Source organism: Amborella trichopoda, chromosome 6 (assembly GCF_054954075.1).
Source record: "Amborella trichopoda isolate Santa Cruz 75 chromosome 6, AtrichopodaSantaCruz75HAP2 v2.0, whole genome shotgun sequence".
NCBI lineage: Eukaryota > Viridiplantae > Streptophyta > Magnoliopsida > Amborellales > Amborellaceae > Amborella > Amborella trichopoda.
The window spans coordinates 34293790-34365878 of record NC_142341.1 but is presented as its reverse complement, the minus strand read 5'-3'; the positions used below and the strand labels follow the sequence as shown (position 1 = coordinate 34365878).

General features: G+C 35.4%; 1 long non-coding RNA gene and 1 pseudogene across 6 annotated transcripts in view; both read right to left on the bottom strand.

Annotated features, from left to right (window-relative positions):
• Positions 1-16, bottom strand: part of LOC105420724 (small ribosomal subunit protein uS9m-like) — a 14179-nt pseudogene extending 14163 nt beyond the window's left edge. Inside the window, exon 1 of the transcript XR_016057788.1 lies at positions 1-16. This exon is cut by the window's left edge and continues 134 nt beyond it. The product of XR_016057788.1 is annotated as a small ribosomal subunit protein uS9m-like (transcript).
• Positions 17-14619: 14603 nt separating this feature from the next.
• Positions 14620-42202, bottom strand: LOC148781712 (uncharacterized). 5 transcript variants are annotated; one of them, XR_016057791.1, is made up of 3 exons: positions 17260-17542; positions 16915-16949; positions 14620-15800 (listed from the first exon to the last, which is right to left on the bottom strand). It is a non-coding gene; the product is annotated as an uncharacterized LOC148781712 (long non-coding RNA). The 5 variants fall into 5 exon arrangements; XR_016057790.1 differs by lacking the exons at positions 16915-16949; positions 17260-17542 and adding an exon at positions 42012-42202; XR_016057792.1 differs by lacking the exons at positions 16915-16949; positions 17260-17542 and adding an exon at positions 42026-42202.
• Positions 42203-72089: the final 29887 nt, after the last annotated feature.

Genomic DNA, 72089 nt, shown 5'->3' with positions numbered 1-72089 from the left:
TTGAAAAGGGTTTCACGTTAGAAAGGGCTTCAGGGCTTCTCCTTAGAGCGGGAGGGTCCTGACTTTCATCGAAAGCCTTTTTTTTGTTTTGAGTAAATACTTTCACGGAAAGTGGCCGCACGCCCTCCCCGATTTGCGGCAAGTTGCTTAAAGTGAATAGTATAATTGGGATTTGGGAAGGAGAGAGTCCAGACTTTCTTTTAAGTTTTGTGTTATCAAACATGTGAAAGCAATAGTTTGGGTGAAAGTAAGCCACTTTCGTTCTTTTAGATGGGTGCAGTTTGCATAGTGCTGAGGCTCTAGACAATTAAAGTAAAGTGCACCTTCAAATAGCGTCGAGAAATATAGTTTTAATACTGAAATTTTATGTGATAGCTTTAAAATGTATTTTATTTTTAATTATAAAATTTAAAGCTTCAAAAGTAGTGTAGATCTATGAAAACTTGAAAATCTTGTATATTGACAGTAAAAAATGCGGCACAAGATCAACTATTTCCAAAACTTGAAATCCAATATTTTCTCATGACCATGCATTTTGATGATGAGATGATCAATTTGAGGATATTTGAGTATCAAAACAACCTCTAGTGAAATTTTTGAGATGGGATCTAATTTGATTGTTTAGAGCCTCGGCACCATATAAACTTTTTCTTTTTTGGATTTTATGCACGAACTTGGCCATGGGCCGGGCCGAGTAACTCGGACTATGTCTGAGTAACTAGTGTTCACAAAACCGGTCGGTTAGATTGAAACCGCTAGGGTTCTAACTCCAGTTAGGGCAGGTTTTGGTGTTCTAGCATGTACATGAAATACCTCAAGAAAGATCTGGTCCAAAACCAGTCGATATCTATTCGAACCGACCATTTTTATATTAATCCGGTCAGTTTTTTGGCAAACCAGTCTGGTTAGTTTAAAAAACGAGGAATAACGTATAATGGCCATTATTTTGATAGGGGTCATTATTTGATTGAACATTTGATTCCATTTTCCATGCATTTTCAGCCTTATACAGGCTTTTGCAGCTAATAATTGATCAAAATTTTTGGTTTTAATCTATAAATCAATGGATTTGAGATCAAAATAGCACCGAAATTCCATTTTATTGGCCATTATTTGGGTATGCTTCAAAGTTATGTGAGAAATCTACCAATTTAAAGATTTTGGCCTCTTTTTTGAGTTTTTCTCCATCAAAATAGAGGGATTTTGTTGATGACAAAGATATCAACACTACTACACTCCATATTTGACCGAAATCTAGAGATTTCGGGCTCGATTTTGATATTAGGGTTCATTTGAGATAGAAGAAAACAATGTAAGTTTTATCCCGAATTTTTTTTAATTTTTTTCCTATTTTTTCTTCATCTTTTAGGATTTTTTAGACAATATTTGACTAAAATTATTGATTGCATTCCATAAAAGAACAGGTTTGATAACAAAAACTCAACAAAAATCAATTTTTCTTGCCCCTTTTTTTTGGTTCTTTAATAGTTCAGGAAAAATCCGCCAAACTGCTGCTTGGGCATCATTTTTTTATTTTTCTCGATCAAAATGGGGGGCTTTTATAGATGACAGAGATGTTCAGAATGTTGAACTCCTGATTTCATCGAAAATCAGATATTTAGGGCTCGCTTTTAGGGGTTTGAGAAATCGATTTTTCTAAAAAATAATTATTTTGCATATAAAATTATGTGTTACGATGAATATGAGAAGTGTTTTTTTATTTTTTTTAATAAATGTATGTTTTTTGAGAAAATTATAATTTTTAATAACTATATATTTTTGGGTGAATATGACAAAAAATAGATTCTTCTACCTTTAATGTTATATTTTTTTTAACAAAAAATAAGGTCCATGATAATGTTGCTCAATTTTTTTTTGCTCGATTTTTTTAATGTTATATTTCTTTTGCTCAATTTTTTGCATGATAATGTTTTTTTTTTGTTTTGCTTAAGTGCAATATATAACAAAAAATATGCATGTTGACTGAGGGATGGTAATTGAACTAAGAGTATGTGATGCAGTCACATAAAATTCATTTTGTATCTCCACTAGAAACCTCTTTCTCTCTATAATTGTATACCCATACTCTCATATTAGAATGATACCATATATCTTGAAATATTTGTAAAACTTGAAACTGGAGTGCGTAAACATACATGAGTGCTTATGTTTTTCAGTAATAAGCATAGGATTTTTTCAATTTGAAAGTTAAAAGTTAAAGCTTTTTTGCGTTACTCAGATTTTTCGCCGAGTGAACCCTGATAGCGAGACACAACAGTACCCTGACCCCCTCGCCACTCTCATTACTATTAGTCATTGTTATTTGGATTTTGTAACTCCATCAATTGAATTAATGTCAAATTATAAATTGTCTTGCATATCTCCATAATATTCATATATTAATTTATATAAAAAGTTGTTTTAAAGTTTTTTGGGTAAGTTAAATGTAGGTAACAAGATAGTAAAGATAGTATACACTTAATTTAAGTTTTTCTTGTTTTATTTTTATTTTTTTGGGCCTATTAAAAAAAAAAAATCTTCCAGACTGATTAAGTCCAGTTAACCGCCCAATTTGTCTGATTCTGGTCCTAGCCTCTCCCAGCCCCATGTCTGGTTAACCGTTCCGGTTCGATTTTGCCAACACTGCGAGTAACCCAATAGAAAACCATCCGGATTTAAGAAATCCTAGCCTGATAGTAGAAAAAAAGGCTTACTTTGGCAGTCCAGTAGGAGGTCTAACCCCTCGTAGTTAGACCCGCCTTGAACCTTTTATCTTTCGCTTTAATAACTAAGATCCTTTTCTCTTTTAATTTAATAACTAAGATGATGTTTTTTGTGCTATGAGTGGGGAAAAAATAAATAAAGAGAGAGAGAATATTTTTATAATTTTCAGAAATGAGGGGTTTCATTATCTTGATTTCTCAAAAAAATAATAAAAACAAAAAAACAAAAAAAGTCATTATTTTACAATAGTTGTTAAATTTTAATGGATTTAATTTTACATAGAAAGAGTATTTATCAAATTTTGTTGTTTTGTAGGTAGTTGGAAGAACCCCTTTGTTTATCTCAACAAAGTTAGCGAAGGTTGTGGGGCTTACGTCATTGCCAAATTGGAGATGATGCACCCATTTTGTAGCATCAAAGATAAGGTATTCATTCGGGTGTGGTTTGCATAAGGTTGCAATCTTAAACAATCAAATTAAAACGCCTTCGAATTCTATCATAAATATAATTTTGGTGTAAAATAAATATTAAGATGGCTTAAGAATCTATTTTCATATCTAATTATAAAAAAATTTAAAATCTAAAAATGGTTCAAATCAAGTAGACCTATAAGCACATGAAAATCTTGAAAATGGACGGTCCAGATAATGTGTTACAAGATATACTATTTTAAGACTTGAAATCTATTTTTCTTTTCATATTTATACATCTTGATGTTAATATGATCAATTAGAGAGTTTTCCAATATCAAAAGAACTATTTATGATGGATTTTTAAGGTGCATCTTAATTCTACATTTTAAGGTTGCAACCTTATATAAACTTTTTGCTATCCAATAAGCCAAAGATTACATGCTCTTGATCTGATAATCTACTGTGAAAAGTCTCATAACCATTAGATCAGTGGAGCAACAGTGATGGACATAGAATTGGACTTACTGCTTGGTTCATGTTTGGACTTGTGGGTCCACTGCCCCCTCATCATTGTTTATCCATCGATTGTGTGGTGATTCCACTTAGGGCCTATAGAGGTTCTATGTCCAAGTGGATTGTAGCACACTCTACCTGTAAGTTTTACACTGTTTCTCACTCGCATTGAACTTGTTACTCCAACTAAGGTTACCCTATAAGACTATAAAGACATGTAAATAGTTCTATTACAAGGAATTCACACAACAAAATCATTCGAAATTACCAAAGTCCGCAAATCAATACCTTTCATTGCCAAGGAATCAGCAACCTCGTTACCCTCCCTATACGCATGCAGAAAAGTCACTTTCATGCCGTGCACCAAATCCATGATCTACATTCACTCCGATCTCAATTTCCATGGGGATCTTGTTATAAGGTAACATCAATTAATAACATTCAAAGAGTCCCCCTCAACAATGTGCAAAAGTTGAATACTGTGTTCCTTGATAATTTTCAAACCATGGAGCACCACTAACAACTCCACTTCATTAGCGGTTGTAATTCCATATGAACCTGCATAGCAAAATAGTATTTCCACACTATGATCTCTCACAACCCCCTGAAACCAACTCATCCCGAGTTGCCTATCGAATTATCATTACAATTCATCTTAATACTACCCATCAAAGGAGCTACCCAACGCCCTCTAGCTCTTGATTTTAATCGCCCATTGCATTATAAAATTAATAATACTCACTTCCAAATCGACTTTAGAGACACCAAAACCTTCCTTTGTAATCGAGAACCAGCTCCATAAGGTATGCAATATCCTCTTTTGAATCACTAATTTTTCAAAAATAATCCCCTAAAAAACCCTCATATTCCTTTCAGGCCAAACCTCCCATAAGAGCGTAGCCGTTCCAATTTGGAAAACTGCACTACCCACCTTAGGTACTCATCAAATGACAATTATTCAATAATGTGAGTATGACTTTGAGGCAAAGGACCAACAATACCCAATTTACCAAAAAACCAACACCAAATGTCATAAGTAAAAGGACAATGGAGGAATAGGTGATCTCCACTTTCATCACATTCCTTGCAAAACATGCAAATATTGGTCATTATTCTTCCTTTCTTCATCAACTTATCAACTGTCAAAGTTTTCCCTTGAAATAACACCCATATGAACACTTTAACTTTTTGTGGAATTCACCAAGACCAAATATTTTTCAAAGAATATTGATTCCACCTTATCCTATCATGAAATAAAAGATGATAAGATGATTTTACCGAAAAAACATCTTCGCTTTCTGCCTCCCAAACCAACTCAACCCTAAATCCTAGAGAGATAATTTGATTTTTTCCAACAAGTTTAGCAGGTCAGCCATTTTTTTAATGAACTCGTCATTCACCCTATTATACAAGCATTTCTCATCCTAAATCCCCCTCTCCATATTGAACAACTCATTCACTTTGACCAAAGGATCAATTGTAGCGTTAAGACCAATTGGTAAGAATATTTCAAAGGATACTCCCCCATCCACTGAACATGCCAAAAAGGAATATTCGATCCACTTGTAAATAGTTCTCTAGAGTAGGACGACATTAGGTTTAGCAGCTTGGTGGGCGTGGGCCTAAAAATTTAGGGCCTGGGCCACAGACTGTAACCCGAGGCCCAGCTTGGGCTGGCCTTAGGGGGACAAGGGTTGGCCCAGGGTTGGTTCGGCTTAGGCCCGGCCCATTGTCATCCTCACTCTAGAGTTTAGCTAGTTATTAAATAAATTCATGCTTTGATATAAATCTGAACCATATAAATTTTATCCTATTTGTCAAGGTTGGGATCGTCATGATAGAAGACACGGAAAAGAAGAAATGGATATCACCTGACAAGGTATAAAGTTCTACACTACAAGGCAAAAGGTAGAAAGCAAATTAGTTTAAACTAATAAGCATATAACATTGTTTTTTTCTTTTTATCGTTAACGTAAATTCTCATTAAGTAGAAGCACGAGCTCGAAAATACAATGGTATTACAAAGGAAGTAACAAAATAGAGAACAAGGAGGGGGAAAAAAAGAAAGAGGAGAAATAAAGAAGAGGGGAGAGACGGTGGGAGCCGAGCTAGAGCATCTACATCGCCATTCTTCTCTTAATTGACATAGCAGAATAGGACCTCTTTGCCAAAAATGGCAATTTGAATCTCATCCATAATTGAAGTCTATTGCGATCAATTGAGGGTGGATGCACCAATTGATCACATTAGCGAAATCACCCTCAATGATAAGTTGTTGGTGGTTGTGGTGAAATTCGAGCACTCATTCCTAAACTGCTCTGAGCTCAGCTTCATTAATGTCATGATAAAGTAACTGGCCATTGTAGGTAAAGATGGTCTCATAAAGATAATTTCATAGGATGTCGCCAAAGCTTGCTTCAAGAGCATGTGTTCTCACACTACCATAAAAACTCAGTTTAAGCCACAATCAGACGGGGGTGGAAACCAACAAGAGGATCTAGTGGCTCTTTTGGGGCACAACAACAGTAGGTCCATAAACTGCGTAGAGAAAACCTCTTTGGGATAACACATAAGGTTCAAGAGAACCTGAGCCCTATGAATCACCCCCCTCCAAACAACCTGTCGAATTTGCTCAAAGTCATATGCTTTCTCATCAAAGACTTTGGAGTTCCCCTCCTTCTACAGGAACCACATAATAGGTGCCACAAGAATACACCACAAATGGATACCAGTTGCAGGGAACGGTGGGTGAAGAATCACAACAAAGAATTCTTGTATTTTCTTTAGCATTATCCATATCCAATTGGAAATTATGGCGGCCCAATTCCGGAATGAAGTCACAAAGGGACAATGGAGGAACATGTGGCTATAATCCTCAGCATCCTTTTTTTGCAAAAAATGCATACGTTGACCAATACCTTACCCCTCTTCCTTAATTGGTCTCTAATTAAGACTCTTTCCTGTTTTAAGAGCCATAAGAAAGCCCTACTCGTTTCGGTGTTTTGACAGACCAAACCTTAGTGTTTCTATTACTGATGTCAAAGATTCTGCCACTACTCACCTCCTTAAAAAGAGATTTGATGGAGAAAGAAGCAGTCGGAGTGAGCTCCTAAATGAGGGCATCCCTTCTCCTGTGTAGGCAATAAAGATGTTAAGAAGTTGTAGCAGAGAAAGAAATTGTTGCTCTATGTTGAAGTCAATTCTTCTATTTCTTAGATCAATCTTCCAAAAGAAATTAGATTCCTGCCCTTCCACCAAGTTTGGACATTACAAGTTTGTAAACTTCTGGGAAACTGTACTTCAAAGGTTCATGTCCAATCCATCGCATCGACCAAAATTTCGTAAAACTGCTATCCCCCACTTTCATTCTTACATAAGTCATAAATAGATTCCTCACTGAATTAAGGCCTTTCCATTTTTTAAGGATAAGGTATGTTTGGTCCACTCTATATTTGGAGAGAATAATTCTCTGCCACTCCAATTGAGGCTAAGAGAAAACTCTCCACCATTTTGTGAGCACAACATCATTCAAATGCTTAAATCTGCATATCCTCGAACCCCCTTCACTTTTTGGGCGGCAAACCTTCTCTCACTTGACCAAGCAATACTTACGTGGTTCTGAGCTACCACTCCAAAGGAAGTTCTTCATCAAAGTTTTAAGCCTCTTAAGCACTGAAGTAGGTGCTCGATAAAGGGAAAGGAAGTAAATCGAGGTGTTGTCAATCATGGAGTTAATCAGAGCAATTTTTGTCCCCAAATCAAAAAAACCTGCTCTTTCAGTCATCAAGCTTGTGCTTGGCTCTTTGCATAATGGATCCCAAACAGACTTAGGCAGTCTACCTTCAGCAAGTGGACCCCTAGGTACGGAGAGGGCAATTCTTCTATCCCACAACCTAGCCAAGAGGCCTAGACTCTTAAGTATTCTAAATCACAATTGATCCCTATAATTCTGGATTTGGAAAGATTACTCTTAGCTCCTGAAAATAGTTCGTAGCATTTGAAAAAAAGCCATATGTTCTGAACCTGATTGAGGGAGGCAGAGGTAAGCACAAGTGTATGGTCTGCATACTGCAAGTGGGAAATAGGATCATCATAGCCTCGGATCATGAGGACGTCAATCACATTGGCTCTCATAGCCGATCTCATCATGAGGCCAAAGGACTCCCTGGCCAAAGTGAACAAAAACAGGAACAAGGGATCCCCTTGCCTCAACCCCTTGTTGCCCTGAAGTAGCCGCAGGGATTACCGTTGATTAGGATAAAGAAATGAGACAAGACCATACATCCTTTTATCCCACCTCCTCCTGTTCACTCCAAATCCCATGAGTCGTATGATAGCATCTAAATAGTCTCACTCTACTTTATCATAGGCCTTCTCGAAATCCAATTTGCACAGTAGGCCTAAGCTAGCATGTACTCTGATAGAATGAATGACTTCCGGTGCTATTAGAATCCCATCAGTAATCTGTCTACCTTTAATACAGGTCTTATATCACATGGGAATTGACTTTCTTTAGTCTATTCGCTAGAACCTTCATAAGAATCTTGTAGACTGAAGTTAAGAAGCTGATGGGCTTAAGATCTTGGAGAGACTCCATCTGTTGCTTCTTAGGTGGCAGGGTTATGAACGTTGAACTAGGAGCTTTGTTGACTATTGCATATGCGTGAAAGTCATTAAGGAAGGCTTTCAAGTCCACCTGAACAATTTCTCAAACTTCTTGAAACAAAGCCACCTGAAGTCCATCAAGGCCAGGGGCCTTGTCTCAGGGTAATGAAAACACGTCTTTGATTTCATCCAGCAAAAAAGGCATCTCCATCTAATGCTAGGGTAGAGTCAATATGCTTAAAGGGGAGATTCTCTAGAGAGAAAGGTAATCTGGCTTATGATGTAAAATTTTTTTCAAAAAAATCAACAAAACCTAACTCCCTACCATGCTGGTCCCCCTCACAGACCCTTGAGATATTAATGCCTTCCAAATTGTTCGATCTCCTCCTAGAGTTAGCAATTACGTGGAAATATTTGGTATTATTGTAACCTTCTTAGATCTACTTGGTTCTAGATCTTTGAAGTCAGAAGTCTCTTGTGCTCTTAGGTTATCATACACTTCACTTCTAATAGTATCTCTTTGAGTCTTTTTTTTTGAGGAAAGGTCCCCCTTAGGATTGTTCCAGCTGATTGAGGACATCAATTTTGTGTTCGGACTGGTTTGCCTTAGTATTGACATGACATAAGCTCTTAAAGGCCCAATCTTTAAGCCTATGTTTTAAAACCTAAAGGTTCCTCGCCAAAACGAAACCCCTCCAACCTTGAATGATAGTGTCCTACCATACCGAAAGGATTTCCATCTTTATGGATTTATCTTCCAACCACATCAATTCAAACTAAAAGAGAAGGCCCAAAAGAGACACCGAACATATCAAGCAAGAAAGGAACATGATCTGAAGAAGTATGAGGGAGAACCTTGACAAAAGCATCCCAAAAGTTATCAACTAAGGATCGATCAATTCTAAACATCTAAGGCCTAGAATCCGAGTTATTTGTCCAAGTGAACACTATTCCAACCAGATTCATATCAATTAAATCATTAGAAATAATAAAATCTTTATTGGCAGTCATGTCTGCTGTAATATAGCTCCCTCCATTGTATTCCAATGGATATCATCCCTGATTATAGTTGCAGACCCCACACCAAGGCAATTGAGAGAAAAAAAAATGGAAGTCAAGTCTGAAAAAAAAGCACATTTTTCATTACTAAGATTGAGACCATATACATTGCTAATCATCCATTGGTCTGAGGACCCAACAAAAGAAAAAGTGAGTGAAAGGCACCTAAAAGATGAAGAAAAAAGTGAACCCTTAACCTTAGAGGGTTCCCAAACAACAAGCAGGCCACCATATCGGTCAACAGAGATGAAGAAAAAAAAATCCAAAGGGGTAGCACCCCCAAAAGAGCGACAAAAAGAGACATCATGAGATTGAAGCTTGGTTTCCTAGAGAAGTAAAATTTGTGGTCTATGGACATGAACCAACGGCTTTAGAGCTCTTCTCCTAAAAATTCCCCCATTCCAAGAAATGATTGTCATGAGGACCAGAAGTCCTTCCCCCCTGGTGACTCCAAGGGAGCCCACAACAAAGGGGTCAAAAGGTAGCTTGGCTCCCAAAACTTCAGCCTCTTTCTCCAGTTGAGAGGATACCCACTGTGGCATAAGAAGGGCCGGCCATTCTACCTCTTCAGCGTCCAAAGCCTCCTCCACCACCTTTAAGGTGCCTTCCCATGGCCTCGATCAAGTGTTTTGCTTTCTCTTGAATGACCTTCCTCTTCTCTCTTTTGCTTGGAAGCCAATTGCACAAACGAGAAGAAAGTTCATCCGAAGAAAAATCAGAGGACTCAATGACGAGGAGGGGATGGATGAATGGGGAGGTAGCCATAAAAAGAGTTTTTGGAAGGTCGGAGGCTTTTGCCTCCATAAACGGCATTGACACAACGATATGGCCCTAAGCACGACTTCAGACCCACTTAGAGAAGGTCATTTTGGCAGCCCCCTCAGGAAACACCAGAATGAGAGCTGGATGAACAATTTCAATAGGCTCTTCTTGAGGTAATTCAATGATAGCGATTCTTTGAGGGACCATGGATGAAAGAGGATTGTTTGAATGTTTAGCAAAGGAGAAAAAGGTAGTAAAGAAGAGAAAGAACTAGAGAATATTTGATTGGGATTCCTCTTGGAGAAAGGCTACCATTTATATAAGTAACCAAACGAAAAGGCATGACAGACATACCTTTAGGCGGAGTGTCCTCGGAAGGCGAGAGTGGCTTCTCGGGTGGCGGCGAAGGTAGCATCACCGTCGGATTAAGCTTCAAAGGCAAGGTGTGCTCCACGTTGCATGATGGCTCGTAGCTTCCCAAGATACCCGTAGAAAAATCTTCCAGGCATGAAGCAGAAGATCTCGAAGCGCTGCCTGGTGCAGTACCCATGAGAATCTGATTCGACGTAGTCGTTAGATTGACTATTGGATGGCTGGGTTTGGACGTTTCTCCATGTTCCCATTGCCCAAGGGGCGTGAAAGCATTAGAGACCTTGATAAAAGGCGGTTTGTCATGCACGCAAATGGGTGATGCTGGCCTAGTACGGGTTGAGCCAACGTTGAGTCCCCAGGATGAACACATGTCATAAGGAGCTTTCATCCGCCAAACCTTTTTTACCACCTTTTTACCTCGTTTGAACTTTTGAAATAGTAATTACCTCTTTCGTTTTTTAATAACAGTATGCCAATCTTCCTCCTCTCACACTGGTTCCTTTCCTTTGTTGGAAAAAACCGCTTTGTCCTTGGAGGGAACCACCAACGAAGATGAGCTATGAAGAAACTCTTGAGGAGGAGAAGGGGAGGTTTCTGTGTTGATGGTGATCTTGAAGACCTTGTTGTTGAACTTGAGCACTAAGCATTCATAGATCACAAACTCTGGGGTGTGAAAAACTTTGGCTCTCAAAACACCCAAGGATGGGCCAACTGTCTTGAACCAGTCGATGTCAATAAGCTTGTTGCACTCTTGTAGAATCCTTTCAAAGACAGGCTTAGACCAAGTCTGAATAGGTATGCCCTCGATTTGATGCCAAACAAAAGAGGACTGAATAAGTGGAAGGTTCACCTTAGAGTTCCACCATTCTAGAGACAGAAGAGAAGCATTCATCCTCCAGAAGTGTTGCCTCGTGACTCTGCCCACATCCTCTTAAGAGCCAAATTGTACAAGGAGTCTATTTCTAGGAATAGACCAACTCACGACCTTGCTTGAAGCCCTCATGTCCCAATCTTCAAAGAGACTCTCATTTGAAATGGAGGGGGGGGGCAAAAGGATCCCACAATGGTGAACTATAACTTGGAAGCCCAATGAACTGAGGCCTGAAGATCAATGGAAATAAACTTTGGCTTGTTTGCTTTACCAGTCTCCACTGCCTCCTCACCCTTCTCTTAGTAGCTACTTGCCACACCAACATGAATAATAGAGTAGCTCCATACTCTACCTCCATAACCAGAGTGCGAGTTACCTCCATAGCTCCACAATCCGTTAACCTTGAACCTCATCTCTCTCACAAGCATATAACAATGTTTGTATTTGGCTTTCACACAAAAGTGACAATCACACATAGCATTTATATATAAATTAAGTGATAAGAGTAAAAGAAAAAATTAAAAATTAAAAATGCCAATTAGATTCTTGCGATTCTGTCTTTCAATTATTTTTTTTTCAAATTTTGAGAAAGGGGCTGAAGTTGTAGTGGTAATACCCCCACACCCTAGTCACTATGTTGTGATTTCCATTCCCATTAATACCACCCCATTAACACTAAAAAAACTGGCTCCTAAATTATTTGAGAATATAGTTAGGGGCTGTCATCCCTGCTGAAACTTACCCAATTTTTTTTTCCACTCACAGTCCTAGCGACCTATATTTTATAGTTGATCGGCTAAGAGCGATTTTACTGTATTGCACCACAGGTAAATAGGTAACTGATTTTACAGTGAACAATCCCACTTTGATTTTATATTTCATGGGCTAAAAGTGATTGTGACATGTTCATATCACAGATAAATGATTTTACACTGGCAGTATAAAATCCCAAATATAAATAAGAGTAAGTGGCCCAAATATTTTAGACGAGCACTCGGTTACAAATAAGTAATTTTAAAAAAAAAAGGCACCCGTCTCTCTCTCTCTCTCTTAGTTCCAAAAACCAAGGTTCAAAATATTGGCGATTCAATCGGGAATAGGATGCTCAAGGATGTTCCAGATTAGGCATAAAAACGAGATTCGTCTAAGTCTGATGAAAAAATTACCGATTCTCTGGCTTTTGGAGGCAAGGCTCATCGATTCCTTGCATGAACAGTAAAAAAATCATGTGATTCACTTTTTGTTGTATTATTGAACCATAGCAGGCTTAGCAGAGTATTATTGCTCACAATAATGCATCAAAATGTTATAAAACAATGGATCGAATTCACGGTTTTGAAAAAAAGTCCGAGTTCTAAAAATTTTTGCCATTTGATGAATTAGAAGCAATTTAGAAAGTTTTTTGGATCAAAATCAGAAGGTTTTTAAAGTTCAAAGTGTTATTGAGAATATTATAGTTGTATTTTTTCTGATTCAATAATTATTTTGCTCGATACGATCCGCCAAAGTAATGACTTCTGTTGAAATTGGGCATCATATTGTGTGATGTTTGAGGATTTTTTAAGCTCATGATGTTGTTAAAGGTCATTGTGTAAGTTATTTTTGTTCTTAACAAAATTTTGTTCATCAATTTATGAAGAAATCATGACTGATTCATGAAGAACCCTAATTTTCATATAATTTCATCCATTTGACTAATTTTAAACAAAATAACCAATTTTTGTGATCAAAATCGAATGGGTTTTGAAGTTTAAAATGTTATTTAGAGAATTGTAATTATATTTTTTGTGATTAAACACATGTTTGGGACGATTTTTAAATAAATCAAGCTTCGACAACATTTCATGAAATTTTTAATCCACCTAAGTGTTGACTTCAACACAAATTTGGCACCATTTCAAATAATATTAGAGGGTTTTTGAAGCTCATGATGTTTTTCAAATTATCGTATGAGTTATTTAATTTATTAACAAAGTTCTATTCATCAATTTTTGTAGAAATAGCCCTAAATTTTGAATCGAAAATTTCGATCGATATAAGTCAATTCAATTCGAATTGAAGTATTTATTATGATCATCATTATTTCAATAAGTATATTTATCAATATCATGATTTATCGTTTGGTATTTTTCTTATATGCATTTCCTTGTTGAAAATGCTGTGTTAAAATAGATAGCCCTCTTGAAAATGCTCTATGTACGAATTTTCTTGAATCTAAGTACATAATTAAATTTCCTTGATACATCAAATTCATGTGTGTTCTTATTTCTCTCGATATACAAATATTTTTGTTTTCTATTTTCTTGTAATTATAATCATAATTAAATTTCCTCAATGCATCAAATGTATGTATGTTTTTATTTGTCTTAGCATAAGAATAATTTTTTTTTTTTCATTTTCTTGTTATTATAATCAAATGGTCCAATTATATGTCATGAATGTATTTTTATCATGCATCAAATATATTTTTATCATGCAATAAAAATTTGTATTTTTTAATTTCTTCGTCAATTTTTTTTATGCACTAAAATGTATCTTCTTGAATCCAGCTACGTAATTAAATTTTGATTGATAATTCAAATGATTGTATGTTCTTGTTTCTTTCAATATAAGAAGATATATATTTTTTCTATTTTTCTTCTAATTATAATCTACAATCCAATTGTATGCTTTATCATAATCCATATATAATGATATACTTCATCTATGATAATTCTATGCTTCGTTTGTGTGATGTAAATTTAATAATCAACAATAGTTCATACAACTATAAAATACCTCAAAATTCGCAAATTGATGAAAAAAAATAAAAGTTCTCTTTGAATACCCCATTTCTTATTGGAACCCTAAAGAACATTTATAATGAATTTTAATAATTTTTTTGGATTTTTTTAAAGCTGAATCTGACTGATTCGATCGATTCCCGATCTGAATCGCCAATTCACCGAATCAGATGGGTTTTTTGGGTATCGATCTGTTTTTTAAACCACCGCCTAAAACATCACCCGTTCTTTCTCTCGAGAACAAATAGCTTGTCTCCTTTTCACTTTTCTTCTTCTTCTCGCCAAGTCACCCCACTTTCTTCTCTCTAACGACATTGGACTCCTTAGTTGCTCCAATCTAAATTTGGCACATCATGGTAAAGATCATGAAAATAATTTTTCAATAGAAAAAAATAATAATAATTAAAAATGTCAAGAACAAGGCACATATGAAGTTAGGAAGTTTTAAAGGGGAAATAAACAATAAGATTATCTATTGATGTAAGAAAAGGCTAGCAATAAAAAAAAGGCGACATGATTTAAATGAAAATGGGAGGCCCTCATTCCATAAAATGTTGAGACCTGTATATACAAGAGTTTCATCATTCTCAACTAAGAGAAACCCCATATCCTTGCATGAATTTCAGAGACCCCATATCCTTACATCAGTTTCGTAACAAGAGACCCCATACATCTAATTAACATCAATTTCAGAGACCCCATCCATCTAATTAACATCAATTTCAGAGACCCCATACATCTAATTAACATCAATTTCAGAGACCCCATACATCTAATTAAAAATAAAGTCCGTCAACCAACAGTAGGCTGCACAGTAAGAATTCAACAATTAAATATCAAGTACAAATTAACTAAAATCCTAGCGGTTTATGAGATGATCTTTTACATGCATGTTATGAAATAAATTCCTGGTGATAAACAACATAGTACATTGAAAAACAAAAACCATGAGTTAGGCTGTATTCTGGTCAACAGAAATAATGAATCAGCTTAATCAGACCTTCAGTAAAGGGATACTCTCTTGAGAATCACAATGATAATTCATGTGAGCAGTATGAAGAGCCATCACACGTCCTGACTATCCACTCCCTTAATCAGAAAAACAACATTATGTACTAGTGCCATAAGAAATACAATAGATGCACCAGATCCAAAACAAACGAATAGATATTTTTGGTAATGTGATGCGAACAACAAAAAGTAATAACATGGAATTGCGGGAGTTTATTCATGTCCCTCAAGATGCCAATGATTCTAGGTTCCCGAGGTGTTCAGAACACATAAAACTTACAAGCACATGGTTATGCAGATTCAAACAGCACAACCATCATTCTCTAAATGGCATCTGCAACAACAGCCAATTGTTTTAAAATACTGTGCCCATATAAAAAACTAAAAAACCATGGGAACTTCATATAAGGTCAGAATCAAATAATTTTGCCTTCCCCAACTAAAAGATTTGAAGTTTTGAACAACTAGCTCACCAACCGATCCCTTGAAGCCTCGTATGTAAGTAGTTCACCAAATTCTACCATTGCACTCCCTATAAAATCCGACTAGAGGAAGAGTCGATGAACAGAAAGTAGTCCATTAATTGTAAAAACAAACCATGCTCTTGCCCTCATATCCCACTCAAAATCGAATGCGGAAGGAACAAAAAGAACAAGAAGGAAACAAGGGCATGTTTGTTGTCCATACCTATAATGAGAAAAACAATTCTTACTATATCAAAAAGTTCTCTTACATTAGACATTTTGCTAACAAAAAAGAACACAGCAGAATCAAAAAAAGAAAATAGCACTAGAATTCTAGAAATGCACCACAACAGTAGCATAAAATAAGAGAAATACAGTGATTCAAGAAACTAAATAGTTCACATGATTCAAGAAAATAAATAAACTCAGTAAAAATAGCAAACCAATTCCTTTGGCAAATCAATCTTATTGATACAGTTCACATGATCATGATTCACATATAAGGTGGTTTTATCTAATTCCAAACTCCTTTGATAGCATCCATTCAAATATTTTCATCAAAAGCACTAGAATTTTAGAACTAGATTGCTGAAGCCAAGAACACAGAGTAGATCATCAGAAATAAATTAAATCATCAGTAAAATAGTCACAATATCAACTTAGGACTATGGGAAGCAATTCTCAGTGACAACTATCCAATGGCTAGCTCCAAAACATTCCATGTAAACATTATTTTAGCACTAAACGCATATCAAAACAATCATATCAGAAGAAACCACAGCAGATAGAATCGATATATAGAAATAAATGAGTCAATTCTTTATAATAAAAAAGACAAGCAAATTTCTATATGACAGTCAATTCTTTATAATAAAAAAGACAAGCAAATTTGATCAAGGGTCAAGAACTATGCTCAGTAAACAAACATATGCTGCAACAACCATTGAAGGCAGTAATTTCTAAAACCCCAAAAATAAGCATTCAAACAACAGAGAGAGATTCATTTCCCCATGAACTAGCCAGAACCCACAAATTTGCAGAACCACCACAAAACATCCAATTAAAGCAACTTCAAGAAAGAGAGAGAGGAAGATGGTTCATTCCTCTATGAACAGAAACCGAAATCCACATAATTAACACAATTGAAACCACAACATCCAATTACAGTAACTTCCATGGAACCACAGCAAGAAAAGAAAAAAAGGTTGAAGAAAAAAGGTTTCTTTCTCTAAAATCAAGCACTCTTGAGATGGAGAAATGGTTCTAAATAAAAGGAAAACGTACCCAATCACCATGGGATCTCAAAAGCATGGGATTAAACAAGGAATTAGGCTTACCTGAGATTTAGGATTTTTGTGGGGAACGAAGATCCCTAACAGCAATAATAAATAAATAAAAACAAAAACAAATAAATGTGATAGATATCCCAGATTTTTGCAGATTTTACAGGTTCTTCTGAGGTCCCTTTGTTAAGCCATCAAAATATACGGATTTGAGCAAGAAAATTAAAGATAAATTTAGGGTTTCTGTAGGGGATTCGAAGTGCTTCAACAAAAGTACAAAATCAGAAAAAATAATAGAGGAGAGAGAAAGCTACATTTTGGTGGATCTGTTTTTCTGCTCCCAAGAACCCTAGAAAAACTGATAACAATAAATAAAATTAGGAAAAAGATTAGGCTTACCTATTTGGAGTGATTGAACTTCAACAGCGAGACAGAGGAGCACTTGTAGAAAAGCAACGGTGGCTTGGCGCAGAACAATGGCGCAGAGAGTGATGAGGGAGAGAGATGGCCCAGATGGGATTCGATAGAGAGATGGGTTTACAGTCTTAGATCTCGAGTCACAAAGACGTAAAGAAAACATGGAGAGAAACCCTAATATTGAGAGAGAGATAAGGGTTATGGGTTCTCAAATACAACAGTGGGGATTAGTGTTATTAAAAGTACGGTAGGGATAAGGTTTGAAAAATTATAAAAGTATTATATATATTATAAATATAAATTAATAAATAAATGTGTGTGTATAAATATATATATATATATATATATATATATATATATATATATATATTATTGAAAAATTCGGGTTGGATCCTGATCAAATCCACCCCAACCCGGATCCGTTCCGAATTACTATTTGGATTCGAATTTCAGATCTGGATCCGAATTTCACATCCAAATCTTGGATCCACACCTGGATCCGAATAGGATCCAAAATTCGGGTTTCGTATCAGATATGGTAAATTCTCAGCCCTATCCAACTAGACTAAGAAGGTTTGCAAAAATTTTCCTTCATGATTTCTAATAACAGGTATCACGGCTTCACTAGGGTTACTGTTTGAGTAGCAACCAACACAGGTTCATTTAAGATTGTCATGTTCATCAACAAAGTAGCTGTTCATAAATCACGCACAATATTGAAAATAATTCTGATGTGGCTCCATCCAAATTCATCCAAAAAAAGAATTTAGCACGCTGAAAAATAGGCACAGAGATACTGAAGCATTTCAATTGAGTAACTTAGTAGTTATGACTGAAAAATACCAACTTAAACTCCATTTCTAAACTAAAAAGACAAGCAACAATAAGAGAGATATAGAGAACGAGATGGAGAAACATAAAATGAAAATGGTACACAAGCCACGACCCAATCTATTCAGCTTAATGAGGATACCATGTAAGCATGAGGTGCAGCCATTTTAAGATTGAAGGAGTTTACAGGAGATGAGGAAGACTTCGCATGATTGGTAACTAAGCCATACAGTGCTGTAAGACACTGGCTTGCTTCGCATAGGCTACAGCTTTTTGCTCTATGCCAAAACCGCTATTATGAACCATTTCGAAAACGGCAGCAAAAGCTCTACAAGTTGAAACCTGCTTTGTAAATTTTCTCAAGTAATAGGGCTCAATAATCCACTTCTAAAGCCCTGAACACCAAACCTGAATTTTGTTGCACAAAGTCGGCTTGTATCACCTCTAGGGTTCCACCATAGCTCTCCAGTACAACCCATCAACCTCAAATCCGAACCTTTCCCATACTATCCTTGTTGAAACTAACCCACTATCCATTGGGGTCCCCCTTCAACCCAACACACGGCTCCCAACAATGACAGCTCCCAAACCCACATAGCAATGCACCCAACACAACCACCATACCCCAACCACACAAGCCACGACTCCCCACAGCCACACTAGCAATCCAGCCCCCATGGACCAGCCTCACATCTCCACCTTAGACTCCACTCAAACACAACCCACCAGAATTTAATGTGGCCTCCTGCACATCCAACCTCAACCCCTCGAGTTCCTTCCCATTATGCAATTGATCACCCCCATAACTCTCCCAATCCCCCAACCCCCTCTCCTGCCCCTGCCCCTTTGTTGTGAACTCTAAGTTTATATTTAATTTCCTCTTATATTTTAAGTTCCTAAGGATTATTTGTCTTTTTCATTAATCAAGGGCAATTTTGTATTTTGGACTTTTTATTATTAACATAAAAGGATATAAGTGGGGCGTGGAGCTCTGGTGGACAATAATGTGACCCTATTTCCCTTTCTTCCTCACATGACTCTCTCTCTTTCTAGATCCTAATCTTTCTTGTACTCTTACATATTAGTTTGTTGTATGTTAACTTGGTATCAGAGCCGGAAGCTTCAAGATACTTGGTCAATGCGCCGAATATGTGGAAGCATCACAAATCCCCGCATACGAGCGATGCACCAAGAGCCACAAAACGCATTACGTGGCTGCATAATGCGTTATGCGGCTGCATTTGATGACAATTGAAAATTTGATATCCTAAATTGTTTACTTCTACTATTGTGTTAGAGCTTCAATATGAAGTCTCTGAACTCTCAAAACATTGTAGAAACTCCTTTTTACCTAGTATGATGGAAGTATTGTTCCTTTTGCTATTGTGCATTATGATGTGTAGGATCCTTCTCTTGTTATTTCTATTCTTAGTTATTGGTAATTTTGTTTCTTTTGTGGATGGTTACTCTCGATGTACGTGGAACATTCTTAGGAATACCAAAGATGAAGTTCTTGAAATCTTCAGGTTTTTCATAAAATAATCCACTCAGTTTGATACTAAAACTTAGTTACTTAAATCTAATCAAGGTGAAGAATACTACAAACAAGTTATTATCCAATCTTGAAGAACATGGCATAGAACATCAGAATTCTTGCTCACATACCCCACAACAAATGGGGTAGTTGAAAGAAAGAACAGACATCTTGAAAATTAGTCGCACTCTTCTCGAGTAAGAATGCCAATGTTCCCAATAATTACTGATCAAAACTATAGCTATTGCATCCTATCTCATCAATGAGGATGTCTTCTCCTGTTCTAGACTACAGATCTCCCTATAAACTTCTTTGTCATGATCATCCACATTTTAGAGTTTCTACTGAGGTCTTTGGTTGTGTTATCTTCGTTCATGTTCTTGGTCCGAATCGTTGAAAGTTGGACCCCAAGTCCATGATATTTTTCTTGGTCATCCGCCCTATCAAAAGGTTACAGATGCTATGATCCAGTGTCGAGGAACAAATTTGTTTCAATGGATGCAACCTCCTTTGAGTCAACTCTTTTTTCTCCGACCTCTCTTCATGTGGAGCATAGTGTGGAAGAGAGACCTACTGTTCCCCTTCGCGTTCCAATGTTTTCTGATTATGGAGGATAGTGATGGGCAGTTTTATGATGTTGAAGTTGGAAAAAAGGAACTAAAAGTCTAGATGTGAAGGAAACGTTTGTAGACTGAGAAAGGCCATCTATGGTCTAAAGCAGTCCCCTGGGGCTTGGTTTGAAAGGCTAAAGGTCCTGTTGAAAGAATTGGATGTCCTTAAAGTCATGCTGAAATACCTTATTCATCAAACATACCAAGACTAGAACCACGGTGCTAATTATATATGCGGATGACATTGTTGTAATAGGTAATTGTCATAAGGAAATTCAACAACTACCGAGTGTTCTGGCAAGATAATTTGAAATCAAAAGATTTAGGCCAGCTAAAAGTTTCTTTCTTGCAATAGAAGTGGCCACGTCAAAAAGAGGAATCTCCATCTCTCAAAGAAAGTACATATTGGAAGTCCTTAAGGAAACATGAAAGCTTGGTGTTAAACTAGCTCATACACTTATAGAACAAAATCACAAGCTTGATGACCCGAGGGGTGAAGCACTCGAGGATATGGGTACATTTGAAAGATTAGTTGCCCAACTTATATACATTTCATTTACACAGCCAGATAATGTATATGATGTGAGCATGATTAGTCATGTTATGCATTCTCCACGAACTATCCAACTTGAGGTTTTTGTCAGAGTTCTCAAGTATCTAAAATCATCATCAGGGTTGTTGTTTGCTAATGATGGGAACTTACGAGTTTGAGGCCTACACAGATGCAGGCTGGGTTGGTTCTATTATGGATCAAAGATCATCATCAAGATATTGTACTTTGTTGAAGGGAACCTTGGAGAAAAAAGCAGCCATTTGTAGCAAGATCAAGGTTAGAAGCTGAGTATAGATTTGTGGTTCATGGTGGATGTGTATTACTCCGGGCTAAAATCCTTTTATGAAAACTTGGCTTTTTTGTGAAACTGCATTGTGATTACAAGGCAGCAATCAGTATAGCTCATAATACAGTTCAGCATGATAAAACTAAGCATATAGAAATAAATTGGCACTTTATTGGACAAAGGGTTGCTTCCAATAAAGCAAAAGCCAACTAGAAAGCACTCATATCAAGGATATTGGGAAACCTTGACTGCAAATGATTTTAAGCAAGTTGAGCATGACAGATAATAAGCACCAGCTTGAGGACAAGTGCTATCAATAACTAAGTTAATATTACTTTTTTCTTGTATTTATGTCTCTAAGGACTAATGTGTTTTTTCCCCTTACTTAACAGCAGTTTTGAACTTTAAACTTTTTATTATTAACAAAAAAGCAAGGTTTGAAAATTCGGTGATCCGGATTGAGAATCATCGATGGCGATCTGGTTCCTTTTATATATCGGGTACCAGCCAGGTTATATAGCAAGCACGCCTATCGACTACAGTAAAAGCCATGCCATGCGCCTATCTAGCGCATGCTAGCTTATACCAGGTTAGCTAGCTTCTTACTGACATTAATTACAATGCTATCTCTCGCTTAGCAATCTTTCCATCTCTGTCAATCTCTCATTGAGAGTCCAGTAGTCAATCAGACTTAGAATTTGTTCCCCCTAGGACCGGTCTGATCTGGCCAGTTCCGTCAGAAACCGGCCGAATCCGTCGGTTCTGATCCAAACTGGCTTAAATGAGGAACATTTATGAATTCTTTTTTTTCATTGCAACTTTTGAAATTTTGTTTGAAAACGAGGGGCAGGAGCCCGCATATTTAATCTCAAAAAGAAGTTACCTTTACGTGGGCCCCACCTCATTGTTGTGCAACTCCTTGCAGCCCCACCATTTAACTAGTGCGTGCACTGAAGGTTTGAGTGTGGCCTTTTATGAAGGCCATGCATGCTCCAATTTTTGATGTGGGACTGAATAAGGGGTCTGTGGGTGACTAAATGGGGCACGGGTAATTAAATACGGGTGATTAAATGGGGCTCTACGGGTAATTAAATAGGGTGGGTAGAAGAATAAATTGAGGTAAATATACAGGTGATTAAAACATGATTAAAAATTCATTGTTTGAGCCATAAGAAAACTGTGTTTTATTTATTTATTTATATTCAAATTACATAATGATTTATTTTATGTTATAGTTGTACATAAGGTTTTTTAAATTCGCTGATATTATAAGACAGTTTAAATTTATTCTTATTTGTATACTAAAATAATTATAAAATATAAAGTAATAATTCCAATTTTTAGTATATAATATTATAGTTGGTTAGGTTGTGATAATTTTGGATGACTAGAGAGAATTAACAAATGTTTGATGTGATACTAACTTCACTTTATAAAGGGTATTTTTTTTAACCTTATAATATGGAAGTGTTTTTTAGTATTTTTTTAATCATGTTTAATGCAATATCATGATATTATACTATAATTAATTATTATACAGACATCTAGACAGGGAAACGCCTTAGTATTCACTTTTTTTGGAAAATAACAAAAATACATAATATAACAACCCCAAACTTTTTCCAAAACTCAAAAAACACTATTTTTTGAAATTTTTTGAAGCCAAACCGGCCGATTCTCCAATCCGGATCGCCAATCCACTTATCCAACACGGTTTTTGAAGTGATCTATCCAGGTCACCAATTGGTTTTTTAAAACCTTGCATAAAAGGATATAGGTGGGGCGTGGGGGTCTAGTGGACGTGGTTGTGACCCTACTGTCCTTTCTTCCTCCTAAAATGACTCTCTCTATCTCTCATCTATCTTTATCTCTCTAACTTTCTCTCTTTCTAGATCTTAATCTCTCATACTCTTTCATTCTTACATATTAATTTGATGTATTTTAACTAGCCCCCCTCCCATCTAGAAAGTGCCATTAGGAGACAACCTTCGTACTCTCAACTTGAAGCCTCCATGTCTCTTCCCCTAACACCTCAGGAGTTGTGCATCACCTAAAGCAGCCGAGACACCTGGCACCTTTATGCAGGAAAATCAAGGATCATCACTTGAGACAAGTTTGCCCTCCCCCAATCTTTAGTCCCCTTGGAGACACAAGTGGAGACTTCTTCCTACGTGGATACCGAATAATTGGCTGCACTCAACGCACTAATATTCCCTTATAGTAGTCCAGGTGCTCCAATAGGCTTTGTGTAGAGGTGCAACAAGCATCCTAGGTATTTTAAACCCTCGGGCATCCATTACTATGCATTTCCACAACTTGCTCCATGTAATGAACCTCATACAACAACTACCCCTAAACCTCCTTCTGAACCGCAACCCCCTTGACTCTCTCAATCTTCTCTGTTAGTCCCTTTTTCTCTCAAACCACCCCCACAATGTCACCTCCTCTCCCCTAGATCCCATCCTCTCACACGTCCACTACCAACCTCGCAACCCCCTCCCTATCATGAACCCAAGGGCGCGCCGTCATGGTGCCACCTCTTCCTCTTTCATTTTATTCTTCTCTCAAATCACCCCCACAATGTGGCCACCTCTCCCCTAGATCCCATCCTCTTATACCTCTGCCACCAACCCCTCAACCCCATCCTTATCACGTAATGGCACCACCTCTACTGTTCCATACCCTCTCCTTCTCTCCCCTTCTTCCAAAGCCACCCCTCCATGTCCCCTGCTCCAACTACAACCCCCCCACCCCCCCAATAAAAAAGAAAAAAAGGAACCGAAAAAACCAATTACAATCCCATCTTCCTTTCTTTCTTTTTTATTTTAGGTAATTTAGTGGGGAAGACAGGCCCCTACCCGTGTTTTAATAGATTAGGGAGTTACATTTTGAAGGTGTTAATTGGGGGTGTCAGCGGTAAGAATGGATACCACGATGTGGTAACTAGGTGTGGGGATGCTACCACCACGACCCCTCTAATTTTCTCAAAAACACTCTTCCCCATTCTCATGAGTACAACCTCTTTGCAACCCCTTAACTCCCAAACGATTGGACCTCTAAACCTGGGCCTTGCACCCTCAACAATTCTGCTAGCTGAGCTTAGGGTGCACAACTTCCACCTCATCAAGGGCATGCTACCACCTTTCATAACCTGAACGAAAGGTTTCTCAAAGTTATGAGAAATTGATCAAAACATCACTTATTGATATTAGATTTAATTTTGGATGTTTTATAAATCTATTAGAGGGTTTTTTAAACGATTTTGAGTCCTTAGAAACATCTTAAAGGTGGAAGTTTTGAGATCGAGCAATCAAAGTTGGTGGTTTTTTTTTATTGCGTGTATAAGTTGTATTATTTTGAGATGTCTTTTTTGGGATCTAATCGAAATGGTGATCCGGGTTTGAAATATGGCTACAACCCAAATCCTTTGGATAAAAATTGCATAAGATGCAAGTTTGGTGAAAAGGATACAAAAAGGGGCATAAACCGGTTCAAGAAATATCTTGCCAGTATCAAGGGGGATGTTGCCCCATGTAAAAAAGCTCATGGTGCTATTAAAGAGGAAATAAACAATTTTCTGAGTCTTGTAAAAATGAAAAAAGATGAGAGACATGCCTCCATAGTAGAGATTAGGTCTGAGGTTCAAGTCAGTTATGATGATGATGACAGTGATGAGAACAGGGAGGGATGTCAAGAGGTAAAACAATCCATTATTAGGGGGAAGGGAAAGGGAGTTGTAATTGCTTTTGAGAGTTCGAGGCCTAAGAAGCCTCGGGTTAGAGAGCCCTATGGATTGTTTTTTGCCCCGCCTGACCTTGAGGTTGCAGGAGAGAAAGCAAAGAAACAAACCATCATTGAAAATAGAATCAAGAAGGAAGAGAGCAAGAGAGAGCTACTTTTTATGTTGCTACATGGTTTTATGTGGAGAGCATTCCTTTCAATACCGCTCGCCTAAGCAGCTTCTACGCCTTAGTAGAGCCATTTGGTCAATTTAGGCCTGCGATGAAACCCCTAACCCCATATGAGCTTCGGAGCCTCTTTTGAAAAAAGCGGTGAGTGTCACGAAGGATGCTGTTGAAGTTCAAAAGGGTGCATGGGCTTAGTATGGAGTTTCTATTATACTGATGCTTGGAGTGATAGGAAGAGAAGAAGTCGGATGTATTTGCTGGTGAATTGTCCTTTAAGGATTGTTTTTTTTTAAGTCTATTGATGCCTCTGATAATAGCCATGATGCCCATTACATATTCCAAGTTATAGAGAAGGGAATCAAGGAGGTTGGGGAGCAGCTTGTTATACAGGTTATCACAGACAATGCTGCTCCTAATGTTGTTGCTGCTAATTTGTTGCACATAACGTACCCTAGAATCTTTTAGACCTCGTACAGTAAACAAGGCAAAATCAGCTACAAATTTCATTTATAGCCACACTCTCACACTCAACATGATGCGTAGATTTACAAAGAAGTAAGATATTGTAAGGCCTAAGGTCACAAGATTTGCGACCTGGTAATTATGCCTGCATAGCATACATTCGAGGGGAGTCCAATTGAGGCAGATGTTTACCTTGGATGACTAGAGAGCATGCAAGTGGTCCAAGGATCAGGTTGGGAAGAATGTGAGAGATATTATCCTTTCTAAGGCTTTTTGGCGAGGGGTGAAAGGTGATCTTAAGGTATTTTTTCCTCTTGTCAAAGTCTTTCACATGATTGATAGTGACAAGGTTTTTATGGGCTACATATATGAGGTTATGGAGAGATGCAAGAGAGAGAGAGCCCAAAATTTAGATAATGATGAGAGCCACTATAAGCCAGTTTGGGAGGTTATTGATGAGAAGTGGGATAGGTAGCTACATCGGCTTACATGCAGCTGCTTATTATTTGAACCCAGCTTTTTTTTATGTTGATAGGGATATACACACAAATGACACAACTATGACTGGATTTCATAAGTGTGTAGATGTGCTAGTCCCTGATCCAAATATCTAGGATATTATATGTGCTGATGAGCTGATAAATTACAAGTGCACATTAAAGTCTTTTGGGAGTCCAATGGCGATGAGGCAAAGGACCAAAAATGATTCAGGTAATAATATTCTTAAATTCATCAAGTTCAAGTAATCAGGTTTCATTTCTATAAATTCAATTATTTATCTATGATCTTATTCTATATCTTTGCAGCCAATTGGTGGAGCCAACATGGGTGTAGTGCTCCAAATTTACAAAAGTTGGCCATTCGGATCTTAAACCTAACTACTACCTCGTCCGGTTGAGTGGAATTGGAGTACTTTTGAAGAGGTAATTTGTATTAGTAATTTAGAATTAAAGTAATTATTAGTTTTGTAGTATTATTATTATCTATTTAATTATTTATATTAATTAGTTTCATTTCATTTTGTTAGATTCATACAACGAAAGAAACAAGCTTGAATCAAAGAGGCTCAATGACTTAGTTTATGTCAAGTATAATCGATTCTTGAAGGACAGGTTCGCTAAGAGAGATAAGAAAGACCCCCTCAGATCAAAAACTATGGACAATGCTATGGAGTGGTTGGTTGATGATGATCAGGTCGAGGGATATGAAGGATTAACATGGGACATGGTCATGGATGCCTCAGGGACATCAGCCGACCTCCTAGGGCCACTAGATCTTTTTCACAGAGGAGCAGGGTGAAGGACGAGGAAGAAGCAGAGGCAGATTTAGATTCGAAAGAGATAGAGGAGCATGACCATTATGTAAAGGAGGGAGATGATGACGATGATGATGGCATCGACTCTGATGCATATGATGCAAATGCAACTGATCCTACTTTTTTCATGATGAATGATAAATAATGATTGAAGATTCTTTTGAGTCTTCAAGTATTTCTTTGATTTTTGTTTTCCTCCTCTTGGCTGTGTATTGTGGATAGTGGATTTGTGATTCCACTGGTTTGGTATTTAGTAACTTTGGTAATTTGGTTGGTAAATTTTACTTTTTAAGTTTTAACTATGTGGAATGTGGATTGTGGAGTGTGGACTATCAATCAGACTATGGAATATGGATAATTCACAATTGAATATGGACTTATGGTTATGGTCTTATGGAGTGTGTGCTCTTATGTGTTGTGTAGTATACTTTTGAATTTTGATGTGCTCTAAAACCCTAATTCTTATGTTTTATACAGTTATACTTATAATGTTAGAGACTATAGAGACATTTTTCTTACTACTGGGTCGCTCAGGTTTTGGGTGCCCACCTAGCACTTTTTGAAACACTGCTACTCGCTCTACCTCAATTTATCCTCCTCAAAGGGTCTTTGCCCAGGCACTCTTGAAGACACCCAGCCTACCCACAAACACCTGCAAAAAAAAAATTTTGGGATAGAATATTCACGACTTTGGCCACCAGGATAAGCCATCCGTGCTTATTCGTAGCAATACTTCATAGATATATAGGCAATTATTGAATTAAACTTCCCCATCCAACCCTTCAAAAGGTTAGGCAAGTTTAGGGCAGATGCCCCTACTAGGCCCATGGAGCCTAAGAAGGTATCTGCCTTATCTGGGACACCTAAACCCACGACCCAGTCTCCTCCCACATCTAAGTGGCAAATCAGACCTTTGAGGAACCTCTACTAGTCAAAAGGGACATTGTAACGTTACTTACCAAACTTCGTACTCGAGCACTCTTGGTTTGGGAATACAGATGGCTAACCTACCCGCAGCGAGTTTGTCCCTAGATAAAGTCTCTTGATTGGAGAGACCTTTTTCCCAATAGTAAGTTCGTCAAGTTATCATCAGCCTGGTCTAGGAGAAAGCTCCACATCCAGAAAGCTTATGAAATGCTCCTTTTCTGCGAATTCTAAGGTTGATTCCCCAATGGATACTTTCAAGCTTCTAAAGGACTCAAGCAAGGTTGCCCCTTTCCTTTTCACCATTGTGGTAAAGGAACTGAGTCCTTCTTATCTCCCGGCTATCTCAGCATGGCTTATTAACGGGGTTCAAATCCTCTAGACTTGGCCCAGAAATGACCCATTTGTTCCATGCGAACAACACTCGAATTTTCTGCAACTCAACCCCCAATCAAGTCGACTCTTTGGCCTTTCCTATGGTGCTTTTAAAAATTCCATTAGGCATGAAGGTCAATATGGAAAAGACAAAAATCATGGGAATAGAGGTAGATCAGCAAAACCTTCACAACCTTGCATGCAAACTGAGTTGTGGGATAGAACCCATACCCTCAAAATGCCTTACGCTCCCTGTTTATATAGGAAAGCCAAAGAAGCACCTAAGGGATCCAATACTGGAGAAATTCCAAAGAAGACCGTTACTTGGAAAGGCAGATACCTAGCCTGGGAGGTAGAACTCACCTTTTAAAAGCCACAATTTCTAGCATCTCCATCTTCCGCATGTCCCTCTTCAATATGCCAGCTAGTATAACCACCAAACTCAAAAGCCTGATGAACAAATCTTTTGGTTAGGAGCAGAAGAACCCAAGAAAATCCATCTTGTAGCCTAGAACAAGGTATGCACACTATAAAAGGACAGGTCTAGGGATCCAGAAGCTAAGAGTGCAATTTAGCACTCAGGAAAATGATGGCGGATATTTGTGCCCAACAAGACCACCTATGGAAGTTACAAAGTTCAAAACAACGGATTCGGGCACCTAGGCAATTTGGGTGCCTAGCCACCTACGCGTTCGGGGGACCAGCCCAACAACAGGTAGCCCTGACTAAAATAAACAAAAAACACCCCCTCCACCCCAGACATAAAAAATTGGGGAGTTCTTAGGGCTGCTTTATAGCCTTAGGGAGTTTTTAGGGCAATTTTAAAGCCCCAAACTCCTCGTGATCATGAAATAAATAAAAACATAATAGTACAACAATACAATACTACAATGAGTTACTACTAACTTGTAAGTTGTAAGGCATTAAAATGCTTGAAATACCAAATGTCATTGTAAGAACAAGGAAACTAGAAGTCAATACTAGAAACGAATCCATGGATGTCGGTGAGAAGTCCATACTATAAAAGAATACGATATATGCTCAATTCCATCGTCCAAATGAGAAAAAAAATCGATAAATCACCAAAAAAATCAATCTTTTAACTACAAACATGTAAATATATCATAAAAGAAAAAAAGTAAAAGAAAAAACACATGATTCATAACATAATGTGTTGTAACAAAATCAAATCGGTGTCGGTGCAAACCTCGTCTATTGGGTCACCAAAATTTCTCAAAATCAACTATTTGAAGCTCCAAATCCACTCACGAACTATTGTCTTCGTTTTGGGAAGAAATCGAAAAAATATAAAAGTTATCGATCTTTCGATAAATCACAAAATAGTGGTTTTTGAAGGGTTTTTCTCACCCTAAATGCCACGGATTGTATAATGGGGGTTTAGAATACCCCTTAAAACCCTTTTCTCCCTTTTTTCGGGGGAAACATTACATATTCTACCCTCACCCGAAGGTTTTTTTCTGCCGCCCGAAAATTGTTAAGGTGGTGCTTGGGCGGCGCCCAGAAGCAAAATGCCTTATGCTGCCAACCAAACTGCACCTATTCGTTTTGAAAAAATTTCCGCCTTCGTGGCTGGGCGGCCGAAATTTCTAACATTAGGAAGTTAATTATGGACCAAAAATATGCCTAGACAACTCAATAACAGTCCCCAAAGACCATCCCTCTGCCCGGGTTTAGAGTTAAATTCTAGGAGGGACTGTACTTTTGGAAGGACGTCTGGATCAGTGATCTAGCTTTGGGGGATAGATAGCTGAACTTCGTAAGGATCGCATCCTCCCAAGATCTGACTCTTTCCCATTCTTTCAAAATCATAGGGAATTATTCGATGTCGAATCCAACCTCCAGAAAGCCATTCAGCAATAACAAGGCATAGGATCTGGCCCAAATGCCCAAAGTCCTGCACCTCTTTTACACACCCAAGGAGTGGACAGCTTCATCTGGGCCCTGGCAAGTTCAGGGTTCAAAATATCATCTTTCTACAAAACAATGAACCCAACCCAACCCATCCAGTCCAAAATCTATTAGTGTGGTCACTCCCTACCCAAAAATTCGGTCATTCAACCGGTTGGTGCTATCCAATAGAGCTGTCACCACTGATCAACTCCAAAGGAGATGTTTTCCAGCTCACAAATGGATACACTACGTGTAAAGAGGCAGAGGTATCAAACAATCACCTTTTTCTATACTGCATGATAGCCTCCCAACTGTGGACAGATATTCTACAGAACTTTGATCGGGAACTGGCCATGAGACAATCTGGTCCATTTCGAGAGAAATGGATGCATCTTTTGAGGGACAGAATCAAGCCTCCGGGCACTAAGAGACCGCATCAAATCCACTTTCTGGGCTAAAAATCACAAAGGTCCCCATAACTTCTCCATGAAGGACTTCCTAACAAATTGGAGGAACATCCTATCCTTCAGACCATCTCCCATGCATAGATTGAGCCTGTGGAGACCACTGGATCAGGGTTCCAACAAACTCAATGTCAATGGTGATGTAACCCCAGATCAGTCAGCTTCGAACCCATTCGTAGAGACACCACGGTCACACCCTCTTCTCACACTCCAGGCACTCGAAGGTCTGGAAAAGGTTAGCTAAACTGAGGACAGTGCCTCTCCCCTCGTAGTCAAGGGAGACTCCAAGAATGTCATTCTCCAGGCTTCCAAAAAAGCAAAATGCCTATAAAGATTACTTCACCTTTTTTACCACATATTTTACATTTGCAGGCAGCTGCAGCCACCTTCATGCATGATTGGTGGGAGGCCAACCATGTAGCTGGCGCCCTGGCCATGGAAGGAGCAGCTGGGAGGACTGATGAAGGAGACTGACATGTACTCCCACTGGCTTTTGTTAGTGGGACTGTATAGGCATCATTTTGTAGATGACCAACATAACCTACCAAATCTTATTTTGAGGGAATGCGGACACCCACATTTTGTATGTCCAAGGAGGAACCAAAATGTGGCATGCCCAACTCTACCATATGTAGTACTTCTGTTAATACAAGTTAATATTTCTCCAAAAAAGACTGTCAGGGATATGTAATTGTCCCCGAAACACTGTAGCCCCTCTCAAAAGTAATGAATGTAGCAAGAAAGGACAACCAACATGATATGGATCTCTCCCCATTCCAGCTTGTACCAACCCAGACCTACAACAAACTAGGAAGATAGTCAATCATAACCCAATAATTTTTAAATAACCATAACCATACTTGTGCCAGCAGCCAACTAAACTTTCATAGAACCAACAAATGATCCAGGTTGTTCCTTCTTGTACTAAATAAACATTTCCAGGATAATCATACCCATGTTATACATGGTCAACTGGATAAGTGTCCTTGTAAACATAAGAAATGAAAACCCAAGTCTGCATCTTCCTTCAAACAAATCAGGTAGGAAAAGTAGGATAGGCCCCCACATGTTTTATGGCATACAAGACATCAATTGTGAACACTCCAACAATATCCAAGTTGTACGCCACCTTATCTGGTCCATGACCTGTCTTATGAAAATTATTTATCAACCTCTGTAACTCAATTAGCAATGTTTATCCTATGTTCAGTAGATTTCTTCAAAGGTCTCACCTTGAACACCTTGAGGACTCAAAGAAAAACAGTTACCAAAAAGTCTTTATCACTGTGCAGCCCAGCCCTTCCAAGAACTGGACCTCCACATCCTCCCCAACACTATTTATCTATCCAAACCTTCTCATATTTGCAACGAGAATCCTCATACTTAAAATAGCTATTCAGACCTCCAAGGCTTCAGAATTCTCTTTGTTCTTTCCATCTCTCATTCAAAACATCAGGAGCATATTTACTAAAACCTCAGGCTGTTAGTTCTTCCCTCTTCATCCTCAACCACCAAATTCATTTAGAAGGTAGTGGTTTGCGGCTTTGCCCATCAACAAGACATCAAGAGTACCTTATTGGCATCCCTCTGCTGATCTACATAGATCATAATCTCCTGTCTACCACCTTTCAACAAAACATTGCAGTTATATTCATTTCCCAAGGCCATATGAATCATAAATAGTAATGTATAGTAAACATTTGTATTGGTAATGAAGACTTTAGAAAAGTCTTATGCCTGGCATTGAGAACACTGTTTTTACAAACAGAATTTCTCAGCCGAAATACTTGACTTCTTCTAAAACTGCATACTAAAAGATCATAGTAGTCGGAAACACTCAAGATTCTGAATTCTGAATCATTTTACGAATCGGAATCACGACTGGCTAGAAGATTCTTGTTTTCGGAATCAACATATGTAGATGGGGAATTACGGTAAACGAGATTCCTACTTTATTGGAATTGAGATTCGACCCAAATGGAATCAAGATCTTTACATATGAAATCGAGATTCTGAACTCTCCAGAATCGAGTTTCTGACCTATCTGGAATCGATTCATAAGGAATCAAGATTCCTTCATGCATGGAATCGAGATTCCAACATCCTTGGAATCAAGTTTCTGATGCATTTGGAATCGACATCTCTCTCTCTCTCTCTCTCTCTCTCTCTCTCATAATAAGGCAAAGGAAGATAAAACCACGGAAGCCCTTCAAATTAGGTTCTCGAAATAATCTATGAGTGAGAAAGTGTTTTTGAGATAACAAGATCAAGAATGAAACACCATAGAAGCCTACAAATGATTGGATTCTAGGTTTAGAGAAAAAAAGATAGTGAACCGAGATTCGAAAAGTTGGAATCAAGATTCCATAAATGTTGGGATCGAGATCGGCAAACGTTCAAAACGAGATCCCTAAACTAAGGAATCAAGACTTCCTGAATTCAAGGAAAAATGTTCCGTGAAAATTCCTTGTCAGAATCGCAGAATTAGGATTCCGAAGCAAAATCGCGACCTGGGCGAAGAGATTACGGTAACTATGTGAATGATCACACGAAATGGGCAGTCAAGGATGAATTGATGGGAGGATCTCAACCTATCCTCAACCGAATTGACTATGTCCTCAACTCTACCAACATCTACGTTCAAGCTTCTTGCCAAAAAATCATTTCAAGATACTGACCATCACATTCAGTGCCCAAATTTCCTAAAACAAGCTGCCCACACCTTCCGCCTTTCCCAATTAACAAAAATAAATTTCAACAACATATTGCAAGTTCTGGGAATCAAATCTACCTTTCCCAAAAAGTACCTGCCAAAGACCAACCTCTACAAACTCTACAACTGAGATGTTTATCAAAACATATACACTGATACGAGCAAAAGCAAGACGATATGAGGGAAAAAAAATTAAGATTTTCCCAAAAAACCTTTGCAAGAACAAATGCGAAAGGGAGCATTTGTTGAAGCAGTAGAAAAGTATACTATTATTTGTTTGAAATCAAAATGCTACCCCAATTGGATACACCTGAAACTAAGCTCCAAACAGCAAGGGGATCCCCAAGGGCCATCAAAGAGGTCACTAACCACCCATATGCAAGGAGCCCAGGGCAGTGTGGTCATCTAGCCTCAATTCTAAAGCTTTCAAAATTCAGATGAGGGACATTCTTTGAGCCAGAGAAGCGTATGAGGCATAATGATGGACTTCCAGATTCCAACCCAAGGCAAACTCAAGGCAAGGAAAATCATTTGCAAGACAATTAACTTCTGGAAGGACATTATCCAGGAATATTGAACACAGATAAGAACTATAGAGACATCAGGCATGTTTCGCATAAAATGACCCACCACACAACTGATAAACCACTAGTTTTTTCTATTCCAGAAATTGGCATCGCAATCTTGAAAGAATGAATTCTTGAGACTTGTCTAGGGGACCATGAGCCAACTTTTTTTCTGAACAACTTATCTCAAATTTATTCTTCTGAGATGATGCAAGTTACCTTGGGTTTCGTCATAATGTTTTCTAGATAACCAAAAAGATATAGACATACAGATTACCAGCACCATAGCAACCAAGAGCCACACATCAACTGGAGTTCAGTTTTACCTCATGTTCATGCTCATGCCCATTTGCATGATCTTCATGGCCCTCCCATGGGTGGTGCAAACCCTTAAAAAAAGAGGAATGTAAAACAACTGAAAGTCATGGAAAGTATATGTATATCAACTTCCAAAGACTTAAGGTACACAAAAGTTTACCAAAAGTACAGCACCATCTTGCTTAGCTCTCTGTACATAATCCAAAACCTAAAAAATGATTTACGCGTGAAAAGGTTATCTCTTTTGCGACAAGATTATTTGCACGGGCGGGAGCACATCCAATAATTAATCCCTCGGGTGAAACACTAGCTAGGAGTATTTTTAGGATCTCATATTTTGAGGATGTAACCTCCTCAACCTGGAGACCAACCTTAAAATTAAAAGTTAAAAATAAAAGGGAATCACAAACAATGTATACATTCACGAAAGAAATGACATCTCCACCACTTCAAAAAGAAAGAAATAATATATCTGTGCTAGAAAAGAGAAATGTCAATTTTTGGAATAGTATGGTCAGACCTAAGTGTTTAATATATTCATGTAAGAAATAACGTCTCCACCATTTCAAAAAGAAAGAAATAACATTTCCAAGTTGGAACAAAGAACATCCAATCTTTGGAATGGTATAGTCAGAGCTAAGTGTTTAGGAAACCAAAATCTCTTTTTTTGCAGAAAGTACTTATCTGGTGATTCTAAAGTTAATCCCAGAATTTCCGATCAAGAAAATACTCCTAGGTAGGTCTTTGTCAAAGAGAGCTGTATAGTGTGCTCCAGTTGGAGCATTATGTCATAGTTGCTGGTATCTTCCAACCTAGGTGGCAAACCTACTCCAGAATCTCGTCCCAGCACTCTGGGAAAGGGATCTTGATTTCTAAATTTTGGGATCTTAATCCCACTGATAGGGATGTTGATTCCCAACTCAAGGACCAAGATAATGACCAAATTGATGGTTCTATTTATTTATAACCAGCTTCTAATACAACTATACTTTTAATATAATTGCATTGCTTGTTGGCCCTAAGTAAAGAGATCCCTACTTTAAAAGGAATATATAATCCTAGACTATATGTACTCTTTAAGGTTGGGAGCAAATCCCTAAAAGTTTGAAATCGTGATCCCAAAAGCTCAAGATCAAGAACCCTAAATGGTTGGGATCAAGATCACTAACATTTTGGGAATGTCGATCCATATTAAGCATTGTAAGAACAACACTTCCAACCATAGGGATCGTCTAGCATTTCACGATCTCCCGCTCATCCCAATCTCCATATCTTGTTTCCAATCCCAACAACTGTGGAGCATGCTATATGGACTCATCTTTATTAGCCATTACCAATATGATTCAAAGACCTGGAAAACTTCAAGAGAAGTAGCCCAAGCTGGTTCTTATGACACAAAAAAGGTGATAAGGAACATATGATAAACTTGACCAAACAAAATTCAGTTACATCTAAGTATAATTAAAATTTAAAACTAGCCTCATAGTTTAAGTAGAAAGAAAGGTTCATTCAAAATCCCATCTTCAATTGTTGGTCATATGATATCTAGAGATGTAACAGCCATTTGAGTCTAATTACCATGTTTTGTAACCATGACACACTCTATGGCCTGCACCTCCTGTAATCTAAAAAATGGAAGGTAAGCTTGAAATATGAATAATGCTCCCATAAGCGCAAACAAAGGGAGACAAAAAAAAGTACTTTCTCAATCTCAAACACAAAACACTATGAAAAGTTATCCAGAGATAAATAGAGGTCAGGAGGTGTGGGTTTCTTTTGTTTTCAGGTTCAAATGATTGTAGAGAGAGTGTGGATAGTAAGAAGAGAGACGGGGTTTCTTTGTGGAATTCATTATTCCCCTCCCATGGCATACCAATACTTTAAAGATGGTCACTTATTTTTTGAAGTAATATGGTCAACGAAAAAGGTTTACTTCTTTCGAGCTAAAAACCCCATCGAATCAAATTAGAAAAGGCCCCTCTTTCACCATATGGTACCATGTCCAACTTGTTATCATGATCCTTCAATTAGAGTCCAAAGAGAACAGATAAGTACTAATTAAATTTTGCTTTGAGTATTCCTTACTCAACAATTCATATAAGAAATTTTAGTAACTTGCATTTTTTCTAATTGGCAATAAAATCTCTGAATATGCCAGTTTCTTTGTTCCAACAGAACATGCAATCATGCAACAAATTTGCCTATTTCTTGTTACTTGTATTTCTAGTTCTTATTAGTTGCAATAAGAACCTCCTTGTCCATAGCTCTACCAACATAACTGGATTCCAGAAATGCTAGGAAGACATTAATGCAAAGATTAGAGAATACATGGAGGAGAGCTCTAAAAAGCTAAAATAAAGCCTCAAAAACCATTACATGGTTAAATAAGGCACGCTCATTGAAAGCTGAAATAAATTTCTGGATAAAAAAGGGACAAAAGAGGCATGGGTCACAAGGATAATAGTGTTGTATGTACAAATGGTTTACAACAAGACCCCATAAAGGCTCCCATGTAAAGGAGGCAACAGAGAGAATAACTTAAAGAAGAGCAAATTACACTAGAAGATAGCTACAATTATTGAAATAGAGCGTTCCAATAGAACGCGAAACAGTGATCCAACAAATAGCTATGATGACTCTATGAAGCCAGTATTGAATTTACTTGTTTTCCTAGCTTCAGAATTATGGCTCAACAATAAGACAGCTATAATCCATGACTGAAGCCCCCAGTTTCATGAATTAAGGGCCATAGAAAAAAAAAGTTCCATGAAGATGAATGAACTTTTACATTTCTCAAAGGTCTGATCCAAGCATGGGTGTAACAATATGTTAGATGCAATAATGGAAAGGGCTGAACCCAAATAAATGTGTTATCTATGGTAATTTTGTCAATACCAAAGTTGCATAATCACTTTAATTGTTATTCAATTGGGTAAAGCCATGAAGATTGGGGAGCTAGATGATTGTATTTATTGTCTTTTTTACCAATAACTAAATTTTATGAGCAAAATTATTATAATATAAAATTTAAAGAAGCTTTTTCCAAAGAATAATCACTTAAACAGACTTTGATCTATCAAGTCCCTTAGAGCCATCTCCAAGTGACCCTTGGTTTGCTACGTTGCTCACTGAGGGTTTGATCACTACTGAACAGATTCCTAGGCTAGCTTAGCTAGCTCCGATTTGGTCTACGCTTTGAAGCAGGGGAGGGTCAATCAGAGGAGAAGCTCAATCACAGGGGAAGTAAAGTTCGAGACAAAGGTAAGTCATTCCACTGATTAAGAAATTTCTTTCCAGCCAAGAAATAGGTTCAGTCCGCGATACAACAGAATGATCTCTCTTTATCATAATAGAGAGAAGACTAACTCTTTATCAAGCCAAAAGAATTGGCCAACTCATAGGTCTCATAAAATAAAGAGGCTAATAGTAGTTGTAAAGCTCATTTATCTCACTAACAAGTCCAAAACAACATGGGTCGCTCCTCTCCCTAACAGGCCCAACTAGAGAAATAAATAAACTCTAATCCATGTGAGGGGCATACACAACCCACTTCTAAGTCCTCGCAACAACCTAACGACAGCAAGAAAGACTTAAGCATTGCTTGTACACTGTTTAGAAACATCCACCAACTCCAGCCAAGCCAATCCCACAAAATGAGCTTGCATCAAAATTAAATTGATGAAATTGAAGGGGGGTGTCATTCAATGGACCCAAGGTCTATGAATAATGTCCTCTAGAGTGGCCATAGAACTCCAACCACAAAGTAAGCCCACTATCGTAAAGCCTTAAACTCCTTCCTCACAAACACCCATATGATAATGGTCATCCTTTTGCACTCTGTGCGAGTAAAGTAACTAGGGACAAACATGTATACCCCCTCTCTATGATTCATCATTATCATCATCAAAAGCCTTGTCCCAACTATTTGAGATTGGCTACACGAATCCCAATCCACCATTCTGCTCTAACAAAGGCCATACCTTCAGTGAGGGCATAAGTTCCTATATATTTTCTCACTACTTCCAACAATGTCTTTTTCGGCCTACTTCTTGCCTTTTTTTAACCTTCCACTTGAACTAACTCGCACCTCCTAATAGGTGTTGTACTAAGTCTGCGCTGCACCTTCCATTAAGGATTCATGTGAAGTTTTGACAAAGTTTTACATTTGCTGCCTACCTAACAGCACCCACCTCTTTTACCTGAGCTTAGGATGGGTTAAGAGAAAGTTTAAGGTCCTCACCCTTCTTAGACCACCCCCTCTCTATAATTGTAATCTCAAATAAACCTTCGAGGCCATGGAAAGCCCATGACCCTCTCCACGTTAAAAGAAATGATGTTAACCCTCACCTTACCTTTTTCATCGTCCAAATCACAATATTTACCCTTTTGCCTTTTCTTAATAACCCTATCATATAAATGGAATATGGGATGCCTCGTTTAACCTATTTTTGAAGTCCACAAGATGGTAGTGACAAATTGGGGTTCAAGGGAGGTTGAGAGAAAGAGAGGAAGGGTTCACGGGTAAGGAAGAGAAAGAAAGAGGGGGAGTTTTGTAGGGTTTGGATTACGAGGTCATTAAAATTAGAATGGATAATATTATAATCTAAACAATGAAAAAGGTGAAAAGCACAGTGGTGAAAGAAAGTTTTGGTTACATTTCGCTATCCACTTGTTTTGAAAATCATAAGTCGCATTCTCAAAATACCACAAAAATAAGAAGAGTGTGCTTCATAAAATAAGGAATAAAGGTACTCCATCAAAAAACAAAATGAAAAAGGTGCAGAGGCGATTAAGCGCCCGTTTCTTCTAATTTAGAAGGCCATGGGCATTCCATGGACTTGAGGGTTTATTTGGATTACAAGGTTGATGTCTTTTTCCCAAGAAACTAATCAAAGGAAAACGTTATTAAGCGTTGGGAAGAAAAGAAAATCATTAGCCACCTTGCTATGACTACTTCAAATGACTAGAGCATGGCATCTTGCCAACTAAAAACCCCAAATTCAGAGGTGTTAAATCAACCACTTGGACATGTGTTTAAAAAACAAGGGAAAATTATAGGAACCCCCCTTGACCATAATTTCTTGGCATGCTCCTCCAAGTACTTTTTAAACCACCCATTAACCTCAATACTATTTATTTTTTCATCCACCCCCCATGTAAAGAAAGTAGTTTTATTAGTACTAAAATACCCCCCATATATAAACTTTGAAATTTGAGATAGTTTCGTTCTCTAAATATTTAAAATTTCATATAGTTTTTCTCTAAAACTTTTGACATAGTTTATCTCACTTAAAGTTTTCAGATAGTTTCTCTCTAAAAAATTTGAGATAATTTCTCTCTCTAAAACTTGAAATTCGATATAGTTTCTCTATCTAAAAATTTTGACACAGTTTCCCTCTAAAAAATTTGTTTTTCTCTCTAAAAAACTGAAATTTGATATAGTTTCTCTCTCTAAAAGTTTTGAGATAGTTTCTTTCTCTAAAAAATTAAAATTTGAGACAGTTTCTCACTCAAAAAATTTTGAGAGTTTCTCTCTTAAATATCTAATTTCTAGTTATTCAAGAGAGAAACTATCTCAAATACATGGATGGTATTTTCGTCTTAAAAAGACTACTTTCTTACCTATAGAGGTGGATGCAAAAATAAATGATATTGAAGTTAGTGGTGTGACTTGAAAAATACCGGGGTTGAGCATGGCTATAAAGTGTACTCCAAAGGGTATCTATAATTTTCCCTTAAAAAAAATATTAACATTTCATTTCTTATAGTATTTGATTTTCTCGGCACATAGTACTCATTTTTTAAAGCCACACCCTAGCGAAGTAAGTGGTCCACAATGAGCAGCATGTCCAAGTAGCATAACCATCCAAAAGCCTCAACATTTTTGGAGCGCATGAACTAGCCACACTAATTGAGCAATGAACAACATAATTGCTTCTGTTAATAAAGTGGGTAGAGCGATTTTTCCATAGAGAAATTTAGCTTCAGATCGAAGGAAAGATGTGGCAGTATTGTATGGTCCATAGTTTGGACCCTATTACATTTAGGCCCTACATTTTTTTAGTTTTTTTAATTCTCATTTGAGCCTTGCTTCAAAAATCTAACTTTTGAACCATCCAAAATATAAAAAAATGATGTATTTGAGTAGTTCGAAAGTCCAACTTTCAAACATCCTAAAACACAGCAAAAAAAAGGTGTTGGGTGGTTCCAAAATTCAGCTTTTGGACCACCCAAATGCATCAATTTTTTTTATTTTTTTTTATACTGTTCAAAAGTTGAACTTTTGAACCTCCTAAATGCACTATTTTTTTTTATTTTAGGTGGTTCGAAAGTTAGACTTTTGATCCAAAGGTAAAATGGGAATAAAAAAATAAAAAAGTAGGACATCAACATAATATAGCCCACAATATGGACCATAAGGTACCGCCGCATCTTAACTCCGATTGTACATAAATTACTCTTTGCCATAAATGAACATCCAGCATCTTTGGCCAATACCATCTACCCGATCTTACTAATAGGTAAAACCCTCAGCAAACACAAGGACTAAAGATTATCGACCATTGGTTTTCTAAGAGATCTGCATAAGTATGGATTCCAAAGTATGTTGTCAGTCTGCCTCCCACTCTTTACAAACAATTGGAAACTCAAGCCTCAGGACCACAAGGGGCAATCAGAGTCAGCTCTTCGTGCATTAGACAACATGCCAAATATCATCTCTATAATCATCCCTTGCATGAAGTCTAGTGTTCTCCAAACCTCCTTGGCCAACTTTCCAGCACATCTACCTGACCTCAAACTTTGGTGAATCCATTGCTCCCAATCCAATCATATCACTTCCATACAGTTTCAGTTCCACAGGACAACCAACGTGACTACCCACATTAAAGGTCAACATGAAATAGTCCAAACTCCCATTCGCTTGGGCTATTGTACCAGTGAAACTTATTTTCCTTCATGAGTAATGCTGCAAAGGAAACTGTCAATGAAATTGAACTTTGCCACCCACTTGCACACATCTAGGGCATCAATATAAAGTGACCAGTAGGTTGACCAAGGTTGTCTTCATGAGCTCGAAGCATGGAGCTTCATTTGACCTCTATTCCTTGTTTTATGAAGCACATGCTTCTTATTGTTGTGGTGTTTTGAGAATGGGACTTATGATTTTCAAAACAAGGGGATAGCAAAATGTAACCAAACCTTCTTTCACGACTATACTTCTCAATCATTTGCCTCATTCCGTCTCACATAACCCATTCACTGGATAGCTGAAGATTTAAAAACGTACCATCCAAGTTTTTATTTAAAATGCTAATATCCTCACCATTGTTACATATCCTCGTTGCTTCTACAAATAGTGGTCTCAAATACATCATACTTACTTGCTCATTTCAGCCCAAAAAAGACCTTCAGCCTTCTGTCTCCACACATGCTTCAGTTAAGTTATTTCATATCGTTTCCAAAGTAACGATTTAAGAATCGAGATAATTAAAATCCTAATTAACGGTTCCAAGACTGTTTCATCCTGTCCTGGGTAAGATAGTTAAGATCTACTAGTAGTTTTTAGCGCGTTCAATTTATGATAATTAAAAGTCTCTTTCAGAAGATAAAAACAAACCCAAAAGCACACAACCAGATGACTTAATCGAAGGAAATCATAAAGTGCTAACAATTCCCTAAATGGTTGTGAAATAGGCATCAAAATGTGCTTAACATTTACTGTTTCTGGCACAATACCTTATTCCTGAGAAAGATGTTTGCATGATCCAAATGCCGAGAAGAAGTGCTCCTTTAAATCCAAGAACGAGAGAGAGAGAGACAGAGAGAGAGAGAAAGAAGTAGCATCCAATTCATTTGCAATATAGAGAATTGGTATCGAAGTGAAATGATCAAAGTCCTCTTTTAAAATAAGAAAAAAATTTAGAACCGGATTTAGCACAGAGAGAGAGAGAGAGAGGCGTGCCAGTGAGGACATGCCATCGCTTAGGGTGATGGAGAGTGAAGCTTTTGTATGTAGTGCTGTGCTTTTCTCCACCTCCTCTCATCTCCGTCTTCACTTCTGATCGCTTAGGGTGATGGAGCGTGAAGCTTTTGTATGTAGTGCTGTGCTTTTCTCCACCTCCTCTCGTATCCGTCTTCACTTCTGACCAGTGTACTTACTTTACCCCTCGAAAGAAAACGAAAATTGTTTCATTCGGGGCTGGACCGCATTTCTACCGTATGCGGTCCAGAGGTACAAACCATCCATCTGGATGCAAATAGGTGGTCTATCGAAAAACAATGGTAACTAACCGTCCGAATATTTTTTTAATTATTATTTTTATTTTTTTAAAAAAAAGTTTCTTTTCATATTCATGATCTTCATGTTAAAAGATTATATATTTTTTAAAAATTATGATTAAATTATATTTTAAAAAATTATTTATTGCCAAGTCCGCATTTATGTAATATGCGGGCTTGCCACATAGAAACTGTGTCCCAAAGAAAAAGGACACGGTTTCTATGAGTTCAGGTAGAAACGAGTCAACTCTTAAAAATCTATTTTTGAGATGGATTTTCGGATCTAATTTTTAAGGATATGTAATCTCTAACATGAAGATCATCAATATAAATAAATAACTAAATTTTAAAAAATAAAAATAATGATTTCATAAAAAAAATTTAAACCGTTATTTTCAATTATTTTTAGATGGACCACCTATTTGTATCCATTTTTAAAATGGATGTTGTATACCTTGGGACCATATATTGTAAAAATGCAGTCCAGCCCACATGAAACAATTTGCCAAACAAAAATGTACATGATATGTGGTCGTGGCATTGCTTTTAAAAAGACCATTTACTTTTTGCACAATGAGATCACAATCATTTTTATCCCTTAGATTTCAAGAGGGGTGGTCGTAAAAATGTTATTAATCTTCAAAAAAAAGAAAGAATGTCATTGATTGCACACAAAGTTCTGAAAAAAAAAATATTCTCACACTTTCGGACTTATCCTAAGTCACTTATATTTACAAAAATAAGTGATCTTTTTTTTTTTTTTTTGTAAACAATCCCTATAGTCATCATTTTGGTTAAAAACAAAAGAAGTCAATGTTCTATGAGTCTTAGAGCTCACATGTAGATATGATGCCTCTCTTTTTTATCTATTTTTTAGATGAAATTTAGATCTAATGTTTTGCATATACATAGTCTCTGACATAGAGCTCATTAATATGTAAAATATCAAAATTAAAAGCTAAAAAGATAGTTTTTTGGAGAATATTTTTGAGCCATTAGATTTTAGGTTTTTATGACGGACCACAACTTCACATCCATCCCAAAGATGAATGTTTGATGCCTCGGGGACGGAAATATACAAGTCCATCTCTGGACTCATAGTACTTTTTGAAAGAAAAAAAATACATAGTTGTCTTTTTATTTTTTATTTTACCACTTGTACAATGCTCCCGCGGGAGCAAAACACCCCCTTGAAAAACTATAATAATTTATACCAAATTATTGTTTAATTGTTTATTTCCTCGTGAGTCCCCATAGTACTTTAGTTCGTTGTATGTATGACAAAAATACCCCCATTTAATGTATGATCTAAAATAAATTAGAAAAGGAAAAAATTCATAAGAGGTTGCAACCTTGTACTATAGAAATAAAGTACACTTCAAATATACTGCATAAGAAAGTGTTTCAATGTTGGAAAACCTTCCAATTAATCATCTCAACCTCGAGAAGTATAGACATGAAGAGAAAAAAAAAAAGAATTCCAAGTCTAAAAGATCGCACATCTTATAATAAGTTATCTAGACTGTCGTTTTTCAAGATTTTCAAATATTTATTGATCTATAGTTGATCGCTAGCATGTCCCAAAATTTAAATTTTTATAACTAGGGATGAAAACGGATTTTTCAAACCATCATATAAGGTTTTTGACGCAAATTTAGAGGTGCGCCTAACTTCAAGGCAACCTTATACAAATCTCACCCATTAGAAAAACACCTTTACAAAACTAATAGACATATATGGTCTTTCACTCCTTTAAAAGTTAAAACATCTCCTTTTTTGGGAAAGAACCTGAGGTTGTAGTGGCATCACACCGTATATTTTAGTTGCACATTGTGGTTTTCATTCCCATTGATAGCTTCTAAAACTACTAACTAAATAAAAAATGGGCAGGGGTATGTCATCCCCATTGAAGGGTACGATTTGTATAGAGCCTAGACTCTAAACAATCAAATTATAGCCTGCCTTCAAATAGTGTCAAGAAATATGGTTTCAATATTGAAAATCTTTGTGATAGTCTTAAAATATATTTTTATATTTATTTATAAAGTTAAAGCATAAAAAATAGTTTGTATCGACATATCTATGAAAACTTGAAAATCTTAAAAATTGACAGTCCAAAAATGCGTTATAAAATATGCTATTTCCAAAACTTGCAATCCATTTTTTTGTCATGTCCATGCATCTTGATGTCGAGATGATCAATTTGAAGATATTTGGGCATCAAAACAACCTCTTCTAGTAAAATTTTTAAAGTAGGCTCAAATTTGATTGTTCCAAAAAAAAAAAAAATGTCCCTTCCCTTGATTTGGAAGCTACATTCCCCGGTCAATTGTCTTGGGACTAACCCAACTTCGTAAATATTCTACATTTCCTCTTTTTACGAAAGGTAGAAGGAAAGCAATTCATCTACGGCGATCAAAATGCATGAAGATTAGCTAAAATATCATTTGATGAAAAAAATGACTAAGGCTATATTTGACAAAATCAAATTTTCCATTTTTAGATAATTAAAAATTCGAATGAAACGGCAGTTGGCTTTCCATGACTTTTGAATTATTTATTTTCTTGATATGTGATGTTAAGTGTATGTTTGCCCATCAATCCATGTTCTAGAATTTTTATGGAACTGATATTTTTTATTGTTTGGTCCTCGAAAATTGAATTTATATGAAACTGAATTTACATAGCGCATTTGATCGATCTCCAAGCCATGGCCAAGTACCAAGCATGAGCACCAGCATATAAAATATATGGGATCCCATTTATCAGTAGTTTGATTCTAATTGAATGGCTACGATTGTTTATACCCAATGTAACGTAAAATATTATTTTTAATTTTTTTTTTCTACAAAATATTTTTTTATAAAATTTTGGATGTCTCATCATAAAATTAGGGCGAACCTGAAAAAAATAAAAAATAAACATTTTATGTAAAAATAAATGACCAAAATGGCTCTGAAATTTTCAAGGGCATTCTGCTAAATGTTCATCACCAAAATATTTTATTATTATTTTTATCATGTGCATGCCTATCAGATCTATGCATGTCCCAAATTTTGCTTTAAAATGATTTATATAATAAAAATTAAAAATAAAAAACCTCGCGCCATCCGATCAATATCTGACGGCTGAAAGCTAATTTGTGACATTATGACTCAAGCCATGATGGCTGTGACTAGGGGTCACATATATTATATATGCAGGTGGAGTGACATGGAAAGCCTTTCCTTTTAGCAAACACTTCATGAGCATATTTAATTTAAGATTTAAAGAGAGAAAGAGAGATGTAAAGAGGGCTAAAGACATCTTCTCAAGTTCTCCATTGCACTGCTCTAATGAAGTTGTCATAAGTTTTGAGCCTTGATCAAGTCTTCCTACCCCCTTAATAACCAGCTACAATGGGCTTCTCTCGCCATAAAGTACCATGTGATTCTTGCTGGATGGAGCCAAACCCCCATCCAAAATTAACCCTAACATCCATTTCTCGATATTCTCCTAATTCGCAAGAGCTCTAGATCTTTCTTTTCCCTTAATCTCTTAATCTGGTACTAATGATATACACAGTTTGAAATGGTTGAAACCATAGTTACCGGGAGCGGGAGCGGTTTCGGTTCCGAGAGCGGGAGCATGGGATCGATGGCTGCCCGAAGCTCTGGGAGCGAGATCCAGTAAGGGTAGACGCCACGGACCGAGATCCCGTTTGAACGGGGAGTGAGATCCCGATACATTGGGATCGAGATCCCTATTTAAATGGAATGTGTTCCATGTATTTACGGAACGAGATCCCTTTTGAATAGGGAGTGAGATCCCATTTGAATAAGGAGCGTGATCTTGAGGCATTGGGATAGAGATCCCTATTTTACAGGAACGTGTTATATGTAAAATGGGATCGCGCTCCCATGTCTATTAGGACCGCACTCCCATCGACAACAAGAACGAGATCCCATTTAATGCTGAGTCTCCCTCCCATCTAAACAATACCACGATGCTATTTGGATAGGATCGAGCTCCATTCAGTGTAGGACCGCGTTTCGCACAATAATGGTCATCGCAAAACTCCACATGTATGAAGAATCCAATTCCATTACACATGGCTTCGTGCACCAACTAAGCACGGCAGTCCGTTCCCATACGAATGCGATATCAATTTGGTTAAATTTAGAGACAAAGGTTGTAAACATATATTGTTACTGTTATGTTTAAACTCGGGAAGTACATCACCATTATTTTTTGGTAGAAATAACTATATGAAAACTTTACTAAAAATATAAATTTTTTATATTTAAATGTTAATTTTATTTAAGAAGTTTAGTTTAGGAAGTTATAAACTGGTAAAATAAAATTATTCGAAATTTTAAAAAAATTTATTGTCATATAAGTAAAGGTAATATATATATATATATATATATATATATATATATATATATATATATATATATATATATATATATATATATATATATACACACACATATATGTGTGTGTGTGTGTGTGGAAAAGTCCTCCCAATGCTTATAGGCAAAAATGAACAGTGATTTCACTTACCCTCATCACCTTCCAAAGTTCATCACATGGTCATGATTGTCTGGTAGTGTTTTATTTTTTATTTTTTTTTGACAAATAGAAATAATCTGAAATTTGGAGTGTCTATACATCTTAGTGAGGCACACCTAATAAAAATATAAAAAAATAATTCAAAAAAATAATTTGATCAAAATACCCCTAAAACTTTTCGGGGGTATTTTGGTCAATTTAGTTCATGTAAAATAATTTTTTGATATTTTTCGTAGATTCCATTATTTTTTATAAACATACACTCCAAATTTTAAATAATTTCAATTTGTAAGAAAAAAGAAAAAGAAAACACTACCGGATAATCGTGACTGTGCGACGAACTTTGGACAGTGATGAGGGTAGGTGAAATCACTGTTCATTTTTGCCTATAGGCATTTCATAGCATCATTGTTCAAGTTATTTCAAGTAAAATATTTTTTGATATTTTTCGAAGATTCACCTATTTTTTATGAACACACACGTAAAATTTCAAGTGATTTGGATTTGTAGAAAATAGAATAAAATTCAAGCACTGCAGGACATTCGTGATCGTCAGATCGGCTCATATTCAATCTGGGCTATTGGGCTCATATGTTCATATGAGCTAGTGGGCTAATCTCAGCTTTTTCCTATATATATATATATATATATATATATATATATATATATATCCAAATTTGGGAACTCATTTGAGAATTATATAGTATTTTATAAAATCAAAGATATACGAAAAGGTTTATATAAGGTTCCAATAATAAAATGTAGAACTATGGTACACCCCACAAATCCATCAGAAAAGGTTGTTTTAATGTTGAAAGAGTCCCTAATTGATCATCTCGACATCAAGATGTATGAGTGTATGAAAAAAAAAAAAAAATTCAAAGTGCCAGAAATTGTGCATCTTGCAACATATTAACTAGACCATCCATTTTAGGAATTTTCATATGCTTAAAAGTATTTAATTAGATATGAAAATAGATTTTCAGTTAATCCTAAGAAGTTTTTACACAAAACTACATGACATGATAAAATTTGGTGGTGCGTCTTAATTGCATTTATTAAGGCAAGGATATATGAATTTGGAAATAATAAATTTCAAGGTTGGTAAGTTAGGGGAGACCTTGATGGATCATGGGCGTGGGCACACTTGACAACTAAACGCACAGGTTGGTAAGTTAGGGGAGACCTTGATGGATCATGGGCGTGGGCACACTCGACAACTCAACATGCAATCTAATTTCCATTACCAAGGGAATAGTTCAATGTTTGGCATATTTTCTATTACTTAATGACCATTTTACTCTTGGGTTACCTGAGAATAGTTCAATGTTTGTTATATATGGTATTACTTAATGACCATTTTGCTCCATCGCGAATTGAAATTGAAGCATGTAGGTGCATTCCGGGGAAATTTTTAGTAATCTCATTTCATTCCCACTTACTACACACAGGCTGTAAATAATAAATGTCCTTGTAATTTACAATGACATTACAATAAAGAAATAACAATCATCAAAAAAGCCATAGAGAGTGTAAGAGAGAAAAGTATCAGACTTATTCAGGCACGAATTCATTCAAATGTTACATAGAGAGAGAAAGAGAGAGAGAGAGAGAGAGAGAGAGAGAGAGAGAGAGAGAGAAACACAACTAGAGGTTCATCCAGTTAGGAGCCCTCCGGATGGTTCACAATCTTGTCGTCGAAGAAGAAGCTTCACCTCTAATAGGTGGGGTCGCAATCAAAGATTGCACCGGAGTATGGGGCTGCGGACCATGGTTATGATGGAGATCTAAAGGGCTATCTTGTTCTTCTACAATAGGCGGGAGAATGGCCAGTCTAGTATGTGGTGGGGGAGAAGCCAAATCATCTTCCGCTCGAAATGCTCATCCATCGTAGTTAAGGCATCTATGTCATCAACAAGGTAAGCATCAGGATGAGCATCCCATTTCTCGTCGTTGGTCTCAAAATCAGTCCTCAATCTGCTCAGTAGCCTGTCATTATAATGAACATACACCAACGACTCAGATCGATAAGCATTTATTCGATTACTCTTAACACTGTGGATGTAACTATACGAGCTCCAACATCTCTTGGTGCAAGAAGAGTTAATGCTTTGGGACAACACCTTAACTGCAACTGAATACAACTCTAGAGCTCCACCACCATACAAATCCCACCACGACAATGATGACATTGTACCTCTATCAGCTATGGACGCCGGTAGTGAGAAACTCCCCTTGCTGCTAAACAAATCACTTATTTGTTGTCGTGCCCTGCTCCGCTCAGTCTGATCCCTTACTATCGCATCAAGAACATCATGGTAGCACGCAAACGCCTCAATATCATGATGGGGCTTCACCCTGCTCTCCCCACCAGGTGTAGGTACTGACAACCATTCATGAGAATAATATTTATGGGTAAGAAGAAAAGCAAGACAATGAAATGGAAGGTTGGCCCTATTCCACATAGCTACCACTAAGTCCCTGACCTTTTGAAGCAATACTGGATCATCATATAGAGCAACCGATATTTCTCCCAACATAGTATCCATACGGTCGTATGCATCTCCAATTACGACCTTATCACAATCTGTAAACTTTATCATCTTCCAGACTGGCCTTGTGAACCCTAATATTTTTTTGTTTGTTGCTCAGAAATTATTGTCTATCACTATTCTGCGAACTTCACCATGCTTTGCGTCTCCCGGACACGTCTGAGTCCTTTCTAATGGTCGCCCAAGACGAGGGATGTCAAGGCAAGCCTCACTTCCTTAAGACGCCTTAACATGATGTAGTGATAGCCAAATCTGGTATTCTTGGCTTTTAGAAGCTCGAGTTTCGAAATAGTACGAAATATGTACAAACACCTCGTGTGGTTGCGTATATATGTCACTACCCTTTTACCCTCTTTGCAATGATCCCTAACAAAAGAAAATGTTAGATGCCTTTTCTTTTTGTCTACGATAACCTTCTTAAGAAGGCTCAACGTGTGAGCTAAGCAGCCTGACCAAAAAATATGGGGATGATGTCTTTGAATTATTGAACCAGCTCTCTTGCAATTCGATGCATTGTTAGTCACGACTTGAACAACATTATAAGGTCCAATGTGGTCAATGGCCTTTAAGAGTAATTCCACAATATTCTGACTAGTATGCTCAATTTTGGAGCAATCATAGCCATTCACAAACATAGCCTTACCCCTTGATACAACCATTGTGTTTATCAAGGATTGATTCTTCACATTACTCCATCCATCATAAATAATAAAAACCCCATAAGTTGGCCCTTCATTTCTCAATGCAGCTAGCTCACGGTCAATCCGGCTCCTCTCTTTATTTAGCTAACTTGTCATCAATCTCACATATTTAGGGAGCACATAACCCTTTGGAGCATTGTTTATTGCATAGATCATTTCTTGAAACCAATGACCTTTTACCACATTAAAAGGTATTCCATGAAAATAAAAACATCGAGCGATAGCAGCATCGACATCCTCCCTCGCATGAGCATCAAACATATGAGCTATACTGCCCCTAGCCCTTTTATTTAAACTTGAAGCATTTTGTGTCAACTCTTATGGCTGCGATAATGACGTGAATACAGTTTGATCTAGTGTCCTAATGTTTTCTTTTCGACTAGAACCAAACAAATGTTTAGCCTCTGGCTCTTCTAGCCTCAACGCATCTCGTTTGTCTTGGGATATTTTTGGGCAAAGAATTATCCCCTTAGACTTCTCCCCCTGTGAAAGGCCTAATAAATGTGCACACACATGTACGTACGATCCTGTGAAAGGGATATCTAGAGAGCCGAAATTACATTTCCATTTCCTCCCCCCACCTCCTAATGTTGTTTCACTGCCTACTAAAGTGACTTAATGCCCCAAAGGCATTCGTGATTGTTCATCAATCTCTTCATCTTCTACACATGTATTATCCCCTCTAAATATTGACTGACTTCATCTGGTTCCATAATATTACAAAATGGGATACACTGCACAACAAGAGAATATTACTTTATTTATCTCATCTTTCAATAGTCAATACATTTTCCTTGCTCACATTCAAATTGTATCTCACTAGGCCTCTCTCTCTCTCTCTCTCTCTCTCTCTCTCTATATATATATATATATATACCCCTCACACCATTCCACTCCTTATATGCATTTCTTTCTCTCCCTAAACTTAGTAGAAGATAGACTTGTATAATAAGGTCAAGAACGTTCATAATCTCATGAACGCAACAAACCGTTAATAATTTTTGGGCGTAATGAAAATGATACAAGTGAATAAAAGTGACGATAATAAATTTAATGTCAATGTGGTAGCCAAACTAACATATAAAAGAGACAAGATAAGGAGAGATAAATAATGCACATGACAAAAGTGCAATCAATAACCAAGTAAAAGATATACAAATATATATATATATATATATATATATATATATATATATATATATATATATATATATATATATAGAGAGAGAGAGAGAGAGAGAGAGAGAGAGAGAGAGGATGTACAAGTGCATTAACCCATAAAGACTATCAACCAAAAACATAGAGAAGAGTGAGAGAGAGGATAAATTAAATGCACAACAAAGTGCAAATAATTAAAGTCAGAAGAATAGAAAAGATAGAGTAGAAGTGTTCGTCCAATGGGCCCAAAAAAATCCAGTATGAAGACGGCATCCTCCATCAACAACCGCATCCTCCATCAACGACCATAAACAAGTACCCTCAGAGCGTCATGATCCACGGCTGCATGCACCGACAGGCACCGACAGACTCCACTCCATCCCACCCACAAATAAGGAACTCCAAAAATAGATGAACCGTAAGCCACTCAAAAAATAAGGTAGCATCAAGAAAAAAAAGAACATCAAAAAAGGTGGGAGATCCTCCATAAACAAATCAAGAGGTATGAGAGGACCAAGAGGATCATTGCGATATGCCACAAGCTGAGTGCTAAGTTGGGCATTTGCGTCCACTACCTGATCATACTCCAGAAATAGAGCCTGCATCATATTACGAACATCAAGTAGCGCTCTCTCAGCTCTCCTAGATATAGCACGTGCGACATCAAGGGCTGTTGACAGTTCCGCCTGATGCGATCAGAGGGCCTCATTCTCTCTGACAGTATCAGATAAAGTATCGACGATAGATGGGAGGAGGTTAATGAAAATAAGAGCCTCTCGGGCTGCATATTTCTCTACATCCTTTTTGGTACGAGAGGCTTCTCCCTGAAACGTTGGTCCTTGCACAGTTATAGTGGCCTGGAATACCGTCTGTCTAGGAGGACCATAACTACATACAAAATATATGGGGAGGGGTTCACCGGCTTGCATTAGAATTTCTTGAAGCCTAGTTTTATAAGAAATGTGAGGGAAGTACAAATTAGGAGCATCAAAAATAATTTTTGGATCAAGGTGGGGCATGCCAGGCTGTGGGGCCGATGGAGGTGAAGGAAGGGGTGCCTTATATTCAGGCATGTCAGGATCATATGCTTCATGATTAACGTGCAGTACATTTGAAAGTTGGGAAGAAATATCACTCACTTCGCCTTCCATTTTTTACCTACAAAATACTAAATTCTAATAATAGACTTATAGCTTCTAATATATAACAAAAATATAGAAAAGAAGCACCGTGATAATTTTCCCAATTAGACAAAATTCCAAGACGTAGCAATTAATTAATGCCATTATAAAAAGACACAACACGATTGATTCGGTTAGAAGAGGTAGTTTTAATGTTGAAAAACCATTTGATTGATCATTTCACCATTGAGATGTATGACCATGAAAAATAAAAAGATTTTAAATCTCCGAAGTAGTGCATTTTACAACATATCATCTACACCGTCCATTTTCAATATTTTCATAAGGTTATTGATCTACTTGAATGTACACCTTACCTCTACAGCTACAGATGCATCCGTATGACAATTGCACCCTAGAAAATATACGGCAGTTGCAATTATAGCATCATGGATAGGCCACTTACAATACCACATTGTTACATACAAATTACAAAACGCTAATAACATAGCTTCTAATATATAGAGGAATATAGAAAAGAAGCACCGTGTTTCAATTCTCTTATTTTTGGAATACCAAGATACAAGACATAATTGAAAAATAAATTTTTAAAACTTTAACGACTCTTGCAATTATTGCATCATGTATAGTCCGTTGATCATACCTCATTGTTACATACAAATTACACTTGCAATTATATCATCATGGAGCTTCTAATATATAGAAAAGAAGCACCATATTTCAATTGTCCCATTTTCAAAATACCAAGATACAAGACATAATTGACAAATATAGTTTTAAAAATGTAATGAAACATTCCACATTTGCAATTCATTATACCACACAATTCAATATACCACATTTCTAAGGAAAAATGATGAATTTAAGCAAAACTATCATACATCAAAGGAAAGAAGAACAAGAATAACATTAGTAATTCTTAACACCAAATATAGCAAAGAGCTGAAGAGAGGAAGACATGAGAGGATTTTATACGGAACATGCCTTAAATTGTAGAGAGTATGAGAGGGCGGTGAGTATCAGAGTACCCATTTATTGTCTCACGTAATTCCGGGTGGACAATTACGTTTTTGTAAATGGAGGAGCTCATCATAAAAGAAACAATAAAACAATAAAATCCAACAACAATAGCTAGTGCAAAACAATAGCCAATGACCAAAGACCCAACTAGTACCTGTAGACCGAGGAGCGAAGCTCCTCAAGGCCATCTTGAACCACTTCAAAGTTACGAACAACCATCTGGATATTATCTTCAATTTTCGTAAGCCTCGCATTAACAACTTCAAGAGTGGAACAAACTAGGTCAAGACAAACCTTTAGGCACTCATAATCAGCCCAAACCCACAATATATCTTTCATATGATGATCAAACCTCACACATAAAACTTCCATCTTGGAAAAACTTCCTCGGCCTTGGAAACGAAGGGAATTAACCCCTGGGGCGAGGGGATAGTAGGGATGGAAGTTGAGCATTATGGTTTGAAGCCAATCTCTATGTTATATAAGATAAGTGTTAAAAGTCACGGCATATGTCGGAACTTGGAATATATATGGTGCTCTTTATTTTTTATTTTTGAACTGAAACATTTTTGTTCATTTCAAAGAAGGGCAAGCTTTCTATGCTTCCTCTATAGGATAAAACTTATATACTTCCCCTTATCCAACTGTCCATTTTTATAAGTGGGCCGCAATAAGAAGATGGCACGAACCAAATTTCAAATTCAAAATTGGACGGCTGGATGGTAGGGAAAGGATAGAACTTCTATGTTGTAGAGGAAGTATAGAAACCTTTCCCTATAAAGAATAGAGACTACAAATCAAAATACTTGATATTTCTCACAATAACCTATGTAACAAAGTTACCAATTACCACATTGGTCCCCAAGAGATATGTTGTACATAGTGAACCATATCGGGGCCACTAAACTTTGAAGACATCGTCTATGGTGATTACACCATGTGTAGGATAAATTGTTTTATGCGCAGATCTCACACAGAAAACCTCTGCTTTCGACAAAGCTACCTCAACTTTGGTGACGACAGGTAAGCGCTTTAGGTGGTGGGGGACAATAGGGATATAGATTAAGCCAATAAAGTTTGAACTTTGAAGTCATCCTCTATGGAATACTAGATAGGAGTTACAAGTGAACCTATATGAGGAACTTGGACTTTACATGCAGCTCTTTTTCTTTGGATTATGATTCATCACAATATGGTAATAAAAGTAAGAGCACAACTATGAATTGCAATCGTACATGTGTGTTCGCGAGATAAAACCCTAATGATTAATCGGACATGGGACCAAAATCGGTTTAATTTTAACCTGCCTAACAGGTAACCCGATGATTCAAGCGTTCTAATCGGGTTGGTCCCGAGCGGTCAAAGTGTCTTAAAAAAAATGTATTAAAAAAATGTAAAGCTTGTATTGAAAAAGATAGAGGTGACGAATAAAACAAATATACCTAAATATGAAAGCATATACATAACTATTTACTATTTAAACAAATGTTATCGCATTTAAAAATAATTAAATAAAACATTATCTGGGACCTTTGCCATGGTGAATAAGAATATAAGATTACATCTACTTTTTGAAGTTTGAATATTTTGTTTACTTTAGATACTCTTGACTTTAGGCTTTAACAACAATACTTAGCATACACTAAGTCACTAACCTTGGATATCACATTATAGATAATCGATAAACAAAGAACATGCAAAGGAATAAACAAATTTGCACCTAGATATTACTGAGGACACATTTGCACCTAGATATATGCTTTTAGAGAGACACTGGACTTCACATCTCATGGATATCATGAGTCCATGAAAAATGATTTCATATCTACTAGGGTGGGCCAACTGATTCAGAGTCTAGAAACTCTTGACTTTAGGCTTTAATACACTAACCTTGGATATCACATTATAAATAATCAATAAACAGTTAGATAAGTAACAATAGACTTTTGACTTTCCAGCATGCATAGCAAATAAAAAATCAATCATTATCAGTAGCATTTGAGGTGACTAGTGAAATTATCAATGATCAAATAGCAAGCAAAGTGACTAATGAAAGGAAGGAAGAAGACAATTTCTATGCACATAAATGTAATAATGGAGCAAAATAAATTATGCCACCACATGGAATATATAACATGTGATTGTAGATTGTAATATTAAGGAGACATGTCTCTTATAGACTATGTTTCTTCTTCTAGATGGGTCAATGGCCTGTTGGGATGATAGGTATGATTTTGGGTCTTTTGATGCTAAGCCCACTGCAATAACAAGTATATAAGTAATACAATATTTCAGATTGAGATAATAATTTAAAAAACTGACACTTTCTTAACAAATAAGGAGCACCAAAGTATCATGAAACAAGAAGGTCATAATAATGAAAGGTTAAGTCGTACGTAGAACTTCCTCTTGTCAAAGGTTGAGACTTGAGATGACCATTTTAAAACCTTTAATGGGCCGTTCAGAAGTCAGGAGATTCAGGACATCGTATTTGCAAAATCTAGTTATGCAATAAATCCTAGGTATACAAATTCAAGTCTTTGTAAAACATGGTTCTAACTTCCCTAAAAATAATACCAGTTTCGAGGGTTCTAGATGAAGCTTGTAGAAAACAAATATCATGTTTAGCAGTGGCTCATCTAAATGCAAAAACAAGTTTTGGAAGAGAAAGAGTACAACAGTATTAAGATCGAGCAGCAGGAAATATGAAAAGATCGAACAACAGTAATAAGATCGCAGAATAATGTATTAATCTACTGAGTTTACAACTTTACATTACAAAAAGGAGTTTAGAAAAAATTTATCCAAAGCAAAAGAATGAGCAACAAGAAATAGGAATATGACTTGTTTTGAGATCACAAGAACAAGATCGTGGAATAATGTCTATTGACTCTACTCCTGCAAGAAATTCTATAAAGTTTATAAAACCTTGTTTTGCAAAAGATTAAACAATTGTTTGAGACTTTGAGCTCACCAATAAAGAAACACTATAAAGTCCAAAGTATAAACCCTAAAGCTTAAGGCTTATACTCCACATATGAAAATCGAAAGCTTAAGTCACCATTAGAGGAGAGGAAGAAGAAGAAGTGATTGTGAACTAGAGCAGTAATACCGTATATAAAAACAAAACAAAAAACCATGGTAAATACCTTGCGGTTGTGGTGGTGAATGGTGGTCCTACACCTAGACTCCTGATTCGATGAGTAAGAGAGACGCGATGGTGTGTAACTGTGTACTCTGTAACCTATTGTCCCTATCTGTTCACTATTGAGAGAGAGAGAGGCGAAATGAGATTATGAGAGAGAGGTGAAATGAGAAAATGAGAGAGAGATGCGAGGGAATGATAAAGAATGGATATTCGGATAGGGTGGGGTCTTCCTTGTGTAAAAGATTTGAGTGATGAGGTGAGATTTCAAAATGCATATTGTTAGAGATGAGATTATATAACTTTTTTGGGGCAACCTTAGCCCTCCATTTAGATTGGACAGTCGGATAAGTAGAAGTATATACGTGGTATGGGAAGCATAGAATGCTTGCCCAAATATTTATTAAGGGAAATGTTATCATGTGACCCCAACAACTCTTAAGTTATATGCGACGTCACTTACTAGTCGTTCAATCTGAATCAAATGGCTGTGATCTAATACAACGGTTGTATCTAATGCAATGATCTAAAGAGCATTATACTCCTTCGGGGATCACAAATTTTTTTGATTCTTATTACTATTGAAGACATAAATCTAATATTTTAATAATAGAGGAGCATTAATATGCATGAAATACTTAAGAGTGAAAAATCTATTTGGTCTTAAAAAAAATCTATACTCTCATTCCAAAACTAAACACCACCTTTAAATGCTCCTGAGGATAAGAAAAATAGTAGAATTGCATGACTATATTACATAATAGTATCTTCAATCTTACACTTATTATTAAATTCTTTTTCACTTCATATCTAGCTAAAGAAAAACTTATTTTTATATTTTACCATATAAAAAAGATATATAGGTTTTCCTTTGTACATGCTAAAGAGCATTGTGCTCCTTCGGGATCACTAAATTATTTTGTTTCTTACCACTATGCAGATACATGAATATAATATTTTAATAATAGACATGAGTGAAAAATTTATTTGGTACTCTCCTTCCAAAAATCTATACTCTTTTTTTTGAACGGTAACGTACACTTCCAAAAAATTATACTCTCCTTACTCATTATTGATTTCCTATCACATTGTCAATCCATCTCTCTCTATTGGCATCGCTTTATATATATTATTTTCCACCTATAAGCATCGTAAGCCATTGTGCTGGAACAACAGTTTGAATTGGTAAATGTATTCCACGTGGTGCTTACACGATGTAAGTACATATGTAATGTGACATTTAGTCCTAAAAAAACTTACGCTCTCCATATAAACAAGTTTGGGGATTAAATGTCGGGTATTCCGACTAGACAATGCTACCGGGTATTTCATGCAACGGTTTCCTTAAAACAAGATAGGGCCCCAAAACAAGATATGCCCTAGAAAGTATTGTTTTTAGCCCAATTAATATAGGCCGTCCATTTTGATATTAATCTCAATATTCCATTCTAAAAGAAAAAGATTTCAATTGGAACCCTAGATATGGTAAAAAATTAATGAGATGAAGAGAGTGTGTATGCAAAATTTTGGGTCTCTTAAATACAACAAATATAATTTTTTAGAAGTGTGGTGGCATTATACTATGATATAACCATTGCATTAGATCAATGCCCGTGTTTAATTATCACATTTATGATTAACTGAGAAAATTAAACACTTTGTGGTCACCACTTGTGCTGACCATAACTTGAAACCTTAAAACAAGATATGCCCTAAGGACTATATATTCTCAGGGAAATGATTTTATGCAACGGTTGCCCTAAAACAAGATATGCCTTAGAAAGTATTGCTTTTAGCCCAATGAACATAGGCCGTTCATTTTGATATTAATCTCAATAATCAATTCTAAAAGAAAAAGATTTCAATTGGAACTCTAGATATGGTAAAAATTAATGGGATGAAGAGAGTGTGTATGCAAAATTTTGGGTCTCTTAAATACAACAAACATAGTTTTTTAGAAGTGTGGTTGCATTATACTATGATATAACCGTTGCATTAGATCAATGCCTATGTTTAATTATCACAATTACGATTAACTGGGAAAATTAAACACATGTGGTCACCACTTGTGCTGACCATAATTTGAAACCCTAAAACAAGATATGCCCTAAGGACCATATATTCTCAGGGAAATGATTTCATACAACGGTTGCTCTAAAACAAGATATGCCCTAAAAAGTATTGCTTTTAGCCCACTTAGCATAGGCCGTCCATTTTGATATTAATCTCAATAATCAATCTCAAAAGAAAAAGATTTCAATTGGAACCCTAGATATGGTAAAAAATTATTGAGATGAAGAGAGTGTGTATGCAAATTTTTGGGTCTCTTAAATACAACAAACATGGTTTTTTAGAAGTGTGGTTGCATTATACTATGATACAACCGTTGCATTAGATCAATGCCCATGTTTAATTTATCACAATTACGATTAATTGGGAAAATTAAACACGTGGTCACCACTTGTGCTGACCGTAACTTGAAACCCTAAAACAAGATATGCCCTAAGGACCATATATTCTCAGAGAAATGATTTTATACAACGGTTGCTCTAAAACAAGACATACCCTAAAACAAGATATGCCTTAAAACAAGATATGTCCTAAAAAGTATTGCTTTTAGCCCAATTAACATAGTCCATCTATTTTGATATTAATCTTAATAATCAATCCCAAAAGAAAAAGATTTCAATTGAAACCCTAGATGAAAAAGATTTCAATTGGAACCCTAGATATGGTAAAAAACAAATGAGATGAAGAGAATGTGTATGCAAAATTTTGGGTCTCTTAAATACAACAAACATGGTTTTTTAGAAGTGTGGTTGCATTATATTATGATGCAACTATTGCATTAGATCAATGCTCGTGTTTAATTATCACAATTATGATTAACTGGGAAAATTAAACACATGTGGTCACCACTTTCGTTGACCATAACTTTAAACCCTAAAACAAGATATGCCCTAAGGACCATATATTCTCAGGGAAATGATTTCATACAACGGTTGCTCTAAAACAAGATATGCCTTAAAACAATATATACCTTAAAACAAGATATGCTCTAAAACAAGATATGCCTTAAAACAAGACATGCCTTAAAAAGTATTACTTTTAGCCCAATTAACATAGGCCGTCCATTTTGATATTAATCTCAATAATCAATCCCCAAAGAAAAAGATTTCAATTGGAACCCTGGACATGGTAAAAAATTATTGAGATGTAGAGAGTGTGTATGCAAATTTTTGGGTCTCTTAAATACAACAAACATGGTTGTTTAGAAGTGTGGTTGCATTATACTATGATACAACCGTTGTATTAGATCAATGCCCGTGTTTGATTAACTGGGAAAATTAAACACATGTGGTCACCACTTGTGCTGACCATAACTTGAAACCCTAAAATAAGATATGACCCAAGGACCATATATTCTCAGGGCAATGATTTCATGTAACGGTTGCCCTAAAACAAGATATGTCCTAAAACATGATATGCGCTAGAAAGAATTGTTTTTAGCCCAATTAATATAGGTCGTCCATTTTAATAAGATGCTTAGATCTAAGCCTTAGGAGTAATTTTTCTAGGGTTCCAATTGAAATCTTTTTCTAGGGTTCTAAATGAAGGATTTGGAAGGACTCATTTTGACCATATCTAAGGTTCCAATTGAAATCTTTTTATTTTTGGATTGATTATTGAGATTAAGATCAAAATGGATGGCCTATGTTAATTGGGCTAAAAAATCATTTTTTTATTTTTTAACATTATTCATCTAATGATATTAAAGCATCCAAAGATACTGGAAATAAAAAACTCCTTCTAAGGCCTAGATCTAACCATTTCACTCAAATGAACGGCTTATGTTAATTAGGCAAAAAATATACTTTTTCAGTTGTGTTTTAAAATTTATCTTTTTTGTGATTGGCAATTGGCCCTAACATGGTTTTTAAAGGTTGTTGCAACATATTAACATACAATAGTTGCATGAAATCATTGCCCAAACATGAAATATGGATTCAAGCTGGTTAGGCTCAAGATGAAAGTAGACTACCTACATATGTTTTCAAATAGTATATATTTTAAATTTTGGATCAAATTAATGGTCCTAACATGGTTTTGAACATTATTGCAATATATTACTGTAGGTATAGGGTATTTATATAAGAGTATGATCTAATGCAATGATTGTATCATAGATATGGTCAAAATGAGTCCCCTCCAAAAACGAATGTAGACCATTCATTTAGTGAATTTCAATATCACCACATTTATAAACTCAAAATCAGTATTTTATTTTTTAACATTGTTCATCTAATGATAATAAAGCATCCAAAGATATTAAAAATGAAAAATTCATGCTAAGACCTAGATCTAAGCGTCTCACTAAAATGAACGGCCTATGTTAATTGGGCTAAAAGAATACTTTATACGTTGAATTTTCAAATTTATCCTTTTTGTGGTTGTTCATTATGAATGAAAAGAGTGTATATTTCAAAATTTGGATCAAACAAATAGCCATAGATGCGGTCAAAATGAGACTCCTCCAACAACGAATCTTGACCATTCATATGGTGAATTTCAAGATATTAGCCTTTACGAATTGAAAATCATTTATTTCATTTTTAACATTGTTCATCTAATTATAATTAAGCCAATATTAAAAAATTAGAATAGATAAAATCTTTCGACGTCCTCGATAAAAGCATCTTTATCAAAATGGACGGCTTATGTTAATTGGGTTAAATAAAAGTTACAAGATGACATATTCCACTACTTGCAATTTAAGTAGTGTTTATGCGAATTGATTTCGAGATGATCAATTTGAAGATAATTCTCAAAAAAAATAAAAAACTTTAATCTAGAATCTCAATTCTCAATGCCCACCGCACTCATCTCTATTTTACTATATTTAAAGGGGCTCACTCTCTCTCTCCCCACAACGCTACCATCCCGTTGTTTTTACTATCCCCTATCTTTTACCCGCACTCTCTATTGTTTTCTCTCTTATCCGTTTTTGCTCTCAGTACACACTGACTCACTGAATTCCATGTTACCACGTGTCATTTTATGGACGTACGTAATGCAGTAATGCAAAATCATATATGCTTTCAACTAATTTTATATCCATTTTTTAAGAGTAATGTATGTACGTTCATCTAAATCCAATGCTTGACAAATATGTACTTGTATTCTGTCAGCGCCCCCTGGAATATATTAAAAGACATTCAAACTGTTGTTCCATCTTATAATGCCTTGGTTCGTAAAATATATATATAATCCGTAGGGCCATTTTGGTATGTCACAAAATTGTTTACACCCTTGAAATATAATCAATCAAGTGTCATCATTTGGATGAATATTTAATTCACCCGACATTTAATGCACAATTTTTTGATAAAGAGAGTATCGATTGTTTGAAGACCAAATCTCACATTACATATGTACTTGTATCGTGTCATTGCCACGTGGATTACACATTGAAATTCAAACAGTTGTTCCAACACAATATCCTACAATGCCTTCGGGTGGGCAAATACAAAAAAATGGAAAATTACATCATCAGATCATTTTTCTTACATATAACCTGGGGCCATTTTAGGTATATTACAAGAATTTTGTATAAGCGATGAGTTGCAATCAAAGTTTATTATTTGACGAATACCCGACATTTAATGCACAATTTTTGGACAAGGACAATACATATTTATTTTAAAACAAAATGTCATATTACATATGTACTTTTTTTCAGTCAAAACACGTGGAATACATTTAGAAATTCAAATTGTTGTTCCAACACAATGGCATACAAATCCTTTGGGTGGGAAAATATCAAACTAATTTATATAACCTGGAGGGCCATTTTAGGCATGTAACAAAAACTTTTTATAACCAAATGAATTATAATCGAGTGCTATCATTTCGATGAATATTTCATTCATTTGGCATTTCATGCACATTTTATTGGTAAAGGGAGTATGATTTTTTAAAAGACTGAAGGTCACATTACAATCACTGCACCATTGTGGCCCATCTCTCACATACAAATATTGCCATTTTTTAAATATTATGTCATGCGCTACCTAGTATGCATTACGACTGAGGATAAATTTGTAACTTGCATACTGTCATGGTGGCGCCACCATGCAAAGCTATAAGTTACAAATAATAGATAATTTGTTTCCCTTGAAAATTTGAAAATAGTGTAAATTTTATCACAAAGATATGTAATCATTATCACGAAAAACATTTATATAATATTATCATGCTATCAATTTCAAACATCTAATGTAACTATAGAGCAAGTAATCGCATATATCATCTATCACACATGTAATGTACAGGTGCATACAGGTCAGTGCATTAAATGCACAATATTTAATATCTGTTGCAAAATTTGATTTGTATAATATTCTTATGCTATCCGTTATTATTAAACTATTATATTCCTCTCTTATTTATATACTATTGGGAGGAGTCATGATCATGCCGTCTTTTTGTATTTTTGGGTAACGCAATATATTTTTTTTAAAAAAAATTAATGGAAATTAGGACATGCATGATTTTGAAATCCGTATAGAAAAACAAGTTTATGTGCCTGAAGGAGAACAATGCGTTATAAAAATTACGAGGCAAAACGATGTTTCTTTGTCGATATAAAAAGAATAGTAATATAAAATACATTTTTTCTTTAATTATTTATGAAGAAAAAATTAATAATAAGAATTGGATTGAAGACATTGTTATATAACAGGGTATTCCGGTTACACGTTTTTTATTATCTGTAGGAGTATTTAAAGGTGGCGTGTAAAGTATCTCGGGAAATTTAAACACACGATCATTGAAATCTAAAGGCGCCGATGTGTTTTAAAATTTTGATAGATTTTTTTCGAAACTCTGATCATGCTGTCATTTCCTACTTTTTTGAGAAGGAGATATAATTTTGGAAAGATGTATATGCATGGTTTTTTAATAACTCTCGTGTAAAGGAAAAACATAGTTGTGCTTCTAATAAGCACAATCCTCTTTAAAATTCTCAAGGGAAAACCAAGTTTTTCCTCAATATATAAAAATAATAATAATATTTTGTTGAAGTATTAGATCAGAAGCAAAATGTAAAGATTTAATTTTTGAAGGTTTGACTAAACATCTTTTTATATATTATGGTCTTGTGGATCTTTAACAAATTTTTTGAATCTATTTGATATTTGGTCCAAGCCGCATTTAAAGCTGGCTGGCATGTGTTAGATATGTAATGATTATATTTTTTGAAAATTTCAAATTTTATTAAAATATTGTCTTATGTGATTTGATGAGTTAGCATTTAACGAACGGGTCGGATTCATTTTGAGATATGATTATTGAGATATGTTTTTTTTACTTCATTTTCAATGAATATTTTATTCACCTGGCATTTCATGCACAATTTATTGGTAAGGAAGAATAGATTTGTTAAAGACCAAAGGTCACATTACAATTACTGCACCACCTTGTCCCATCTCTCACATACAAATATTGCCATTTTTTAAATATTATGTCATGCACTACCAAGTATGCACTACGACAGAGGATAAATTTGTTTTTTTAACTTGCATTCTGGCATGGTAGCGCCACTATGCAAAGCCATAAGATACAAATAAGGGATAATTTGTTTCCCTTGAAATTTCGAAAATAAAGTAAATTTTATTACAAAGATATGTAATCATTATTTTCTATAAAAAATAAGAGACATGTAATCATTATCAAGAAAAACATTTATATAATATTGTCATGTTGTCAATTCCAAATATCTAATGTAACTATAGAGCAAGTAATCGCATATATCATCTATCACACATGTAAGGTAAAGTTGTATACAAGTCATTGCATTTAATGCACAATAATTAATATCTATTGCAAAATCTGATTTATGTAATATTGTCATGCTACCCCTTTATTATTAAAATATTACATTCTTTTCAGATTTATATAATATTTCGAGGAGTCATGAGCATGCCGTCTTTTTGTATTTTTGGGTAACGCGAATATTTTTCGGGAAATATATTAATGGAAATGAGGATATGCATGATTTTGAAATCTGGATGGAAAAACAAGTTTGTGCCTAAAGGAGAACAATGCGTTGTAAAAATTACAAGGGAAAATGATGTTTCTTTGTCGATATATAAAAAGAATAGTAATATAAAAATACAGTTTTTTTTAATTATTTATGAAAAAAAATAATACTAATAAGAATTAGATTGAAGATATTATATAAAAAGGTATTGCGGGTACACGTTTTTATTATCTCTAGGTGCTTTTAAAGGTGACGCGTATTTCCATTAAAAGTATTTCGGGAAATTTAAACTCATGATCATTGAAATCTACAAGCCGCGACGTGTAATAAAATTTTGAGAGATTTTTTTCAGAACTATGATCATGATGTCTTTTCCTATTTTTCAGAGAAAGAGATATAATTTTGGAAAGATGTATATGCATGGTGTTTTAATTACTCACGTGTTAAGGAAAAACATATTTGTGCTCCTGAATGAGCTTAATGCTCTTTAAAATTCTCAAGGAAAAACCAAGTTTTTCCTCAATATATAAAAATAATAATAATATTTTGTTGAAGTATTAGATATGAAGCGAAATATAAACTTAAGAGTTAATTTTTGAAGGTTTTACTTAACATCTATTTATATATTATGGTCTTGCGGATCTTTAACAAAAAAATTTAACCTATTTGATATTTGCTTCTAGCCGCATTTAATGCTGGCTGGCATGTGTTAGACATGTAATGATTATCTATTTTGAAAATTTCAAATTTTTTTAAAATATTGTCTTTTGTGATTTGATAAGTTAGCATTTAACGAACGGGCCGGATTAATTTTGAGACATGATTATTGAGATATGTTTTTTGACATAATTTTTCGATGAATATTTTGTTCACCTGCCATTTCATGCACAATTTATTGGTAAGGGGAGTATAGATTTTTTAAAGACCAAATGTCACATTACAATCACTGCACCACCTAGGCCCATCTCTCACATTCAAATATTAACATTTTTTAAATATTATGTGAAGCGCTACCTAGTATGCATTACGACTGAGGAAAAATTTGTTTTTTAACTTGCATTCTGTCATGGTGGCGTCACCATGCCAAGCCATAAGTTTCAAAGAAAGGGTAATTTGTTTACCTTGAAATTTCTAAAATAGTGAAAATTTTATCACAAAGATATGTAATTATTGTTTTCTATATAAAAAAAGAAATATGTAATCATTATTAAGAAAAGCATTTATATAATATTGTCATGATGTCAATTTTAAACATCTATTACAACTATAGAGCAAGTAATCATATATATCATCTATCACGCATGAATGTAAAGGTCAATACATGTCATCGCATTTAATGCAAAATAGTTAATATCTATTGTAAAATCTGATTTATATAATATTGTCATGCTATCCTCTATTATTAATTTATTACATTCCTCTCTGATTTATATAATATTGGAAGGAGTCTTGATCAGTCCGTCTTTTTGTATTTTTGGGTAACATGATTCATTTTTTGGAAAATATATTAATGAAAATTAGGATATGCATGATTTTGAAATCCGGATGGAAAAACAAGTTTATGTGCATGAAGGAGAACAATGCGTTATAAAAATTACGAGGGAAAATGATATTTCTTTGTCGATATAAAAAAAAAATAGTAATATAAAAATATATTTTTCTTTAATTATTTACAAAGAAAAAATAATAATAGGAAAAGGAATTGGATTGAAGATATTATTATATAACAGGGTATTGCGGTTACACGCTTTTGATTATTTTTAGGAGCATTTAATGGTGGCATGTATTTGCATTTAAAGTATTTCGGAAAATCTCATGATCATTGAAATCTACAAGTGCCGACGTGTATTTAAAGTATTTCGGAAAATCTCATGTTTATTGAAATCTACAAGTGCCGACGTGTATTAAAATTTTGAGAGATTTTTTCGGAACTATGATCATGTTGTCTTTTCCTTTCCTATTTTTTTGGGAAAGAGATATAATTTTGGAAAGATGTATATGCATGGTTTTTTAATTACTCACTTGTTATGGAAAAACATATTTGTGCTCCCAAATAAGCGCAATGCCCTTTAAAATTCTCAAGTGAAAACCTAGTTTTTCCTCAATATATAAAAATAATAAAGTTTTAGATCTGAAGTGAAATATAAACTTAAGAGTTAATTTTTGAAGGTTTTACTGAACATCTTTTTATATATTATGGTCTTGCCTATCTTTAACAAATTTTTTAAACCTATTTTATATTTGGTGCTAGCCGCATTTAATGCCGGCTGGCGTGTGTTAGATATGTAATGATTATATTTTTAAAAAATTTCAAATTTTATTAAAATATTGTCGTATGTGATTTGATAAGTTAGCATTTAACTAACGAGCCGAATTTATTTTGAGATGTGATTATTGAGATATGTTTTTTAACTTTATTTTTCGATGAATATTTCATTCACCTGGCATTTCATGCACAATTTATTGGTAAGGGGAGTATAGATTTTTTAAAGACCAAATATCACATTACAATCACTGCACCACCTTGGCCCATCTCTTACATACAAATATTTCTATTTTTAAAATATTATGTCATGCGCTACCTAGTATGCGTTACGACTGAGGATAAATTTGTTTTTTAACTTACATTCTGTCATGGTAGCGCCACCTTGCAAAGCCATAAGTTACAAATAAGGGTAAGTTTTTCCCTTGAAATTTCAAAAATAGTGTAAATTTTATCACAAAGATATATAATCATTATTTTCTATATATAAAAAAAAAAAGATATGTAATCATTATCACGAAAAACAATTATATAATATTGTTATGCTGTCTATTTCAAACATTTAATGTAACTATAGAGCAAGTAATCGCATATATCAACTATCACGCATGTAATATAACGGTGAATACAAGTCATCTTTTTTAATGCATAATAGTAAATATCAATTGCAAAATCTGATTTATATAATATTGTCATGCTACCCTCTATTATTAAAATATAATATTCCTCTTTGATTTATATAATATTCGGAGGAGTCATGATCAAGCCGTTCTTTTGTATTTTTGGGTAATTGCGATATATTTTTCGGGAAATATATTAGCGGAAATTAGGATATGCATGATTTTGAAATCGGGATGGAAAAACAAGTTTATGTGCCTGAAGGAGAACAATGCATTATAAACATTACGAGGGAAAACGATGTTTTTTTGTTGATATATAAAAAAAATAATAATATAAAAAGACATTTTTCTTTAATTATTTATGATGAAACAAAAATAATAATAAAAACTGGATTGAAGACATTGTTATATAATAGGGTATTACCGTTACACGCTTTCTATTATCTTTGGGAGCGGTGGTGTGTATTTGCATTTAAAGTATTTCGGGAAATTTAAACTCATGATTATTGAAATCTACAGGGGCTGACGTGTATTAAAATTTTGAGAGTATATACATGGTTTTTTAAATACTCACGTGTTAAGGAAAAACATATTTGTGGTCCCGAATGAGCACAATGCTTTTTAAAATTCCCAAGGTAAAGCAAAGATTTTCCTCAATATATAAAAATAATAATAATATTTTGTTGAAGTATTAGATATGAAGAGAAATATAAACTTAAAAGTTAAATTTTGAAGGTTTTACTAAACATCATTTTATATATTATGGTCTGGTGGATCTTTAACAAATTTTTTGAAACTATTTGATATTTGGTTCTAGCCGCATTTAATGCTGGCTGGCATGTGTTAGATATGTTATGATTATACTTTTTGAAAATTTCAAATTTTATTACAATATTGTCTTATGTGATTTGATAAGTTAGCATTTAACGAACGGGCCAGATTCATTTTGAGATGTGTTTTTTTATTTCATTTTTCGATGAATATTTCATTCATCTGGCTTTTCATACACAATTTATTGGTAAGGGGAGTATAGATTTTTTAAAGACTAAATGCCACATTACAATCACTGCACCACCTTGGCCCATCTTTCACATACAAATATTAACATTTTTTAAATAGTATGTCATGCGCTACCTAGTATGTATTATAACTGAGGATAAATTTATTTCTTGCATTTTGTCATAGTGGCGCCACCATGCAAAGCCATAAGTTACAAATAAGGGATAGTTTGTTTCCCTTGAAAATTTGAAAATACAGTAAATTTTATCACAAAGATAGGTAATCATTATTTTCTATATATAAAAAAAAGAGATATGTAACCATTATCACGAAAAACATTTATATAATATTGTTATGCTGTCAATTTCAAACAACTAATGTAACTATAGAGCAAGTAATCGCATATATCATCTATCACGCTTGTAATGTAAAGGTGAATACAGGTCATCGCATTTAATGCACAATAGTTACTATCTATTGTAAAATCTGATTTATATAATCTTGTCATGCTACTTTTTATTATTAAAATATTATATATTTTTTTAATTTATATAATATTGGGAGGAATCATGATCATGCCGTCTTTTGGTATTTTTGGGTAACGCGATATATTTTTCAGAAAATATATTAATGGAAATTAGGATATGCATGATTTTGAAATCCGGATGGCAAAACGATTTATGTGCCTGAAGGAGCAATGCGTGACAAAAATTACGAGGGAAAACGATGTTTCTTTGTTGATATATAAAAAGAATAGTATTATTAAAATACATTTTCTTTAATTATTTATGAAGAAAAAAAAATAATACTAAGAATTGGATTGAAGACATTGTTATATAACATGGTATTGCGGTTACACGCTTTTTATTATCTTTAGGAGCATTTAAAGTTGCCGTGTATTTGCATTTAAAGTATTTCGGTAAATTTAAACTCATTATCATTGAAATTAAAAGGCGCCGACGTGTATTAAATTTTTGAAAGATTTTTTTCGGAACTGAAAATGTTGTTTAACTTCAACTCTTTATCGGCGTACTGGTTGTGAACTTGTGATTTGAAAAGGTAGTTTTTCAGTTTTCACGCTGTTTCAAAAGTCTGCCGTTTCATCTGTATAGTGTTTTCAATAGACAATGTGTTGTATGCATGTTACTTCTTGTATTATTTTTGTGTCTTTTTTTATTTCATTGTTATAGGTTTCCCCTTGAGGATCTCTTCTTATAGTTCGCCACTCGATTTCACTTTTTTATTTTTATGTATGTGATATTGAATTGGATTTCCGTGCTGGCTTCTGAAGATTTGATCTGAACTGGATATTTTTGGTATTTTAAACGAATCGACTGCTGATTGGTTTCTTGAGAGTTGATTCCTGTTTTCATTACATGCTTTTTGGAGAGAATATTATGGTTAGAGTCTTATTTGAATGTTGCATGAAAGTTGCTCATGAACTATAAACTTGTGCTTGAAATAATATCACCTCAAGAAAAATTGTGTTATGGGTTGATGGTCTTGCTGTGATTACTCAGAATTCCCACATTTTGTTGAATTCATAAGAAATTATTACAACTTCTTTGTTTTTAGCTAAGAAGATTCATTTGTGACTAAGAAATTATGACAACTTCTTTGTTTTTTTTTTTATAGAAAAGGTTAACAAAGAAGTTGTTCCTTGTTATCGGTGAGAAACAAGCAGTGGCCCCATAATTTGCTCCATCTATAATATTATTTGGATTGTAGAGACTAATATGTTATTCTTTCTTGTAAACTATTTTTTGGCGAGATATTCCTTTTTTCCTATTTTGTATATTGTTATTTTCATACGTTCAAAAAAAAGAAATGGTTTCTTGAGAGTTGATTCTTGTTTTCATTAGATGTTTTCTGGAGGGAAGGTTATGGTTAGAGTCTTATTCTAATGTTGTATGTCAGTTGCTCATGAACTACAAACTTGTTATTGAAATAATGTCACGTCAAGAAAATTTGTGTTATGGGTTGATGGTCTTGCTATGATTACTCAGAACTCCCACATTTTGTTGAATCCATAGGTTTGCTTGTGATTTCTATTTTTTGGTGTCTAAGATTTGAACTTGTTAAGACAACACTAAAATATCTATAGGAACCACTTTTCCGTAAAAAAGCAACATCTCATTCTGCAGGAGTCTTTAGGAAACTAACATCTCACTCTACAGGAGTCTTTAGGAGGCACCAACAATGTTTCTCTTTATAGGAAGCTCTCTTCTTTAAGAAGAAATTGCCTCTTATGCATAAGAGGTTTTGCCCCTTTCTCTCTCTCTAAAGGAATCACGATTCCCATATATATATAAGATTAAGAATCCACATAAAATAAAAAACTTCATATATATGTTACATATATCTAAAAACCAAGAGATATATCCAAGTATCCTAATCCTTTTGGATTTATATTTCTTTTAAGAAACTTAACAATATCAATTTCAATCTCAATCTCAATCTCAATCCCACATAATATGGAAATATCTCACTCCCACATAATATGATAATATCTCAATCATACATAATATGAGATTTTTTATGGGGGTGATTTTGGATAGTACCAAATCCAACATAACCCTCCATTATTTAATTACTTTTTGCATTATGCAAGTACAAAATTTTAAATTATTTTATTTTAGCATCTATTTATACATGGTTTGTAGATCATAAGGACGTGTTTACATTACTAGGGTAGCTTACATTACTAGAGACGAACCACACATAATAGTGATTGATGCCACCGCCCAATCTGTCATACACATGAGAATAACCAAAATATATAAAAGGTTGAACATATGCAGATATATGGAGTGGATTAGGAAGGTTTCATGACAATCTATTGGGAAACAAGCACAAGGGGTTCTAAAGCCAAGAGCATGTCTGTTTAGGATACCACTATTGCTTTCTAGAAGAACTTGAAATATTGCACATAGGATTGGTCATTCCGTGTGTGCGTGTATGGGGAGTGATTTTATATTACTTTTCCATTATAATATAATGGAACTGATCTTTTGAAAAACCATGTTTATGGCATTCATATGATGCAGAATTTGGCATACACTCACTCATCATCCAACAACCAATGCCAAAACAAATAAAATTGAATTTGTACCCTACGAAAGGTCAAAATAAGTCACTCTCCAACAACATATCCAGAGCGCCAATTTAGTAGACAATGAGATCCAAGTCTTTGAGAACTCTAAACCAAATCTTTCTTTTAAAACATTGTTCATCTAATGTGTAAGGCCATGTAGTTGGGATAAAAAAAAGGAATCCTGGCAAGGCAAAGATCTAATCATTCTATTAGATAGACTAAATATGTTCATTGGATTTAAAAATGAAAGGGTGTGTTTTCAACTTTTTTTCTTCTTCTTCGTTTATTTTCTTTTGAAATTTTTTTTTTTGGTTGAAATGAATGTCCATCGTAAGGATTTTTCATCAAAATTCAACATTTTAAAATCTTTGATTTTTTAAATTTGAGCTAGAGATTGACTCTCACTTTTTCGTTTCTTTTTTGAAATGTTAACATGTAGGAATGAAACCTCGGAGTTCACATTGTGGGTATG